This window comes from Mirounga angustirostris, unplaced genomic scaffold (genome assembly GCF_029215605.1).
Source record: "Mirounga angustirostris isolate CCGP_5_RB_7025 unplaced genomic scaffold, mMirAng1.0.hap1 SCAF_14, whole genome shotgun sequence".
Taxonomy (NCBI): domain Eukaryota; kingdom Metazoa; phylum Chordata; class Mammalia; order Carnivora; family Phocidae; genus Mirounga; species Mirounga angustirostris.
Genome location: NW_026991722.1, coordinates 3,484,515 through 3,556,603, shown reverse-complemented (window position 1 = coordinate 3,556,603; position 72,089 = coordinate 3,484,515). Strand labels below are relative to the sequence as shown.

Here is a 72,089-nt window from a genome sequence, read left to right as displayed (position 1 = left end):
GTGTGACATTATTTACTTTTCTTGGTCTTTCAAACACTAACAAATTTTTATCAGTATTCATTTGCATAAGTTCAATATTTTAAATTATACCTTATTTTAAATTAATTTGTGTGTGTGTGTGTGTGTGTGTGTGAGTGAGTGTTTTGTGAATAAAATGTGGGTATTGCCAAAGTTGAACCAATATGGTTCATTTAGTCGCTTTGGAAGTTTGAGATTTATAGGTAGTTTGCTACTTTAAAATTGAATATAAATATTTCCTTGTTTGGTGCAGCCCGTACCTTTGGAAATGGTTTTCTTTCTTTTTTTTTTTTTTAATATTTTATTTATTTATTTGACAGAGAGAGACACAGCGAGAGAGGGAACACAAGCAGGGGGAGTGGGAGAGGGAGAAGCACGCTCCACGCAGAGCAGGGAGCCCGATGCGGGGCTCGATCCCAGGACCCTGGGATCATGACCTGAGCTGAAGGCAGTCGCTTAACCAACTGAGCCACCCAGGCGCCCATGGAAATGGTTTTCTCAGTAAGGTTGTAGTCACTCAGAAAAGGAAGTGCGCCATGTCACAGTTGAGTGTTTGTAGCTACAGAATTTCATCAAATATTGGTTTGAAGTTTTGAATTAATAAGATCAGTGAACACATTTTTAACAAAATTATTTGCCTGCCCGTAGGTAACTGATTCTTGAAAACTGGGCCTTGATGTCAAGTTGTTTTATAGTAGGGGGGAATAGGAAGAAATGTTAACATTTCCATTTCTCTATGAAAATTCAGTGCAGGTCACTTTGAAACGAAGAGTGGAATAAAGAGTTAAAACTAAATGAGAAGATGTTTGTGTAACATTTCATAACTATCACGTATCTTTATGCTCACGTATGATTTTCTAATAAATGGATTTACAGCCGGGCTAAGTTCACAGATTTCAGATGTGTCTTTGGGGAGCTCCATGATTTGGTGATGGTGCTGCCATTCTTTACAAGAAGGTGGTGGTGCCTGAGCGGGGCTCTCTTTGCCTTGACTTCCCTTGGCTGTGCTTAACACAGTGTGATCACCTGCTAATTGCATCTAGTAATTTACACACTGATACCTCCAGGAAAGGTACTATTGGGGAGCTTTCAATTAGAAAACACTTCCTACCTGAAAAAGACGTAAGAAGAGGAGGAGGGGGAGGAGGAAAAGATGAAGAGATGAATAAAAGATTCTCCTTGGTTTTCAGTGACATATATTTTAGGTCCATTTTGGTAGGTGAGTGAAAATAGCTTTTATTATGCAAGTCTGTTCATCCAATCTAGAGTGCCAGCTCTCTGAAAGGTGAAGGGGTGAGTAAGAAACCTCACATAACTGAGGTCCCAGAGTTAAACAAACATCGTGAAACCTTGCAGTTACAAAAAGTGCTTATCATGCTTTATTTAAACCATGCTTCCTTGAATATATTCTTCAGACATCTTTGCATATCCTAGCCCTTACGTAGCCATAGCGGCCCTTTCTTCTCTTCTGTGTCTGAATCATCCCATCAAGGACTCAGTTGGAGGTGACACCTTAGGGGACACGGAGAAGTCCAATCTTTTCTGCCTAAAGGGTGGTCCGTGAGCCAACATTATCAACATCCCCGGGGGGGCTGGTTAAAAACAGAGGCTGGTAACCCCACTCTGGCTCCACAGAGTCAGAACCTGCCTTTCAACAAGATTCCTGGGTGACTCCTGAGCACATTCATGGTTGGAAGCACTGATCTCACTTCCTCTCATATCTTCCCCAGCAGGGACACCTTCACCCAGAGATTGGCATTAATGGGAGAATTTAATGTAGAAACCAAGTTGTCTGATTGGAACGTTTAAGATGCACATGCCCTATTTCCAAGTCATGAGGTTGTTTTGTTATTTATGTGCAGTCATAAAACACAATAGGATTTTTAAAGTCTATTTATATGCAAAGAGCTGGCATACATATTCACAAATCAATGCATTTATTTTCATTATCCTTGTTTGATAGCCAATAACCCATAAATTATCAATCCTGTCATTGCAGATTTTGCAAATCTTAAAACAGGGTATAATGAACTTTCTAGGTGATTGAAATGATTACCCTAATAACTTCATTAGTTTTATCTCTGACCCTTGGATTATAAGTGATCTGCTTCTTCCCAAAATGGGTAAGAAAATCATGCCTGTATGTGCACACACCAACGTCAAATCAGAGCCTGTCCCATCCACTAGATTATTTCAACCCTCTTGACAACAAATCCTAGTTTCTGTGTCTGTGTCATGTAGTAATTTGTATGAATCGTCAAGGTGATTTGGCTGTGTCTGCTGTGATAGCAGAGACCTACCCACGGAAATGACTGGTTGGAATGTAAGCACATTGCTGTTGAAAGGGTTACATGAGGCAATTTAAAGATTATTTAGGGATGGAGAAAACATATCCGTTGTATTGCAAGACCAACCAAAATTCCTACCAGTGGATGAGGGGAAGGATGAGCTGAATTCCACCATCAGAAATTCAAAGTTGAAAGCACCTGCAGGAGTTAAATAAAATGCATTTACATTTACAACAGCCCTCCCCCACCCCCATTGTGTATGGAGCATGAATGGGAGCAAGGATGCTTTGGTGATGGCCCGCTGTCTTTCAGACTTGCCAAGTTTTTTTTTCTCTGAGATGGTTTGAACCAAGTCTAAATTAAATAAAAAATGGCTATCCAATTAAAATATGTAAACCATTTCTGTATTTTTCTTTGCTAGATTTCAATATCAATATAGTACCAAAATAATTGATGGACAGTTTCCTGCCAAAGTGGAGAAAGAGTAAGTGATTGAACATGGATTTTTTTTTTCTGCTCCTAAGAGTGACCAGTTAGGAAGCTAAGGTTGTAGGAGCAGCAGGGAAAAAGTGAATAATGTATAATTGTCTTCTTATTGTTTTCTTTTTAGTATTGAGCCCATAGCCGGCATTCAATAATTAGTTATTAACTGGATTACACCTCTTAGCTGAATTCCTACTGTTGCGAAATAGGCACAGACGTCCTCGGGAGGGAGAAGGCAATCGATGCAGGCTGTTCTCCTTCCTGGGTCCAAACGCTGGCATTCGTCCTGGGGGTAGAGGGGACAGGTGCATAATTCCCTAAGCCACATTTCTTTCTCATCTATTAAATGGGGCTACGCTCATAGCACAGGGTAATTTTAAGGATCAACAATTCTGTATCAACGTGCTTAATCAGACGATGGCTGGGATGCAGTTTGGCTCCCACAGCAGTGCCTGTCTTAATGCAGAGGTGTGCACAGGACCAGCACCCATGCTGCCTGCCCTCCTGGGCGGCCGAGCAAGTGGGCGCGCAGGAGGCAAAAACACCTGTGTGAGCGTGTCCTAACTGTTCATCTCTCGCTGTTGCCTTGCGTGTGCCCGGCGAGGGCAGCTCAGCAAGGGGAAGGGAATGTGAACGGGCGACTGTCTTCCCAGGACCCTGGGACACATGCCACCCACCCCCTCGAATAAGGCTTGTCTGCAGCAGCCGAATCCTGGCGTCCCATTGACACAATTAAGACTAAATGGTGTCACTGCAAGGTCTCTGCATCCTCAGAGATCTCAGGAATGTGCTCCAGATTTCAGTCCCGTCTTCTGGCATATTCAGGAAAACTTCTCTGGCTGCTTTTCAAGTCCTGGAATTTTCTCAGTTGGCGAAAATGAAGAAAGTCATTTCAAAGAGAATGACTGCATGGATTATTTACAAAGTGAGGAGGTTGAAGTGGAGGGAGGGAGGAAGAGGAAGGAGACCCGTTCACTGCTGTTGGAAGAACACATGACTTTGTTCCATCGCCCTGAGAAGTAGAGCTCATCCATCGACCACCGAAGGTGTCACTCGGCGAGGCAGTTCTGTCCTCCTCCTTGGTTTGGACTTTGGCCCCATGAGGTACAATTATCTGCAGTTTGAACTCCGGGAACTCTATGTGTGGCTCTTAGAATGGCCTCCGCTCTACCAGGCAACTTGTATGGACCACCCGTCAGCAAAGCGTCTTGAATTGTAGAGATAACGGCAGCCTTGTTTTTACTAGCTGTACTTGGGAAGCCAGGCATATAGTCCTATGGAGTCTGGGAAATGAAAATAAAGCTGCTTGAAGTTATTCTGTCGACATGTGTATGTGAGTGTGCGGCCCCGTCGACATGTGTGTCTTATACACTCATCTGGTAACATTCCAGCAGGACCATTACAATTCGTCATATGTTGTCTTTCTCCTCTTACTATTTCAAGATGAAAGTTTTCAATACTAATGCTGTAAAGTGGGTATTATGTTGATTTATGCTAATCGGTTTCATGGATGCTGTCATATTACATTGTTAAGCAATGACAGTGGTGAAATATTCTTGTGTCTACTGTTATCTTGCAAACAGCCCGGTAGTGCCGGAGTGGAGTGTGTTCAGGGACCCGCCACCTTGTGGCTTGGTGGCTTCTGTCTGGAGCGGGTCTGCGAAGAAGAGTGGGAAGGGAGGCAGGGAGGGCTGTGTGGGCTGCTATCTGTCCTCTCAAAAGCAAGCAGTGTGAGCCAGGGCCGATGCATTGTACGTGCGTGAGTGTGAATTTATAGCGACTTCACGGCCGTGTACTGTTTTGACCGCAGTACTTCTGTAAATGTGTGTTAGTACCTCCTTGAGGAGCTCTGGCTTGAGGATTTTACCGTTCGCTCATAAACCAGTGAAACTCTACTGTGAAAGCTAAAGCTTCAAGGGGCAGTTTTCAGAGATAAGTTTAGTTCAAAAGAAAAGTCTATAAGGGAGATGGATTTGGCGGGTTTAAACGCTGCTTCTGCAAACCTTCTTGTGCTGTGCTCCCCCACCCCTCTGTGTGAGCACTTGAAGCTACTTTATAGGAGCTAGAGGACTGTGTGGACAGAGGCATTCTTCCTGGGAATAAAGATGCGCTGCCAATATAGGCGGCCCACAGAAAGCTGCTGGAGAGTCAAGGGTTGTCTTTACCGCCCTTCTGCCTGTGGGCAGACCCCCCTTCATGCTCAGCCTCTCCGTGAGGTGTCCAGCGTCCCCACGTCCCTGGGGCTGCCTGTGCGTCTGGATTCCCCCACAGCAGTGCATTCCATTCCCACACACTCTACCCGTGTGCCATCCACTCGGGATCTATTTGGGTAATTGGCTATTGAATCTAATAAGATAATTCAAAAGAAGTATTTGTAATAGATGAGAACTTAAAATGCTTCTACTCAGAGATTCCGTGTGCCTTCGCACAACCTGTCCATGTCCTGAGAGCTGTGATAACATGGAAGAAAGAGATACTCTCAAGCAGCCCCAGCACCCTTCCTGTGTTACCATGTGAGTGGCCTACCGTCTAATCTGTGCCCAGAGCTCCCCCCGCCTGTCAAGGTGAATGTTCTCATCGCTGGACAGCATGGGACACCTACCAAATGCAAAGTGAGCTCAGACCTGTGGGTCCAGGATGCGAGGAATAGCCTGTGTCTCTCAGGAGCTAACATCCAGAGAGTCGTTATGTTTTAGTGTGATTATTGGTCCATGTGTGTATGTGTGTGTGTGTGTGTGTGTTTATGTGTGAAGACTTGAATCATGTTTTCTTTATCTTTATATCACAAGAACCTCTATCCAGAGCTTTTGGCAAAGTGGATACTCCATATGAGTTAAACAAAAACCAATAATAGTGTAAAGAAGACGATGATAACTATGAAACTAAGTAGTTGTAAGCTTCTTGCACGTCCATAAAACATGTACAAATATCTAAAGGAGGGGCCTATGGTCTTTGGTAACAATGGCTGAATAGATTTCAAAGGGTAAAACATAATGCTGTTTCATGGAAACATGGGTCCATGGAGACCTCTTCTTGGAATCCAGCTTTCCACTTTCATATTTTAAAAGTCATTTTCACACAAGATCTGTTAAAGTAGCATAGTCATTCTTTGGTCTTCCTACCTGATGTGAAGTGTCACCTCAAAGCCTGGAGTTTAGTCACTCAGTGCTCACACGAGGCAGCCGGAGATCAACAGTCTGACTGAGCTTGCTCCTGGGGCTCTCATCCTGATCACTATCTTGTAACAAGAGAGCTTTCACCGAAAGCAAAGCCCCTTGGGACCCTGGAAATGGAGGATGCCACAAAAACCATGACGTGAGACCTCTTGGACAGAAGCATTGCCTGAAGAAGCTTTAGACCTCGTATGCTTCATATTCTGCCTTTGGAGAGAGAGGGCAGCTTTTGGCCTCCTCTTCAGAAGCGCTCTTTGTTTAAAACTTGAACTGAGTTTAATCAAAAGAATACACCGATGGTTTAGTAGTGGTGACTTAACCTTGCAAAATATAAAAATAATCATAGCTGCCACGTCACTGCCAGTAATCTGCAGAGAAAATCAATGGCCGGCAGTGAGGGGCACACTCCATCCCATTCCAGTGTCTTCCTTCTCCCCCCCTCTGCCTCCTGCTTGGACTCTAAGAATAATCACAATGTGAGGGACCAACTGGAAATTAAACACACTACTTTTCTTTTGACATCCGTGATTTATTTTCCTAAGGAGCATATATTTGGGACATTGGCAGGGATTGGGCAGGGAAGATTGAGGAATAGGGTCTGGTATTTACCTCACGGATAGTGTTATTCAAAGACCAGACAAGAAATCCGATGTTTGCTGTGGCTAAATGACAGTATTTATTATGTACTCACAAAAGGGTAAAAAAAAGCTACTGTTGATTATTTTGACATTAAATTGCTTGCAATAGATGAGGGATTAATTATGACATGGCACACTTGATCCTGCCACCTGAATTAGCTAGAGTTTTAAAGAAGGGTCTGTATTCACAACATCATCTGTCACATGGGGAGAATATGGATTTCTCTGTGCTCTGTTTTTTACCAGAAGGTTTGATCATGAACTCGGGGGCCTCATGGAACAAAAACATTCCTTATTCAGATCAAAGAAAGGTGTATAGCCAGTCTTTATAGATAATCCTCTTGTGTGCGGCCAGCTTTTCTAAACTCTGACCAGGCTTTGGTTGGCTTGGTTTCTAAAGGACACATCTGTGTAGAAAAGTTTCCATCTCATGGTAGGAAGGTGATTAAGGCTCTTTGTCAAGTAGCCAGTCTCCCCAAATACACATGTTGGATTATAGAATGGGAAGTACCTTTGGGTCCTGGATAGACAAGATACTGAGTTTTGTAGGCAGAAGTGCTGAGGTCTAGGTGTGGAAGACACAGGGAAGAAGGGAGAAGAGCGGCCACCAGGTAGTAACGGATGGTGATGGCCAGAAACACCCTCAGTGCCCGCTGTGCCGTTGGGCCACCAGAACGATGCTTGCCTCTGTCTCACCGCTCTACAGGCTGGGAGATGTTCTAGCCTGCAGGCACGGAATAATTGTAATATCCACAGTTCCTGAGGGAGAGTATAGAGCAGCCTCAAAGACTTGGCATGTCGTTCTCAACATGAAGAACTCGAATGCCAAAATCATCCCCTAAACAGGAAAGAATGGCCACATGGAGTGACATGAAATGCATGGGCATTCCTTTTCCCAATTCTGAGTCTCCTTCTCCTGCAGACATGAGAGCACAAAGACACGGGAAGCAGCAGGAGAGGGTCATGTGGTTGAGGGTAGTTATGAGGACGGTCTGGGAACTGCCTTTGTTACAGCTAGGACCCGATGCTTTCTGACCACTAGACTTTGCGGGTTCTTCAAGACTGCCTCCTGGTAAATATGCCCCTAGTTCCTTGAAAGAGCTTAGTTATTAAACACAAAAAACAAACACATCAAACTCCTGAAGTGCTGAACTATACCAAATAAACATGATGAGGGACTCGGCTTGTAGCTGTGGTGTGAAATACTTATTTATGGCTTTTAGAGCACTCTACATTTGAAAAATGCTTTCCAATCCTTTTGAGTAATTTTTCTTTGTGACAATCCAGTGAGGTCACCTAGGATTGCCGCTGACTGATAGATGGTGACATCTGGATGAGGGGATTTTGCAAGGTCATGTGACAGGCAAATAGAGAGATGTGCAGCCAGGTCCACAGTCTCTGTGGTCCTGAATGTGTCGGATCCCATTGAGCTCAAGGTCCCTCTTCTGAGAGGGCACAGGATACAGTGCTGGGAAGAGCATGAAATGGCTCGTCCAGTCAACTCCAAGTTCATTTTATAGAATGTGAGAGAAGCTTCCCTACAGGCCAGTTTACTGTGCCTTCTGATCTCCGAAGCCAGTGAGTGAGAGGGAGAAGTGCAAACTTTCCAGCTCAGAGAAGGGGATTCTAGTTCCAGGACTGTGCCCGGGGCAAAAATCCTTTGTAACAAAGAGCCTGATCCTCAATGTTAGTTCTCAGGGATCCAGTGTGGTTTGTTCATTCCACCCATGGGAACTTTAAATCTCATGGAAAATGTACTTATTGTAAATGTGTGAGGTCATTTATTTAGCAAGAAAAATGATCTTTTGTTTATGAACTCTTACTGCTTTGAGGGAAATACTAGAGCATCTTACCTTGGGATCCAAAATAACTATGATCCTTGAAAGAACTTCCCTGTCCCGTTTCTGTGCATCTGCACAATTTCTATATCTAACATAAAAGAAAAATCCAATAGCACTGAAGTTAAATAATACATTTTTTCCCTTCTAGAACCAATAAATCTGTTTAAAGATGCATTACTACTTTTCTTGAGGGATAATTTAGACTATGTATCAAAAAAGGAAAATCAATAGTTTTTTCTATTACAAATAATTGCCTGTTTGACTCTTTTCCACTTTTTCTTTTTTATTTATTTTGTCTTCAAAATATTTCTACTGAAAACGTCTCATGCTTTAAGTCTAAACTAGCATGAGTTTTTCTACAAGACAATGTCTATCTGTGTCTATCTCTCCTGGATTTAATAAGATCCCCATGTATTGTATCAAGGGAATAAGAGCAGGCCCAGGCACTCATGGGAAGTAAACTAACAGAGCATGCCCACAGGGGTGCACACATCCCATCTGGCTAATGCCAGAGTGCAAGGCTTGAGTTGTCTGTGGTCCCATGAGCATGAAGGAGATTTATCCTTTGTACCCAGGTTTGAGATTGTTAATTATAAAACTGCTTCTTGTGTAAACTTTGGTCTGACCAATGCAGTCCAGGGTCCCTCTTTAAATAATTAGACATGACCAGATGGTTATCTGAGAATATCTGGTTTGAAATACCAGTATCCATAGGAAGTCTGGTTTGTAATACATAATGGGGTTCTTTAATTTCAGACTTTTTTTCTTTAAAGAGAAGGAATTATTTGAGAAGAGCCAACATTACCCTGGCTGAATTATAGATAAATTTACTAGACTAGATAGATGTTCACTCATTGAACCACAATAGAAATTTCTAAGTGTTCTGTGCCAGGACCAGAGGATGACAAGACTGCTTATGCATAGGTCATGGTGGGTAGCCAGGGGAGACTGAAGGAAGGCCTATCTGAGGAAGGTGGAAAGGCTTTATTGAGGAAGTGACAGCAGAGTGGAGCTTTGCAAGGCTGATGCGTGTTTGTTAAGTGGAAGGAAGTGGGACGGGAGGCAAAGGTGTCTCCAGAAAAGGCTGCAGGGCAAATGCTCAGGAGTGTGAGGTAGCATGGAGTTCTTAGGGATGCAAGTAATTCAGCGTCATTGTTCAGATTATTGTTTGGCCAATACCCTTTCTGCATCCTTCTCACTATGGGCAGAGTGTATGTTCCTGCTTCACAGATGCTGGGTTTGGCCATGTGACTTGCTCTGGCCGGTAGATTAGCAGATGTGATGTGGGAAGAGGCGTCAAATATGCTTGCTCAGTTTGGCATATCTCCTGCACTGTAGTGATCAGCCATGAAAAGAGCAGGCAGCAAGTTGTGAGCCTGGGCCCCAGAATACACGCAAATGGAGCAAATTTACACCAAATTGTAGCTTGAAGCCCACAGATCAGTCAAGCCTCTCCTAACCCATGGAGCCAAATCGGAGTGAACCCACAGACCTGTAAGCATGGGGATGGTTGTTACACGGTGTTACTGAGGCAAGGGCTGACAGCTGCATCTGGCCAAGTTGAAACATGGCCTAGGGATAGTGAGACCACACTAGAGGGTATACAGCCTACTCAGGGACAGACTTGTACTATCCGAGGGTGTTTAGACAACTCCTACAGTGAAGGAGACCAGGTTCAGGGGGAAAAGCAGTGATCTGATTTACATTTTAGGGAGAGAATTATGGCATCAGTGGCAATTGGCCTTGTGGATGCGTGAAACCAGAAGTATTGCGATAAATAATAGTTGACACCTACTGGACACTACTCTATGCCAGGAAGCCCTGTGAAGTACCTTACCTATTTCATCTAATTTAATCCTCAAAGTAACCATACGAGTAAGTGCTCAAATCACTTTTGTTTCACAGGTGGCATAACTGGAGATCAAAACGGAAGTCTGTTCACTGGATACCATGAACTTTTAACTGGGAAATGAATCTCCTCATGGCTAAGTTGGGGTAAACATAGGTCTGAATTATGGCATGGTGGTGGAGGGGGGAGGGGTTCGATATGGGAAACTGAGAAGGAAGAAGCAGCCAGACATGCTGCTTCACCGGTCACATGTGACACATGGGTTTGGAGAAGGCACTGTGTCTGAGAAGTTCTAGAGTCTCTTGATTAGGGAACAGCATGGAAGATGGTGGTTTGCTCCAAAGGAGAGAGTACAGGAAGGGAGGCGGGTGGGCCAGGGTGCCTGTGGGACATCTTTATGAAGATATATAGTGAGCAGCTGGGGGCTGGAGGTCTGGAGCCATGAGAGAGGGTGAATTGAAGATGTGGTGCTTAAGTGGACAGCACATCTTTTGTGGAAGTGGGCAGCACTCTCGGAGAAGTGGTAGAATGGGAAGAGAACAGAGCCAAAGGCAGAGGCCTGATGATACCAATGCCAAAGGCCAAGAAAGACGGTCCAGCAATGACATGTCCTTGTAAGTTCATCCATTGTAGCAAGTGTTCTGGGGGCAGGGGTCTGTGGGGCATCTCTGTGCCCTCCTCTCAATGTTGATGAGAACCTAAAACTGCTCTACAGAAATATCTATTATGATGAATGAATGAATGTGGCAGGCAAACCAGGGGAAGGAGGCAGCAGCAAACGGTCGTGGAGATTCTTCGGTTTGGGGCAGTTGGGGATACTGGTTGCTAGGTTTTGTAGAGCAATGCTAACAGCACATTCAGGGAGAAGACAGTGGAGGGGGTAGAAAAACAACTGGGGGGATGGGAAAGGTAAAAAGAAGGAAAAAATATTGATAGGTTTGATCCTGTACAAATTTTTAAAAATCACTCCCATAGATAAGAAATGGAAAAGCAAGAGACAAACTGGCAAACATACTCTTAACAGATAAACTGGAAAAGAGTTAGTATTCTTAATGCTTAAAGAGTTTTTTCTTTTTCTTTTTTTAATGAGCACATAAGGAAAAGATAAACACTTTAGAAGAAAAGTGAGAAGACACAAACAGACTTCCGATAAAGGGAAAGAGACCAATGGCAAATGCAAACATAGTAACATGAAATTAAAATACTAAACTGTTCACTTAGCAAAGTAGCTATGATTTAGCAAGAATATAGTGAAATGGAAAATGTTGCCTGCTGCTCTTGGTAGTACATGTTGATTCAACCATCTTTAGAAAACAATTTAGCAATATGTTTTAGGAGCCTTTAAAAATGTGCATGTCATTTAGTATGGTGTTTTTAATTGGCATTGATCTCACATAAGTAATCAGAATGTACATAAGGGCCATGGTCCATGAAGCTCATCCTATTATTTCATAGATCTACAAAAATCTAAATGCCTGGAATGCTCAGCAGTGAGGATATGGCCAAGTAAGTCTTGGCATATACACAAGATAGGATACCAAGAAGCCACTTAGAAATCATGTTTTTGACAAGTTTCATGACTTAGCATTAAGTAGAAACAACAGAAAACAAAAGTGTCATCCTCATTTTATTCTTAAAAAGTGCACATATAAAAAAAACTACACCTATGGTTTAAAATTACTAGTTACCACCAAGTTGTAGGATTACATGTGATTTTTATTTCCTTTCTGTATGCTTTGCTATATTTTCCAAATGTTTTATAATGAATGTGTGCTTTTTCTTTGTATTTAGAAAAAGGTGAGCAATAAGTAGTATTATTTTCAAAAAGAAACAATGAATGCTTGATTTCTACATCGCTTGACTGGTGGTGGGGGAAGGGGTAGGATGGAGTTGGGTCTCAGATGATGAGGGCAGAGGGAGGGTTCTAAGAAATGGCTAACTGTTCTCAGATTCATAGGCTTTCAGAAAACAGGCTTTGGAGAGGAAAGGCATTGAAAATATTGGAAATAACTCATGGCACAACATCTAAGATAGAAGGGGAGGGAATGGAGTCAACCATATGGAGGGTTTGGCCTTAGCAGGAGGAAGGGTGGTCCCTCCGTGGAGGGGTAGGGTGTAAGTGTAGCAGGCAGCCCATTGAGGGAATTCATGGCTGGTTTGCTCACAAGTTTGGCACAGTGGCTATGTTTTCGTCCACAGAACCAGGAGCCTGGGGCTGGTGATGAAGACCACGGACTGAATGCAGGACTGGGGATCGGGTGCAGGGTAGGGGAAACACAGGGAGGGTCACTGGGGTGATGGCAGGCAAAGGATTCAATGCAGCTTGGCCACTCCCTCCCAGTGAGAGAGTGAGGCTCTGTGTCCAGAGACTGGGAGGAAAAAGGGAAAGAGGCATGTTCTCTAAGTCAAACTCGGAGCACAATGAGAGAGTGGGGTCAGGGTCGGTGGGAGAATTTGTGGTCAGACCCTGACATGTTGGAGCTTGACATGGCAGAGAGGGGGCCATTCACAGAGTGGAGGGCAACCCTTAGTGACCTAGCCCATCCATCGGGGAAGGTGCTCACACAGCTCCCCTAGTCATTCTGTGGGGTGTTCCTCAGTCCACAGTACTTCTGTGATCTTGGTTACATCTGAATTTGGGGCTGGGCACTCTCACCATGAAATTATATGGAGGAGTATATACGTAAAGAGTCACGTGTTTCATACTGCACACATTAAGGATGGGCGTTAAGTAGAGATTCTAGGAGTTGCTCAGCCTGTCAGGGTCATTCTCTTCTGCAATCAGCAACTATTGATGCTTTGTTCCAAGGACCATAGACTCAGAGGCCTTCAAGGGCCAGACAGATCACAGATGGGAGGGACAAGGCTGGAGTGGTTCAGGAAGGAATAGTAGGGCTGGTGGTAAGGTGGGGTGTGAAGGATGCCCTGCCTAACGTCCCTGGAACAGAAACCACTCCAAGCACTACATCCACCCGACCATGTGTCAGTGGGCTTGGAGTACTTACTGCTTTCCTGGGTGGCCCGTGAGCTTCCACCTCTCAGCAAGTTACTGTGGTCTGACTGTCATTCCCTTTGAGACTACACAAAGTTCCTCTGCATCGGGAACTTGACGATCCAGAAAAGAGAGCTAAGTATATATTTTCCAGCAGAGAATAAGTTCTTTGTAAGGTAAAGCAGTGGGATGCTCATGATTTTGGCCATAAGAGGCAGGCAACACTTAATCCCTAGGGTCACAATCGATGGGTGAGCTCTGTTGTCCGAGAAAGAGGGCTTTCATTCCAACCTATGACCAAGGCTATGCCCACACTGTTGACAGGTTGACCACAAAGTCATCATGATCTCCACTACTCTAAGTGTATCCCTGAATTGGTGCAATTTCTCAAAATAGGGCTACACCACCTTGTGGATTTGGGCCATCAGGACCAGAGCGCTGAGCATCCCGCCTCTGCTGACTCTTCTACTTGCGAACTGAGTGACCGGAGCCCCGTGGGAGCCACACCTGCTGGAGACCTTCCTGCCCTAGTTAAAGATGAGCCGTGACATGGCCACATGTGCTTTGCTTTCTCAGAATGACCCTACGACTGATGTGGGTGCAGGTCTGATTTGGCAGCCCCAGGGCAAGGATGGTTCACCCAGGGGCCAGGACTGAGTAGAGAGGAGGACGCTCCCTGAGGCTGTGCCAACACATTTGGAATGAACCTGGGGATCAGTCCAGGTGGGTGACGGCTGCATGCTGTCCCCCCTCAGAACGCAGAGGGCTGCTTACATTGTACTCTGTTCTCTCTTCCAGGACCATAGTGACCTGGTGATGGGGTGGGTAAGAGGAGGGACATTCATTCTGACATGCGCTCAGCCAAAAAGCAAATCCTGGATTCTCCTTGGAAACGTGGCAATAATCTCATTCTTCCTGTATGTTCACTTAAAAAGAGTGACCATTCATGCCAAAATGTAGCACTTGGGAATGAACTGAGATTTTTCTATTTTTCTAGAAAAGCAACAGATGTGTTTGGTAGCACAACACGCCCCATATCAGAAATCAGGTTTTAATATTCCATTAGGCAAATAGGGGAACTTCTGAAAACTCTATGTTTGGGGGTGCAATTGAATACTGAATTCTCCCTGCGGGACACTCCCCCTAGCAGCCTGGTATCGGGCACCGTGTCTGTGCAGTCATAGAATTGGGGGGGGTGAGTCACCTCTTCAGAATTATCACATGAGCAGTTCACAAAGACTGGAGGAAGATGTGTGTGCTTATTTTCAAGGTCTGCACAAAAGCCCTGATCAGAAAAATCTCCTGGAAGTGGAATACACTTTATTCTGGCCGAAACATCTAATACTTTCGATATACCTCATGGGAATATATGTTTTACAAGAGAGATGAATATTACCTCACAATCTGCCACAATACCTAATATCTATCACATTTCAAAATGAATACAATTACTGCATAAAGCTCAGCATTGGCAATTTTCCTCTCTCTCTGGAAATGTTTTTTAATTGAAAGCATTTTAAGGTTTGAGAGAAAATGCACCATTTATTTCCGTTAGATACTGTAAGTGTATTTGGTTACTTGGGAATAAAATAGCTCCTCCTTCAAAGGAAAAAAAAATCCTTTAGGCTTACGTGGCAAATGTATTTGGTAGAACAATGAACTGCAGTGGGAGTTGCCAGAGTTTGCAGAGTGAATGAATGATAGCACAGTCTATATAAGAAGATGCAAAGTCAAATTCTCAAGAGAGGGGAGTTTCTTTCACAATTTTGAGAATAAAAGCATTTATATAGAAGAAAATCTACATAGATGTGCTTTCCTATTCGTATTGTTATAGCCATGCAGTGTTAGAAATCTTGGAAGAAATAGTAATAAAATAAATTTCAGTCTTAGCCATGAACTTCCTATGTGAGAGTTTACCTTTCTGATAAAGATTTAACTCTTGTTCCTTTGATAAGGTTGAGCTGTTAATACAGAATTCCCTAATTTAGGCAGAGGGAATTCAGTTCTTGCCACGATTCCAACATCAGCCATATTTCCTTTCAACCCAGTTGAAACTGTGTTTTTCTTTGAAAATTGCGAATTACTCCAATTGTAAAACTATAGAAACTACTGAGGTATCTTTTTTTTTTTTTTCCCCCTTACAGGAAAATAATACTCAGGATACACAGAGCACTGTCCCTAAGTTAGACACCTCAATTTAAGTTTCAGGTGACAAATGAACTCACAATTTCACCTGCTACCCTGGTTTTGGCCGTGACTCTGGAAAGTACTGCAAATTCTTTGCTCTCCCATAGTTGATAAACAATCACTCCACATTATACCCGGGCCAACAGAAGCTATTTTGATTCATAACAACCACTCCTTGGCCCCGGGGTGTTGAAAAGGAAGGGAAGAGAGAGCAGTGAGCTGTTGGAAGAGTGGTGTGTTTGGAAGCCTGCGATGCCAGAGAGCTGCCTTCTGGATTCACAAGCTGGGAGGACCAAGTGCAGCCGGTGGGAGGACACAGCAAAGGCACACGGAAAGCCCTCCTCTCCTTTTCATTGCCTGCTATCTCTTTTGATCACATCTTTCATTCATTCTTCACAACAAAAGTACTTTCAGAGGAATAACGTGAGGATTAATAGGCAAAGGGAAGCATCAGAGTCCAGGAACACCTCTGTGTGGGGCGGAGGATTGGCACTTCACTGCAGACAGAACCGTGTGGAGTTCTGGTCTACCAGATTGGCCCACGGGCACTTGCTAGAGGCTTTGGCACTTCTGTTATGTTTCTGACTTTACATTTCTTCAACTGTAAAGGGAAAATTATAAAATCTGCTTTTCAAAGATCTTTGGAGATTAAATGAAATGATATGTAGTGTACCAGATACTACCAGGATTATTTTTGGAACTCTGTAAAATAATTCAAAAGTGCAGCTAGAAGAAAAATAAGAGATGTCTCCATTAGTTGAAGTACTCCATAAATCAAAAATTAACATCACAATGGAAACATTTTTTTTGGTAAACAGATTAAAAAACTGAACTTGAGAAATTTAAATGAAAATCTAAACCATGGTAAAGGATGCTTTTTAAAAGAAGAGAAAACAGGGATTATCCAACAAATAGCATTGAGAGATTAGCAGTTCAGGGGAGACAAATAAAATTGTGTCTTCTCCTTCCTATGAACCACATTCCAAAAAAATTCTAATAAATTGAGGATTAAAGTAAAAAAAGAAAACCATACAAATATAAGAAAAAATATGTTAACTATTTAACTGGGTCCAGGATGGGGAAAGACTTTCTATCACATAATTAAAGTATACAATGAAAGAATGATAAATTTGATTGTGCGAAGGATAATTATTTTGTACCTCAAAAGTCATAGCCAAAAATAAATACACGTGACTCCTAAAGAAAAGATCCGCAACAATCATGAAACTAAAAGTTAACATCCTTAATATATAGATAGCAATCCGCAGGGAAAACACAACCATTTTTTTTTTTAAGAGACATAAACTGATATTTTCCTGGGCAAGAAAATGGAAATTTATTAATAAGTGGAACACCCATCATTTAGGGAAATTAAAACAACCTGCCATTTAAACTCATCAAACTAGCAAAGAGAAAACACTAAAAATCCTCGGTGCGGAGTGGGTGTGGGGCACAGACGCTCCGCTGCTTTGCGGTGGAGGTATATGCAAGGGGCTGCAACGAGCGGGAAGTGACGTTGGCCGAGGGTGGTCAGAAGCCACCGCACGCGTTCCATACCTGTGGATCCAGCAATCCCACTCCTGGGGTACCCACCCTCCCCCACGGCTTGGCCACCCAAGCAGGAGCAACCCTCCCAGTACCTGCTCACATACCACCTGCATATAACCCCCAGCCCTGTGCAAAGCACCTTCCACAAGCACTTATTCCTTAAAGACCCCAGAAAACCTGCACAAAACCAGCTAAGAGCCACAGTTACAGTTACCATGGAGACCATAAAACCTCTGCTTTCTCCTGTGCTCCAGAGGCGTCTGAAAGGCTGCACGCCGTTGCAGACCTCCCTGGAGATGTGACTCCCTGGAGAGAATGCTGCTGTCCGGCCAGGGACACTGTCTCCCGAGAGGACTTGCAGCTCGGACCCCGAGGAGCACAGTAGCAACTGTCCCCGGAGGCCCTCTTGACAGCAGCTTCCTCTGTGGACTCCTGTTGGGAGTCAGGGTCATGTTCACGGGGCTAGGCAGCCAGGCTGTGCTCCCCGGGCCCATCCACCCCACTCCCAGAAATGGGACCTGAAAACTACTCCTCACTCTCCCTCAACCCCGACCTCTTCCAGCAACAGCATCCACGAGGGGCTTGGTCCACCTGCATCTGAATTCCAGTCTGGGCTCAGGCTGTGCCCTCCGCCGTGTAGGGCCCTGGTGGTTCCCTACAATGTCAGAAATGCCAGATAACCTAAACGGCTAACAACCGACGGATGACTATTCCCATCACGGCACCATGTATCTGCTTATAATTCCTCATTCTCTCTTATCTCTGCCCCTCTGCTCCTTCTTGTTCCACCAAGGCTCCGGGACCCAGCCCAGGACCCGGCACCGAATGAAGGTGGATTATTTGTTGAGTGAGGAGGATGGGTTAGCCTGGTGATGGGTATTGAGGAGGGCACGTTCGGCATGGAGCACTGGGTGTTATGCACAAACAGTGAATCATGGAACACTACATCTAAAACTGATGATGTAAGGTATGGGGATTAACATAACAATAAAAAATTTTAAAAAAAAGCAGAATAAAAGGTGTATGTACAGTGTTATGCTAATTTCATTAAAAATTTGGCTCATGGAAGGACTGGAAGAAAATGCACCAAAAATGTTGAAAGTATTTATGTGCAGTAGATGAAATTGCAGGTATTTACAAATTTCATTCTTTTATAATTTCTGTATTTCTTGTTTAACGATACATATGTATTTTATAGGGCAAGAATTACATATGCATCTGTATAAAGCCTATTGATTTACCAATAGAATTTAAGACATGTACCTAAGGATGCAGGCAAGTGGCAAATGAGGATCAGGATATTCTTTTGCTGGCACCATCGTCTTCTTCCTTCTGCAGTCAGCTGCCCTGTTCCTACCCAGTGAGTCAGCCTTGAATCTTCCATACTATCTGCCAACTCTAGTCACCACTGTCTCCTACCAGCTCCTTCCGTCTACCTGAATGCACCTGATTTGTAAAGAGAATCTTCTGTCCCTTCCAGGTCAACAGCGCTGGATGGTATCCAAGTGGAAGTCACTGTATGTGAGCCTCGGGTCGGTTCACATGGGTCCACTGGAGCTGGCACGAGGAAACCCTTCCTCGCCTTCCCGAGTTCACAGCACAGGAGAAAGCACGTACTGGAAGGAGGCTCGCGTGTGAAGATGGAGCCCTACTCAGGGTGCCGTTCCTGCGTCTCCGTGCTCTCTGCACATGCTGTTTTCATACACATTCTCTTATTAGTTTTCGGGGTCTCCTGTGATGTTATCCACCCAACGTGCATGGCACTGTCCTTTCTCACAAACTGTTCTGTATTGATTTTGCCTAAAACACTGCATACGTGCTCTGTCATTGTGGACCATTATTTTTTCTGTTCTCATCAGTGATTTTTTTTTCCCATCCTTTTTCATAAATCCTGCTTCACTGACCTCTGGAATGGGAAGCGGGCCCTACACCATTCCGCTCTTTGTATTCTTATTTTTTGAACTGGAATTTTCTCATCTTCCAGATGCCTCTGCCAATTCTTCTGGCTGCTGAAAAATTAATTTCAGCTTTGCCACTGTGGACACAGAGAAGGCGCTCTCCCACCCTGTGAGTCTCAGCCTCCCTCTGACGCTGCGGGCCGCCTTCCCTCTCCTCCCCGCAAAGTCCTGACTCTTGATAGACTTCAGCTGCCTCTCTTCAACCTGCGGCCCTGGAGGTGAGGAGGAAAACATCTGGAGCTGAGAGCCCAGGGCCTGGTGGAGGGCTCTGGGCTCTTCCGCAGCTGGCTGTGTAAGATGGGCCACAGTGAGCGGGCGTGAGCCATCCCAGGCTGCAACCCTCTCCTCCAGCAAGGGAGAGGCTCAACGTGTTCGTGCATCAGCATGTGGTCGCCGTCTCCAGCTCCCCCTTGTTCCCAGCTAACCATGTGCCCGCTGCGTCCTTTGTCTGTCTACTCACGTCCTCAGTCCCTCTGCAGATGCCTGTTGAGCCTGGGATTACTGAAGGCACAGGTAGAGTGCGGAAGGCGGGCCATACGTACACACAAGGATAGCCCATCGTGACAAGTGTTTTAATGAGGTTGTCCTCCACATGCTCATGCTGTGTATGGGGCACAGAATGGAAGAACTTGTTCTGAGGAGGATTTGGGAGATCACTTTATAAAAGAGGTAATGGCTGAGCTGGACAGGGCCTTAGAGTGTTGGGTAGGAGCTCACCATGCAGAGAGAAGTGTGTTCTGGTTGAGGAAGATGCCTGTATGAGTCCCACACGAGGGAAGTAGCCAGAACTATCAGAGGCCGACGAGGGAAGATGAAAACTCAGGAGTCCACCCACTCCCGGGAAGCAAGGCCCCTTGCTAGAACAGAAGTCCCATGAAGGAGGGTCCTGGGTCAGCAATTTCAGCCACAGTGCACCCCGGTGCTTGCATGTAAACAGAACAGCATTCCGTGGGTCTCTGGTCCCTCATGATCCAGACACACGGGACCCTTTGGTTGTCGAGGGGTCCCTGGTTCCCCCACCTCTGGATTTACCCACACTGCTCCTTCTATGTGGAATGCCCTTCTCCCTTCTTTTCGAGTTCCCACTTATCCCTCAAAATGCAACCAGACATCAGCTATGTGCCACACAGACGCGATCCCTTGTCTCTGCCCGCTGTCCCCGTGGGAGCCACCGTGGGTCTGCCTGTCGATTTGGATTCGTGCCTGCCAGGAGCCTCTCCCCGAGACTGGCACCTGTCTGGAGGGAGCAGTGGCCCCAGGGAAAGGGGTGCAGGCGTCCACCATGGCAGGGATCGGGTTCTGACGTGAGACCCCCACTTGCCCGGGCCCTACTCTTCGCTGCAAACCTTCCACTCCTGTGGGCACATCCGCTTCCTTTTCCCACCGGACCTGCAGCAAAGCACCACAGGCTGGGCTGCTCAAACAACAGAGATTTATTTATTTGCTCACAGTCCTGGAGGCCGGACGTCCAAGGCGAAGCTCGTTCCTCCTGAGGTGTCTCTCCCTGTGTCCTCACGGGGCCAGCATTCCGTGTGGGTCTGAGTCCTAATCTCCTCTCCTCAGAAGGACACCCGATGACCTCATTTTAATTTAATGATCTCCCTGAAGACCGGCTCTCCAAATGCAGCCCCGTTCTGAGGTCCTGAGAGTTAGGGCTTTGACATATGTATTTCGAGGGACACCTTTCAGCCCCTAACACCTGCCGGTGCTTGTTATTGATTTTGCTTTTTCACTTATTCCGAGTCCTTGCTTTGTTCTTTTGGGGGGCTTCCCAGAATCTCACCCGGCCATTTCCCGACCACGTCCTGGCTCAGGGTAGCCACGCTGCTTTTGTTCGATTCTTGTGTTTGAGTCCACAGCTTCTGTTTTCCCCCTCATCTCTGATCCCCATCTCACTGCTTCCTTCCCTTCCACGGCCCCAGGTGACTTCCCTTCATTTATTTATCTTGGCAGGTGTTACCAGCTTATTTCTTTTATTTCCCCTTCGCCTCTGGTACTTAACACCAGACCATCTGTGCCAGTCTCACTGATTATTTATTCACCAAACATTTCCCAGCCCCTACTATGTGTCGGGCACTGTGCTGGCAAGGCCCTGCACTCAAAGATGAAGAAGACCTTGATGCCGGGCTCAGAATGTCACGGAGTGCTTATACCTATCACCAGGCACAAGGGAGGCTCTTGAAGTAGTGAGATTTGCAGGGTTCTCGGAGCCCGGCCGCATCGCCCGGATGCTTGGGTGGCACACACCTCGTGCCTGAGCCGTGCAGGGGCCCTACTCCGGGGTCCACGTGGGTACAAGAACCGCAGGGATCGCTGTGCATGGTAGATGTTAAATATGGCTTGACTGCCACAACCAGCGAGGGAACAATTGGTGGATGCCACCATTGTGGCAGCCATATCCAGAGGAGATGCGAAGAGGATTGAGGTTGCAACGTGATCTTGAAGGACGAGTAACAGCTCACCAGGGAGGCAAGAGGTAGGAGGAAACCCTAGAAAGAGAATCAGCAAAAACATATGCCTATGAAATTCATGGCAAGCTTCTGGACCAGCAAAGGGTCTAGAGCTGGAGAGACACATGGGGAGGAAGGAGGTGGCCGATGGAAGGCTGGGCGGGTGGACGGAGCAGGGCTGGGGAGAGCTCTATGCGTGCTCTGGGGAGCTGGCAGGCTCCCAGGTGAGGGGTATCTAGGATGGGTCACAGGCCACCTCCTGGAGGCACATGCCCCTCTTCCAAAACTCAGACCTGCCTCCTCTGCTCCGCCTGCACAATAGAATAGCCTAAGGAGCTTTCTGGAAAGCGGAAGACCTGGCCCCACCTTCAAAAGTTCTGACTCTGTAGGTCTTCAGTGGGCCCAGGTGTCTGTCCATGAGTGTCGTTTACAGGTGATGGTGGTAAATGACAAATGACATAAACTCCCGCTAGCTGCCCCCATCTACGTCCTTTGTCCCTAGTGATGCTTACACAAGGTTGCCCTTCAGAGGGATCTATCTGTTGCCCTCTGTCCTCCTGAAAGCTGAGCCCATTCTCTCTCCCTTCTGCCCTTTCCTGTGGCAGTCCAGAGGAAATGAGGACATACAGTGGGAGCCCCATGAACACTTGCTTCAGATAAAATCGGGGGCACATCCCCAGTCTCCCTGCAAAGGGAAGAAGTTTCTTTTAACCTTCCTAATCCTTCCGTGTGAGAACATCTCAGAATGTGACTGCTTCTCTTCCCACTCTTCTCCCTCTGCCTGAATGTTCTTCTTCGTGTCCTTCTACTTCCATATGCCCTCTGAACCTGGCTCCTAAGCCCATCTTTCTCTGGCCCACTGTGAGGGAAGTTTGTCCGTCTTTGTGTGTCACCTTGCACCAGTCAGTGGCTGTTATCGCCGGCCATGCTGCAGCCCTCCCCAGCTTCCCTCGGGGCTCTGCACAGTGCAACCTCAGGCCACGCCGCACTCCCCTTGCTCCCCTGGGAACTTCCTGACCTCAGCCTCCCCGGGTGATGCGCACGTGAAGTTTGTGCAACTCTGCCACCCCCAGGAAATACACTGGATCGTTCCCTGTTACAGGAGGGATGCACGGTAGCCATTATGTCCCATTTTAACAATGGAGAGATTGACTCGATGGTATGTAATGGATCTATCCAAGGCCACACAATGAGATTTTCTCACTCTCTTTCCTACTCTGGGTGCTCAGAGAATATTTAGCATTTCTCTGTCTTATTTATGAATGGTTTTCTAGAGGATATTCACCACGGGCACTGTTGCCAAAATGGAAATCCTTGGGGGTTTGGAGTGAGGGTGTTTATTTTCCTTTCTATAATAGAATACCCGCATAAGGAGTGGTCCACGCCGGAAGACGGGCAGCCGTTGTCAGGGCAGGGTCTGGGAAGGCACGGCTCCGTTGGGGAACTCCTCCAGCCATTCAGCAGACACCTTGCTTCCTGGTGGTCCTTGCTGAGCCCCAAGAAGAGCGATGAGCTCTCTGATGTGCCGTTAGCCCATACGCCTGACCCAGGCTCATTAGGCGAGACAATTACTCCTGGCAGGAGCAGGATTATCCTGTTGGAGGTGATGCATCTGGAGCCACACATTTCAGCACATCTGGAGAGTAGAGAAAAAAAATAACCCAGAAGCAAGGCATTGGTAAATGTCAGCTGTTTATTGACTTTCCTATTTGGAAGCAAAATACTAAAGCAAAACAACTGGAGTTCGACTCCGAAAGCCCACGGCTGGTGGCCGGCAGCTGTGGGAAAGTGGCCTGGGCTTGGAACCTGCATCACCTGGGTGGCTGAGCGTTTCCGGACTCTCCTGCCCGCGCGGGCAGAATCCTGTGATAATGAACTCACTGCTATGGTTACACTAAACACCAAGAGTGCGGGTTATTTTAATGGACATATTGCTTTAAACTGAGCGTTCGCCATCTGTTCAGTCCCTCATTTTGAATGCAAAAAGAACATATTTCACAATTACATCTGTAAGTAATGATATAAGTAATTTAAATGCATGTATATGTTCACACAATGCAGTAGACAGCTGGGATATCTCCCTCCCCGCCCCCCAACTCTTATGTTTCAGGCACAAATCAAGGGAGAATATTCACTGTTCCTGATATAGTACATTTTCCCGTTTATGCGAAGGAAACAAGGTTTTCTGCCCTCACTGTACCTAGGAGTTCAAGGCAAGCTTCATAAACTAGATCACAAAGTCATTTTTACGATGCTCTCCTTGTCTCCGTCCAAATCCCCCCTGGCTTGAATGACAGCTTGGCAGATGCGAGGCATTAGATCAATCCGTTTCAATAGATGTTCTTGAGGGGCCAGGTCGGCTGTGTGGGCCAGCCTTTCTTCCACTCCTTCCCCTGGAGACAAGCCTGCGAGAAGGGCCTGCACAAAAGGAGGATTCTGAGGCCAGGTAGCATGCCCACTGGATGGGACATCCAGGACAGGGGAGCACAGAGACCCTGCCAAGAATAGCCAGGTTGCTGGGCGGAGGCTTGGCACGCTCATGGGAATGTGCGCTCACTGGGGCTGGGGCTAGGGGTGGGGAGAGTGGGGGGAGTGGGTGTCAAGAGAAGGATGTCAGGAACTGGAGGTGCAGAGACGTTGCACCAAAGCCCCAGAGGTGGACGCCCCGGGGCTCACGAAGGCCATCAGCTCGTCATCGGGCCCAAGCTCAGAGGCGGGGTCCAGAGGATGATGCCCCAAATGTGGAGCACTGCAATGTAACTGATGCTCACACAGGATTCCAGGGTGACTTGGACAGGGAATCTGCCAGATGGCAACTCTGATATCGACTTTTCTCTTTTGAAAACTCGGTCTTTGAATACCAGCGTGTTATAGATAATGTGCAAACTGCGGTTGATTTTTTCTAAGAGATTTTTTTTTTTTACCCATCACGAACACAAACAAAAAATATTTGCTTTTGTGATGTCCCATGACCCTGTAAGAAGATAGAATTGTTTAAAGGCTTTTGCATTTTCCACATTCTAAGCAAGGAATGGAGGAGCTTATAAATCCTCCAGCGTGACATCATTGCCGTTTTATATCTATATACTCCATATTTTTTGTGCCCTCTTTTTTTGGCATCTGTGACATAGCTGACAGAAGTGGATTTGCATGGGGACTTATGTTACCATTTGCAAGGACTCCCTATAGAGATGCTTCCTGAGCTTGCTGTAGTTTTGATTTTTTAACTGCTTGTATGCAATGCATTTATTATTTTTTTCTCAGACAAAGGTGCTAGCTTGAACTGATGGAAGGTTTATTTTTGGAACATCATTAGCAGCTTAAAAATTTGGAAATGTTGTGCAAAGGGATAAATTTGGACTAAGAATTCTGCATAATACATTTTTATTGACTGTTTCTCACAAGGACCCATGAGAGAGGTCAACCCTATTTGCCTTGATTTAACGGATGTTATTGTGGGCATATATTTAGATAAAAAACTATTTATAATCTTGGCCATTAAAGGGCTACCTGCTTTTCCCCAATATTGATTTATTTAGAAGAACTTTTGCTTCTGAATTCATTGCTAATTTAGTATTTATTATAAACTGGATCAAAATTGCCAAGGAATTGCCTCCTCAAAAAAAAAAATTGAATTTACTGTCTAATTAGACAGTCCCCCACAAACGAGATCTAAACCACACAGAGTTCTAGACAGTGACAATGCAACCATTGCTCAGGGGGCTCTAAATCGAGTCGTAAATCGGTCCACAGTCAGCTTGCCATGAGTTTTCAGGTGAAGGTCGTCTCAAGATGGTTAGAGAAATGCAGCCATAAAAGTTTGCCAAATTTTCCACCTTTGGAAGGGAACTTGCTGATCACATGTCTTGCACAAATCCTCCCGGGTGCTCCATCTGCTGGTGTGGCCATTAAACGTATAGCTTTTTGCACTAGACTCTCCAGGTTGGTTGATCTCGTCTGCCTCAGTTTTCTCAGCTGCAGAATGGGAACAAATGGGAACACTGGAGTCCTGCGTGTGCATTACTTGGGAAAGTCTGCACATTATGAGGGTGGGCTGCCTAACTATTGGTCATCGTTGACCCATGAGGTGGGGAGCGTTTGTGGTGAGGAAGCTTGATGCTTCGTCACTGTTTCAACACTGACATTTTAAGGAATTCTTATCAAATCCAAAAGTTTGCCCTTCAGCTCAGGCACAAAGGAAAACGGGTTGTGCCTCTGGTTTGTGCGGGCTGCCATCAGTAACGGGTAAAGACGGCAGTTCCTGCGGCAGGACATGAGAATTCCATCTGGCTGCATGAGCTGTTGAAATGCAAGGTCCACATGCCGAAGACCTGGGGGAGGAGGTCACGGGTCCGCACAGAATGCTGGTAGAGCTGAGAGACCTGGACACCACGGCTGACATATTGCACCTGTCACTCAACGTCTGCCCACATTTGAAAAAAAGGCAGAAGCAATGTAATCAAATTAAGGAAGTGAATAAAGCAAAGAGTGTGAGTGACGGTGGAGGAAAGACTCAGAACACATTTCCTCTCTGTATTTTAGGCAAAAGAAAAAAAATGTTTTTTAAGACCTCCTGAAAGATGTCAGGATGTCCGCGCTCGGGTCAAGCCCAGGAAAATCTCACACTTAACATCTAGAAGGTCTTGCAGTGTGGGAGAACGTTCTTCTGGGTGAAACAGAGCTCAAACATCAAATTAGGCCTTTCGGATGTCATGCTTTCGACCTCAAGAGTGGTCCTCATGTGCTTTTAGCAAAGTGAGACAACTAAGCAGGAGTATTTGTGAGTTTGACAGTGACTAATTTATCAGTTTGTGGAGAAGGTAAGCCATCAACATGGGCATAACTCTTTCAGAGTGAATATTTGCCTTGTAGTTTAATGTTTGATTTGGAACTTACACTATATCCAGAGTATTTAACATTCTGGGTTTAAGTACGTTTTCTCTCTCCTGTTGTTGAATTGAGATGGGATTTTCTTTCTTTCTTTTTTTTTTTTTTAATTCTAAAACATAAAGGGAAGGTGAAAGAAATTTCTAAGCTGTGGGAAGAGCCAAATCCTAGAAATCCTGTGACCTCCCCTGAAAACACATAGGATTTGTTGCTGGCTTGAGGCCATGATGATAGCGAGCTGAAACGAGTTTATCCAGACATTCTAGCTGTCTGGCCTTTTAAGCCAGTGACAACAGAGGGCTTGGAGCAGGTGAAGTGTGAGTCCCTGTAGATGACAGAGCAGCTGTGCCTACTTACCAAGTGTGTCAGGGCTTGCGTTGAAGTCAGGAGGAATGATGGATGGCTGTCTGAAGGAGAACCCACACGAGATGGTGGCCCCACAAGGTCAAGGACCCATGGGCTTGAGTGCCCAGGGAGGGTGGAAGGGAAAACAAGCCAGGAACAGACTTGGTAAATACGGGCATGAAAAGCACACTAACAAACAGCTGAAACCCCCCCCAACACTCAGTAACCCAAAGCTGCCAGGGAGACAGGGCGCCGTGTAGGCCGTAGTGAGCCAGATGCAAGTTCACTGCTAGAACAAGATTCTCACTCAGGGACCCGAGTCGAGTGGGATTGTCTGAGTTTACTAATTAAGCAACCATTAAGAACACCTACATTAAATAGTGGATTCCATACGGAAATCTGGGGCTGCCTGCCACAGGGCAGCTTCTTATCTCCCACGGACACATCCATTAGTTTTCATATGGCAAATGGGAGAAATCCATGGGGCAGGATGCCGCACAGAGTCATAACCCACATCACCCTCCGCGTTCGTGCTGGCTTAAATATGTGTGGTTACGAGTGTGGAGGGCCATTTGAATAATGAGTTTAAGGGATTCGGTAAAGAGCTGTAGAGGGAATTTTAGTCCATCCTCCCCATGTAGACAGATATTCAGATCGAATGTAATGAGAATTTCACATACATAAAGGGAACAGAGGATGGTATTGACTTGATGGCATTCTTCTTTTGATGGGAATACCCACTGGTTATCTTAATAAAGAATGCTCTTAATGATCCCTAAGTATCTCATGTGTCCCCAGTTTTTAGGTTTTTTTAATATTTTTTTATTTACTTTAGTGGGGGAGTAGCAGAGGGAGAGGCAGAGAGAGAACCTGAAGCAGACTCCTCACTGAGTTTGGGGCCCGGCCCCAAGATCATGAGAAAAAATCCAGAGTTGGCCACCTAACTGACAAAGCCACCCAGGTGCTCCTTCAGTTTTTTTTCTTTTTAACAATCTCTGATTGTCTACACTCTTCTAGATGTATTGCACACCAATTTTAATACTGGTTACAGAAAAAAATGATATCAATGAAGTTTAAAGAATTTTATTCTTCTAGTCAATGGATTGGTACAATTTAGAATAGAAATTGGTGCAGATGAATTCAAATATTTATGCTTAACTACATGTTGTAAAGAAGATAGCTTCAGATAATTTTTGCCTTTGTTTTAGGCTTTGGTCAACAAAATAGGTCATAAAATTCATTCATCATTCAAAAATGCAGGTAGTGAATGTCCATCAATTGTAAAAGATCATTGATTGAACCCAATGTGAATGTGTGTTTGGGAGTGGGGTGGGGGAGAGATTGAGAGAAAGTACATTTAAAAAAAATTCAATGAAAATTGTTCTGAGATGGAATATTTTGGGTAGTATTGAGAGATCTAAATACAGGAATATTACCACTGAACCCAAATATGACAAAATGGTATTAGCAGGGGATAGAAAGTAAACAGATTGTTCCTGCCAAGCTGAGAGAAGCAAATAATAAACAAAATTATTGGTAAAGAGGAACGAGATTTCGAATAATTCATGTCCTGAGCAATAGAGGGACAGATGACATATTTTCCCAGTCCTGGCTCCTGTGTTGAATTCTAGGTCTGCAGTTGAAGAAGGGTTTAGTGGAGTGAGCCTCTGAAGGCTCCCTACATGTGGGTTGCCAAGAGTCCTTAGGATTGCAAAGGCCCTGTCCACTGTGGGTGTTGAAAAAGTCCTTGGAGGGGGCTCCTGGGTGGCTCAGTCAGTTAAGCATCAACCTTCAGCTCAGGTCATGATTTTGGGGGGATCGAGCCCCATGTTGGGATCCCTGCTCAGAGGGGAGTCTGCTTTTCCCTCTCGCACTCGACCTCCCCCTGCTCTTGTTCTCTCTCATGCACTCTCTCTCTCAAATAATAAATAAAATAGTTTTTTAAAAAAGAAAAAGTCCTTGGAGGTCGTCACTTTCTAATAACTAGATATTAGAAGATTGTGATCAGATGCTGAATATTAATTATATTAGTACCTTTATAAAAATACCTGCTAGCTCTAATTAGTCTCAAGATTAAAAATGCCATCAAAACCCAAACGGCCTCAGAAAAAGCATCAAGCATATATGTCTTTTATAACTTTGCATTATTACTAATATACCATATATGTATTATATATAGATATTCACATACCAACACATATAGCCATATTTATATCATATGTATACTTAAAAATGCTTAAAAATTTGCTGTGTGATTTTTTTTGTTCTAGTGATAGTTTTGGATGGTTCCTCAAACTCAGAGAATGAAGGAATTCCCTGTAGAACGACATCAGAGCAGGCTTGTACGTGAAGGTCCTGACAGCTTGCACTGGCCACTTTCCCTCCGTGCACACATCATCTGCTTGTGCCTCCCAGGTAGCCCGTGTGGTGGGCATATGACAGAAAGGCTTTCTCCCTAAGGCAATTCTTATAAATATTGGACTTGGCCATGTGGTCAAACAGAGCAAATACTGAAGATATTTATGCTTTTTGTTAGAATTTAGGCCTTTTAAGGGTACACTGAATGATTTTGTTGTTTGACTTTCCTATCCTGTGCTACTTCTGGCCAAAAAGTAACATTTCAAAGCAATGGGCAAACAAACATTGGATAGGGGCGCCTGGGTGGCTCAGTCGGTTAGGCAGCTGCCTTCAGCTCAGGTCATGATCCTGGAGTCCCGGGATCGAGTCCCGCATCGGGCTCCCTGCTCGGCAGGGAGTCTGCTTCTCCATGTGACCCTCCCCCCTCTCATGTGCTCTCTCTCTCTCTCTCTCATTCTCGCTCTCTCAAATAAATAAATAAATAAATAAAATCTTAAAAAAAAAAGACAAACATTGGATAAAGTACCTTTCTAATTTGTTCTATTGTAATAATCATTTAAAGAACAGAAGCTCTGCAGGGGCAGGTGTGCTCCCTTTTTTCACTGGTATACCATGTTTCCTGGAAAAACACCTCTACCCACGCAGCCCTCCATAAGGACTTGGAGAAGGAATGCATGACATGAGGTTCAGTGTACTCATTACCATGAGATCTGTGAAGGACATTCCTCTATAAGATGGCGCCAGGTAGAACTGGTTCAATCTTCCTCTAAATTTTGAGCCTCTGAAAACCCAAATAGACTTGATGTTCCCCCTTTACTCAAAGTAAGTACTTAAAAATATTTTAATTTTAGGTCATTCTCTCTATTTTTCAGTCACTTGTTGGGACCTGTGCCAATTTATGCTCCCTTGTGGGAGAGTCTCAAGCAGGCTTGAAGGATTCCTCAAGAGCAATAATGGCCCATGCTCGGCAGCATTTGGACAACCTCTGTGTCTTTCTCCAAGTTTCAGAAGTGGATGTGGGGACTGAAGGGTGGGCAGAAGAAACTCAGCGGGGACTGGTGAAATGGTTGGCTGGAATAAATACTGGACACAAGATCAGGGTCTTCAACCCGGGAGGTTCTTTGGCTCCCAAGAGCAAATGGACCACAGTGTACAACGTGTAAACTTGGGTAATAATAGCTTAATGTCTGCAATGGCTTTTCACACCCATTACCTTGTTCAATTCTTGATCCAATTCTGTAGGGGAGATTGAGCAATATTATCTTGGGATTCATAGTAGAAAGGAGACAGAAAGAGATTAGCTTGTTACTGTCCTTTTAGAGATGGGGAAAGCACATTTACTGTTTACTCAATATTTTTTTACAGAACATCTATTGTGGGCTAAGTTCGGGTGGAGGGTGGATAAAAAACTGTCTTTTAATTTGTTTTTAATTTAAAAATCAAGTTTATTGAGACAGAATACAGTTTAATTCACTTTTCTAGTTGCATGACTTTTCATGAATGTGTCTAATTCACAAACATTCCCTCTAACCCCACTGTAGTCAATCTTCTTCCCCACCCACCAGTCCAGGGACCCACTGATCTGATTCTTGTCCTTATAGTTTTACTTGTTTCAGAATGTCATATAAATAGACCATATAATAACATGTAGGCCTTCGTGTCTGGCTCTTTACACTTAGCATAACGCTTTTGAAATTCATCCATGGTGTTGCATGTATTAATAGTGGATTTCTTTTTATTGCTCTCTAGTATTCCATTGTGAGGATGTGCCATGAATTCATACACTGATCTGTTGATAGACATTTGGGTTGTTTCTCGTTTTTGTCAACTGTGAATACAGCTGCTGTAAACATTCATATATAGTTCTTTGGGTGGGCATATGTTTTTATTTCTCCTGGATGAGTCATAGAAGTACAGATTTAACTTTGAAGAAAGCGCTAAACAGGTTTCCAAAGTTATTACACCATTTTACATTCCCACCAGACATGTATTAGACTTTGTGTTGCTTTGCATCCTTAATAACTCTTGGCATGGTCAATTTTAGGCATTCTAATGAGTATGCAGTAGTAACTCTTTGTGGTTTAGTGTGGTCTAATGATGAATGATGTTGAACTTCCTTCCATGCACATATTTGCCTTCTGTATTATCATCTTCTGTAAAGTATCTGGCCAAATCTTTTGTTATTATTTTAAATTGGATTATTTGTGTTCTTATTATTGAGTTTTAAGAATTTTATTTTTTTAAAGTACATTTTGGACATGAGACCTTTAACAATTATGTAATTTGAAAATATTTTATCCCAAACTGTGGCTTGTATTTTAATTCTGTAAACAATTTATTTCAAAGACTAGAAGTTATTAATTTCAATGAATCCAATTTACTGATATATTTTTTTCTTTCATGGATCATGCTTTTGGTATTGTAATTAAGTACTCTTTTGTAGCTGAAGAACTGAAAGATTTTATTCTGTTTTCTTTTGAAAATTTTATAATTTTAGATCTTACATTTAGATACATGATCTAACTGGATTTATCTTTTTGCAAATAGTCTAAGGTATGAAAAAAAACTCTCTTTTTCAATATGGTTCTCCAATCTTATAATACCATTTGTTAAAAATTATCTTTTTTCTGCTGAAAACCAGTTGGCTATAGATGTGTATATCTATTTCTAGTCTATTTGTTCCATTGACCTATTTGTCTATCTTTAGGCCAATACCACATTGTTTTGATTACTATAGCTTTATAGTAAGTCTTGAAATCAGGTAATGTAAATTGCAGCTTTGAAATTTAGAAACCTTCTGTCAATTTCTACAAAAGACTGCTAATATTTTGTTTATAATGGAATATCTCTTCTTATATTGATAATTTATTTAATTTTTCTTAGTGGTAGCTTGTAGTTTTCAGTGTACCCATTTTGTATTTATTGACATTATTATAAATTGTTTTAATTTTAATTTCTAATATGTGTAGTTAATATATAGAAGTACAAGGGGTGCCTGGGTGGCTCAGTCGTTAAGCATCTGCCTTCGGCTCAGGTCATGGTCCCAGGGTCCTGGGATCGAGCCCCGCATCGGGCTCCCTGTTCCACGGGGAGCCTGCTTCTCCCTCTTCCACTCCCCCTGCTTGTGTTCCCTCTCTCGCTGTGTCTCTGTCAAATAAATAAATAAATAAAATTTAAAAAAAAAAGGAAAAAAAAGAAATAAGGCCAGTTAGTTAAAAAAAAAAAAAAATCTTAAAAAAAAAATATATAGAAGTACAATTGCTTTCTGTATATTTATTTCATATCCTGTGATCTAGCTAAACTGACTTATTAGTTCTAGTGGGATTTATTTTATTTTATTTTTTAGATTCTATAGGATTTTCTATATATATACTTTCATGTCATCTGTACATAAAGATAATTTTAATTCTCCCTTTCCAATTTGGGTGTCTTCTACTTCTTTTTATTGCTTTATGATTATAACAATATTGAATAGAAGTGATGAGAGTGAATATCCTTTCCTTGTTACTAATCTTAAGAGGAAAGTATTCTGTTTTCTATTGTGAGGTCTGAGATTAGCTATATATTTTAAATAGATGTACTTTATCAGTCTGATGAAGTTCTCTTTTGTTCCTAGTTTGTTTTATGTACCAGAATTTGGTTTTTCTTAGTAAATGTTTGTGCACATTAGAAAAAAATGTGCATTCTACTTTTGATAATGCCAATTAAGTCAATTTAGTTGATAATGCTGGTCAAGTCTTCTGTATAATTATTAATTTTTTTGGTCTGTATTCTATCAATTACTGAGATAGGGGTGTTGAAACCTCCATTTATAATTTGTCTATTTCACCTTGCAGTTCTATTAGTGTTTGCTTCATGTATTTGAAACTCTATTATTAGATGTATAAACATTTAGGATTCCTATGTCCTCTTAATGAATTGGTCTCTTTATTATTATGAAATGACCATTCCCGAACAACCTTTGTTCTGAAATCTACTTTGTCTGATATTAATATAGTCACTCCAGCTTTTAAAAAATTAATGTGTGTATGATGATTCTTTCTCCATTTTTAAACTCCTCCAATTTTTGTCTTTATATTTAAGCTGAGTTTCTTGTCAGCAGAATATTATTGGGTGAGTTTCTTTTTATTATTTAATCTGACAATCTCTGTCTTTTAATTGGAGTGTTAAGATCATTTATACTTAATATAATCACTGACATGGCTGAGTTTAAATCGACCATTTTGCCATTTGTTTTCTGTCATCTATTCATCATTTTTTTCCCTTTTGTTGTCTTCTTCTGTCTTCTTTTGGACTATTGGGCATTTTTATTATTCCATTTTATATTTTTTTTTGTTGGCATATTAATTATAATACTTCGTTTTGTTTTTCATGGTTGCGTAGAATTTGTGGTATACATCTTTAACTTATAAAAGTTTATCCTCAAGGGATATTTTCTCACTACACATATAGTATAAAAATCTTATAAAAGTATTATTTTTTTCTTGCCAGCTTTGTTGCCAGCTATTGTTGCCATGTATTTTATTTCTACATATGTTATAATTCTCTGACTACAGTATTATTTTTGCTTTAAATAGTCAATTATCTTTTGAAGAGATTTAAATAAGAAGAAAAATGCCTTTCATATTTACTCACACAGTAATCATTTCCAATAGTCTTTGTTTTTTTGTGTGTTGACCAGTAATTCTCCACCTGAACAATTTTTCCACCCCCAGGGGACAACTGATAATACATAGAGACTTCAGTGGTCACAACGGGGGAAGGGGGAGTGTTGCTGACATCTAGTGGGTAGAGGCCAGGGATGCTGCAAAGCAGCCTATAGTCAACAGAAATCCTCCACAATAGACTATTTTCTGTTTCAAAGATAAGTAGTGCTACAGTAAAAAAACCCCTAACAGATAACCAGATTTCCACCTGGGATCATTTTCTTTCTGCCTGAAGGACTCACTTTAACATTACTTATATTCAGTTGAACTGGTGATGAATTCTTTCAGTTTATGTATTTCTGAAAAAAAAAAAAATCTTTGTTTCATCACTGTTTTTTGAAGGCAATTTTTTTAAAAAGATTTTATTTATTTATTTGAGAGAGAGAATGAGATAGAGAGAGCATGAGAGGGGGAGGGTCCGAGGGAAAAGCAGACTCCCTGCTGAGCAGGGAGCCCGATGCAGGACTCGATCCTGGGACTCCAGGATCATGACCTGAGCCGAAGGCAGTCGCCCAACCAACTGAGAAGGCTATTTTTATTGGTACAGGCTCTAGGTTGGCCATTTCTTTCTTTCTTTTTGTTTTTTTTTTCTTTGCTTTTCTATACTTTAAAGATGTTCCCACACTATTTTCTGGCTTGCATTGTTTTTGACAAGAAGTTGGCTGTAGTGCTTATCTTTGTTCCTCTGTACATTGTCCCACAACTCACCAATGCTCTTGTCACTTAAAAAAATCTATTTTCTCTATGTGTTTTATTTTAGATTGTTTCTATCACTGTGCCTTCAAGTTTACTGTTTTTCTCTTCTGAAATGTCTAATATGTTGTTAATCCCATCCAATGTATTTCTAATTTCAGACACTGTGAAGTTTATCTCTAGAAGTTTTATTTAGACTTTTATTTAATATCAATGTCTCTATTTAATGTACTCAAACTTCCTCTAGCTCCTTTAACCTATGGAATATAGTTATACTAACTTTTTGTCCTTATCTATTGTTTTTACCATTTGTGTCATTTCTAAGTTTTGATTGTGTGAAATTTCATCTTAGTATTGGTCATATTATATACCTGTTTTGCTTGGCTTGTATTATTTTTTATTAGATACAATATAATGTAAATTTTACTGTGTTGACTGTGTTGAGTACTGGATATTTTTACATCCCTATAAACATTCTTGAGTTTTATTCTCAGTGTAGTAAAGTTACCTGGAAACAGTCTGATGCCTACCTCTTTTATATTTTTATCCCTTGTTAAGTAGGATTCGAGTAGCATTTAGTGTAGCATTTTCCCCAATACTAGCAAAGAAATCATTCTGAAAACTCTTCCAATGCTCACCTAAAATCATGGGATGACAGAAGAAAGTAGAATAAAATTTTCAATTGTGAAAGAAGAAAACTGTCAACCTAGAATTTTATATCCAGGAAAACTGTCCTTTAAGAATACAGGGGAAATAAATATATTCTCAAAGAACTGAAAAACTAGAAGATTTTGTTGTTAGAAGGCCTACCCTTAAATATTGACCAGAGGAAGTTCTTCAAACAAAGAGAAAATTTAAAAGAAAGGTCTTGGATCATGTGGAAGGAGGAATGAACAACAGAATGAGCAGCAATATGGATACATACAATAGATTATTTTTTCTCAAAGGCTTTCAGACCTTATTTCATGATTGAAACAGAAAATTTAACACCATCTGTTATTGAGGACAATGATTTTAAAGTGTGGGAGGTTAAAAAGACCTAAATGGAGGTAAGATTTCCCCCAGTTAAAGAGATACAATGTTGATACCAGTATCATCACCAGACTCTGATGTCACATATGTGTATTTTAAAACCAAGAACTACCACTACCAACACTATACAAAGAGATAAATGAAAAACACTATAAATAAATAGAGATATATTTCCAAAAGCTGTATAACTTATAGAAAGTCAAGAAAAGAGAAACAGGAACAAGGACTAGAGAAATATTAAACAAATAACAAAATGGCAGGCTTAGTCTCTAACATATCAATAATCACTATAATGTATATGGACTAACTGCAGTAATAAAAAATCAGAGATTTGTAGAGTGGATGTGGAGTGTTATTCAAGGCTAGTTCAGCTTTTGAAAATCCATTAAGGCATTCTACCATGCTAAAAAGCTAAAGAACAATCATCTCATCGTGTCAATTGATGCAAAAAACCTAGGAAACAAAAAACAAAACATCCACATTTGACAAAATGTAACACCATTCATGATTTTTAAAAATACTCTCAGCAAGTTAGAAATAGAAAGAAATTACCTCATCTTGATAAAAAGCATGTGTATGAAACACCAACAGCTAACATCATACTTAGTGGTGACTTAATTAATACTTTCCTCCTAAGATCATAAACAAGGTGAGGACATTTGTTCTCACCACTATTATTTTACATAGTACTGGCAATACTTTCCACTGTAACAAGACAAGAAAAAGAAACAAAAGACATTCATATCAGTGAAGAAGAAGCTAAAATGTCTCTATTTGAAGATGAATGATTGCCTCTGTAGAAAATCTGAAGGAATTTGTGCATACACATAAACTTATATGATAAGTGAATTCAGCAAGTTTGTAGGGCACAAGATCAAAACACATTTCTCTATATTAGCAATGAACATGTGGAAATCTAAATTAAAAATAAATACCATTTATAGTTGCCTTGAAGAAAATGAAATAATAAAGCATCCACCAAAAAAAACATGTACATGGTCTGTATCTGAAAGAAATCTGTATCTGATGAAAGAAATCAAAGGAGATTCAAATAAGGAATAAACCATACTACATTAATGGATTAGTCAAATCAACATAGTAAGATGTTACTTCTCCTCAATTCATCCTTGGGTTTAATGCAATTCCTATCAAAATCTCAGCAAGATATTTTGCAGGTATAGACAAACTTATTCTAAGATTTATGTAGAAAGGTACAGCTCTTGAATAGCTAAAATAATATTGATGAAGAAAAATAAAGTAAGAAGAAAAGCTATCCAATACCAAGTAGGAGTTGGTGGAGGGATAGACACATACATACTTGGAACAGAATAGAGAACTTAGAAATAGAACTGCAAATATACACTTAACTTATTTTTGAAGGTAGAAAAGCAATTCAATGGAGGAAGGATAGACTTTTCAAAAAATTGCTTGAACAATTGAACAACCATAGGCCATAAAAAAAGTGTCTTGACTTAGGTCTCACACCTTGTACAAGAATTAACCTAAAATGGATTATGGACTTAATGTAATACAAAAAATTATAGAACTTCTTTATTATGGATTTAATGTAATACACAAAATTATAGAACTTCCTTATAGGAGGAAATCTTGAGATCTAGGGATAGACAAAGAGTTCTTAGACTTGACACTAATAACTCAATTCATAAAAGAAAAAATCGATTTCTTCGTCCTTAACAAAATTAAAACATTTTGCTCTTCAAAATATTGTATGAAGAGGATAAAAAAACCAAACTATAGGCTGTTAGAAAATATTTGCAAACCACATATCCCACAAAGGACTAGTAACTAGGATATAAAAAGAACTCTCACAACTCCAAGGTAAAAGGGCAAGCAATCCAATTAGAAAATGCACTAAAACATGAATAGACATTTTACCGAAGATGATATTATAAATGGAAAATAAGCATATTAATTGATGTTCAGCATTATTAGCCATTAGGCAAACACAAATTAAAATAATGAGCTGTCATTACATGCTTATCAGAAAGGCTAACATTAAAAATAGTGATAATATCAAATGCTGGTGAGGATGTGAGTCATACATGCATTGTTGTGGAAAGGTAAAATGGTGCACCCACTCTGGAAATGAGTTTTGCAGTTTTGTTTTTCTTTTAAAGCTAAGTATATAATTACCATACAGCTCAGCAATTGAAATTTTCAGCAGTTATCTCAAAGAAATGAAAAAATGTTCATACAAAGAGCTGTACATAAATATTCACATTTCCTTTATTTTTTTAATAGCCCCATACTGGAAACAGTCCTGATATCCTTCAATAAGGATATGGTTAAACAAATTGTGGCACATATATCTCATGGAATGCTACTCCTCAATAAAATAAACAAACTATAAGTACATAAAAGAACTTGGATGAATGTCCAGGTAATTATGCTGAATGAAAAAAGGCAATCTAAAACGTTACATACTATATGATTCCATCTATATAAACATTTTTGAATGACAAAGTTTTCGAAATGATAAAATATGAGTGGTTTCTCGTGGCTAGATATGGAGGGGGAAGTGAAGAAGGGGTAGGTGTGGCTATAACATGGCCACAGCTGAGACCCTTGTGGTGATGTCTGTTCAGTATTTTGACGGTGGTGGTGGAAACAGGGACCTACACATGTGATAAAATTGTATAGAACAAAACACACACACGTGAATGAATATGAGTAAAATTAGCTAAGTGTGTGGTAATTTGTTACGGAAGCAATAGGAAACCAACATGATACCATATGATTCTGCATGAAGTTAAGAACACGTGAAAATCATCTGAAGGAAAGCAGAACAGTGTGTGCCCATGTGGATGGGCAGGGATTGGTCAGGAGCATGCATGACAGAATTCTCTGGTGTGATGGAAACACTTTTTATCTTGACACAGTCTTGGGTTACACAGATGTATGCATTTGTCAAAACTTATCAAACTGTACACTTGAGATCTGTGCATTTCAGAAAATGTAAATTACACCTCAGCAAAAAAATGATCTCATTATAATTTGAAAATTGGATGAAATGTTCTGAATATTTTATAGCTAAATGAAGTCTGGTAGAATTATTTCTCTAACTCATAATGGATATCAAATTCAAATTTAAATGCTTTCACTCAAATTGTTAATATTTGTGTAATAATTTTGTAGTACCAAAATATTTAAATGAGAACTAGGTGGTGGTGAGGACCAAGTACCTGCTTGCACTTGATTTGTGGTTCTTTGATGCATGGGCTCTTGGTTTTCAGCAAATTACTTAGCATCTCTGAGCCTCAATTTCTACCTTGACCAAAGTGAATCTTAGTGCTGACTTTGCAAATTTATTGTGAGGGTAAAGGAAAACATATGCAAAGCTCTTAGTATATAGTAAGTCTTCAAAAGGCTGGATGGCTCTTGTTATTTCAAATCATAGGCATTTCTGACAATTATGTTATGACATAAAAATTAATTAATCTAATGGAAATCTAATGGGGAATAATAGGTGAGTAAAAACTCTTATCCTTAGGATTATATTGGCTCTTCATCTTAAGATACCATCTAGTAGTGAGAATGTCTTATGGTCAACTATAGACTTCCATAGACAATGGGATTCCCACTCAATCCATTTTGGGAGTTGCAAGTAGTCATGAAACCAGAGTGTTAAGTGAAACTCACAGTTAACAATGGGGTAGTTCAAATAAAACATGTCACCACTGCTGGAAATAACAGAACATATACTGGGACTCTGATAGAGGACAATTGGATGTCCACAACTGTTATAAAATAACTTAGCCGTCTATGTGTGAAAAGAAGGAGATACATTTTGCTGCTTCAGACTCTGGCCTGTTGCAGCGTAGACTGGAGGGTGGGTCCTAAACCCTCCGTCCTCAAGAGTGGTCTCTTAGCAAACTCCCCCTGCAATTGGGCCATTCTCAATTGGAAAGCCAGCAAGCAGGAACCTGTCACCTGTTTCTCTGACATAACTTGGCAAGGTCACTGTGTTATCATCAAACAGGAATATGACTTGCTAACTCCAACCAATATTTTATATTTTACTCCAATTGTAGGGAAATACATCATAGTGTCTAAAACACCTGACTTATTTAAATGGGTTGCACACTTCCCTCAAGGAGGGCCGGTCCTTTATGAATGTCTTGGAGTTTCAAAAAGCCCACCAGCCTCACAGAGACACAGATATTCATTTGCAAACTCCCCGCTTTGCTGTGCCTGCATGGGCAGTTAATAAATATGCTGAATCGGAGAATTAGAATATTTTCCCTCTATGTGAAATCAGGACTAGAAAAGAACAAACAATGGCCATTTCTTGTACCACTAATTAGCTACAGAATGAGGCATTTACCCACAGATGTGTCTGTGGGTCGGTCTCAGCACTGGTTTCAAGACTTCAATCAGCCTGTGACTCACAGTTAGTGAGAGAAACGCCGCTGAGGCCGTAGAAGAGGAGCATAAATATTACCTGTCGCTTGGCATCATAATTAACTGCATGCTTCAGATATTTCTTTCATGTCTGCTTCCACAATAGGTAATATAATTTACTGTTAATAGGATTAAAATGTCTTTTTTTTTTTAAATAAAAAAGGTAAATACTTCAGTGGTTTAAACTGTTTTCTATTTGTTTTGTACTGATACATATTTTACTGCAGGCTATCTCTTTATACCCTGCAGAAGAAAATAATGAGGAAAATTGGAGATAATTTATGCGGTCCAGAAGCAAAAGCTTTTCACGATTATTATTTTTGCTTTTGCTCAATAAAAAAGCAGTCTCTTTCCATGAAGCATTGGAGGAAAGCCGTCCTGACTCCCTAGCTGTGGTGTGATTTTAAAGATCTGAGGGAAAGGAAGAAAAAAACCCATCATTGCGTGAAGACAGGAAGTTTACCCTGGAGAATTAATGCTAGCAGTTCAGAAACCTCCAAACAGAAGAGCACCCGTGTTCAGGCTACTTTTCAGAACTGATAATTGAGAGAAAGGGAGGCTTGCTTAGATTTTTTTTTTAAAGGCCGTTCCATTTTCTATCTCCCGTGGCATGCTCAACACACTGTCACGGAGGCTGACACAAACGAACGCAGGTTAGGAAACTCATTACAACTCTGAACTTGTGCAATGTTCCAACGGGTCAGAAATTAAAACCCATAACCTGTGGCATGGTATCTCCCAAAGAGCCAAGTTTTAATTGTATCTGCAAAGGATGAACCATTGTTTAACGAGACAGATGTCTGAATATAAGATATCATGCAATGGAACATATGTAAACACTGATAACTCTTAGAAGGGGATGGGTGTGCTGGGTGGGGAGGGAGAGGATTTAATTACAGATCTAGGGAGAATGTTAGGGATAAGCCAGCCCACTCTCCTCTTCTTGCAGAATACTTGCTCAAGGTCACCCAGCCACCAAGTGGCAGAGCCAGGTGTAGAATCCCAGTCTGCAGACATCCGCTCTGGTGCTTTTCCCATTACACGATACCGAGTCCAAGTGTCTCTTTGGAAGTGATCTCGTCTTTCCAGTCCTTACAGCCAAGCGGAATTTGGCATCAACCAGTGGATGTGCTCACTTCACTGCCGATCTATCTATTGACGTTTCATTAGGGAGCCATGTGCATTTGCCAAGGATGAATGAGTTCATTAGCACTGAGACTAATAAACTTTAAAAAGTTAATAATGTGAATATGTTTGATTTGGAATTATGCACACAAGCATTAGGAGTTACAAAAAAATGGCTTGCTTCATATGCCCAGGTTTCTAATTTCAGTGGTGTGACAGACTTGTCTCAGGCTAACCCTCATTCTCAAGGAATATATATTGTATCCCACCCTTTGTCTCCTCAGCAGTGTCTCCAAAACAACCAAAATTAACAACAAAAATGAATAATAACACAACAAAATCGTGAACCTCAACTATCATTTTCTTTCCCCACTGTTTTGGTTTATAATCTTATTGGACTCTACCCCTTATTCTGTTTATTGATTTATTTACTGAGAGATCAGGGATGGTGGTGATGGAGTCTCGATCTGAACAGTTCAGGAGGGATATTTATGGTTGGCCTCACTAGGACACTTTTTTGAAGGGTAGGCAGAACTATCCCAAACTACCACAATTGCCCCGACTCAGGCAAATACTGAACAATTTGGTAGTGGCTCTGAGTTGGCGATGCTAAGTACGTTAGATCTTCCCTGCTCTGCTGCTAACACCTGGGTGGTGGGAGCAGCCCCAGGAGGCATCTAAGTGAACCCCATGGCATTTCGTGTGGGGAACATGGAGGGGATTCTTGGGATATGGTACTGTCCTCAAGACCAGCACAGGGCCTGCTGACTGTGCCCCCTGTCACTTCTAACCCAGCACACGGCTCTGCCCAGGGGCAGCCCACGTGGGCTCTGACATCAAGTGAATTGGAGCGCTGCCAGTTACCAGCAACATACCAGCAGCAAGTTTCCCAACTTCTCAGAGCCTCCGTTTCCTCACCTGTAAAATGAGGGGCACGTTAGTACCTGCCTCAGAGAGTGGAATTGTGGGCAGGAGGAGAGACAATTTATCTGAAGCAAATGCCACCCGGCCGGGTCTATGGAAAACACTCAATAAATTATTATTATTACAACTCCCATCATCACAACCACCAGGAGCCTCTTAATTTGTCTGCATCCAGACTCTTGCCCTTCTGTTCTCCCAATGCACCACTGCTGAGCTTAATTCATCTAGAGCACTCTGGATGAATCTTATTTTGTCACTCCGCTGCTATAAGCTTTACTCAGCTGCCCATTGTGATGCAATGAAGGCCAGACTCACAAATCTGGTCTGACATTGTGCGGTATGTGGAATACACTGTGGGTGCACAGCATCCGTTCCCACTCATTCATTCACTCGTTCCGTGACCCTTCAAATGGGGACCAGGAACCTGCCAGAGCCTGCATCCTAAAGATGCCCTGATTCCGTAGAGTATTTCTGCTGCGGAGTCAAATGGATTACCTATGATGATTTTGCATTTGCACCCCTGCCCAGCCCACCTCACCCAGCTCTGTGCCTTCTTGCCCTCCATCCACTGTCTCCCTTTTGCTTTCTTCTCCCAGCTCCTGTGGGGAGGCGAGGCCCCCTCCTGCACGGCTCCCTGAGACACAAGCTGGGGAGCCCGTGTCCTCTCCTCATTCCTCCAAACCTTGCTGTCGTCGATGTAGTACCAGCTCTGCCAGTTCCAAGACCTTGGGCGCTGCACCATCCTGTTTATCTGCTGGTCCCCATACCTCATCAAGTTGCTTCTTTGCTGAACTGTTCCCACTTAAACTGTCTTGGGTGTGTCTTCTGTTTCCCACCTCACCACCCCGTTCCCAGGAGCCTCTCTTGTATGTCCCCCTCTTTCAGAGAAACTTTCCCTGTTTTTCTCTCTGTCAGTTCTTTGCCTTGACCAGGACTCAGCTCAAGGGGTGACTTCTTGGTGAGATACTCCCCACGCACAGGCCTCCCATGTGACTCTGAACTCATGGCTGTTCCCCTTCTGTAGTTCTCACCCACAGTTGATCAAATAGAGCTCCACAGCATCTAACACGACCTAGTGTTGTGATTTTGCTATTGGATAGTTCACTTTCCCACGTTTATGTGTTAACTCTGCAACACGGTGGTGAGCTCCCGGGGGCCAGCATCTGTGTCTTCTCATCATTCTCTTGTTCACCGACCTGTAATTATTAAGCACCATCTGTTGTCCTAAACTGGGCTGGTCACTGGAACACAGTTACCAACAAGATGATGCAATTTCTGCCCTGCGCATCTTCTGTTCCGGTAGGGAGTCAGGCATTGGGTTGTTGATTATAATGCAGTAGGATGACCATTTTGATAGGTATGAAAATGAATAAGAGGGAGCTCTAACCAAGTCTTAAGGAGGTAATGCAGAAGAGACCTGAAGGGTAGGGACAAGCCTGGTGAAGACAATGGTGGGAGGAAATGAGCGGTTGGGTGAGCCCCATCAGCTCAGTGCAGCAAGGGCAATGGGAACCCAGGGAACCCATGGGAAGGCATGCACAGGGAGGCACATGATCATATTTGCATTAAGAGATAGATGGCTGCACCATGGAAAATGAATTATAAGGGCGAAGGGCAGAGGAGCCCCTGTGATGCTTTCTGAAGTAGGACTAAGATGGTGATGGTGGCCTGACCTCAGGCGATGGTGAGGACATTGCAGTGATGTGAATGGAGCCAAGAGCCATTTTCAAAGGAGAAGAAATAGGTCTGACTCTCTGGATGACTGATCAGACCCACAGGGTGAGGGAGAGGGCACCTCAGAAGTGATTCTAAGGTTTACAGCTTGGACCACCAGGTGGAAATGCCAGGCAATGAGATATGGAACCCTGGAGAAGAAGGTTTCAGGAATGAAATGTCTAGTTCAGTTTTTGTACATGTTGAATTTGTGGGGCCTATGAGACTTCCAAGCATAGGTAACCAGCAGGCAGATGGATAAATGAGTGTGATGCTCAGTGGAGAGTCTGAAGTAGAATTTATCAGCATAGATTAAATGATGTAGAAAATGTCACTGTATTAACAGCTGTCCCATAAGATTCCCAAGAAAGGCACTGGGTTTATTTAGAAAGAATTCTTTGAGAGGCCTGCATGGGTTCCACATTAAAAGCTGGAAGAACCCGGCCATGGGCAGAGCTGTCCCCAGGGCAGAGAAGGCAGCGTGCTTTGTGTCCTGGCCCTCCCCTTGGGAGATAACCCTTCCAGGTTACCCATATCTGCACACTCAGTTCTACTGGGGTTTGGAGAAAACACTCATCAAGGGACAGTGCATCACACACACATTGTTTGCTGCCTAACTGAAGAACCAGAAGGATGGTAGCTAGAGAGAGGCATGAAAGAGGAAGGTGGGAATTTGCAATAAATCTTTGGGAGGGCTCTGGACCCCAGGTGAAATTGGGCCACACATCCCCAGCCCATTCTCATTATCGAGCTCCAACCATGGGCTGAGAGCTTTTATCCAGACTGAGGAGAAAACAGTGAGCAAAACAGATAGGCTCCCTGCCCACATGGAGCTTGCATTTTAATGGATGGTGTATCTATGGCTGTGTGACTAGTTATCAAAATCTTAGCAGCTCAAAGCAAAATCCATTTATTGTCTAAGTGTCTGTGGGTCAGGAGTCTGGATACCTGTTAGCTGTGTTCTCTGCTCAGGGTCTCACAGGCTGAAATCCAAGTGTTGGTCAGGCTATGTTCTCATCTTGGGCTTGGAGGCCTCTTCCAGGATCATCCTGATTGCTGGGAGAATTCAGCTCTGCCGGCTCCTTCGGTCCTTGACACATGGCTTTCTCACAACATGGAGGCCCACTTCTTCAAAGCCTGCAGAAAATCTCTGCCCAGTCTGCTATGGCAGGCATGGCTCTCCCATGGTGTCTTTAAACAGAAATACACATAAAGCAAGGCTGTATATGGGTTGGTGGATGAAATGCTGTGACAAGAGAGTTGCAGGAACCTAACCCTGTATTTCTCCTAGAAGCAATGCTTCAGGTTTTGCTAGCCCAGCTGCCAAGTTAGACAACTGTATATAGACTTCACAGAACCACCGTGAATAGTAAGTATCAACTATATTTTGTTGTGTTCTCTCTGTTGTCTAATAGGTTTCACATATTGGTGTTTAAGAAAGTTTTCACCTAGTAACAGAAGCGTGGAATAGCAGTGGTCTCCACACATTGCCTACAGACTCCGTTCAGTGTGGAGAACTGCAGAATGGGGTGGAAAGGGAAGAAGGAGGAGGGTGGCCTACGGCAGCAGGAGCCAGGTGACCGCCTTTCAGATCCCCACTCTATCACTTAGTCTGCTTGCTCTCTGGCGGATAACTGATCTTTCTGTGACTCAGTTCACTTAGCCATATTATGGGGACGGTCTTAGCATTTATTCCTCACCCTGTGATAGGATTAGGGGAGGAGCAGTATGGCACACTTAATCCAGTGCCTGAATGTAGTAAGGATTAATAAGAGCTGCTGCAATTTAGACCAGGTTCTCAGAAGAATGGAGGGGTGGGTCAGCAAAAAAGGGAAAGCCCGTCCCTGGGTTTCTGTAGCGGGAAATCCAGTTCAGCCGTGCAGGAAGTAGAGAGAGACTCGGAGCAGATGCTCTGTGCAAGAGGAAGATCACATAATTAGCTTGTGCTTCACCGTCACGGGTTCTCCTAGGAACCAGGAAACCACCAGGCAGATGTGGATGGAGGAACACTTGAAACTTGCGTTCAAAAGAGTCATTAAAAATGAAAACATGGCCCCTAGCCTCACTTTCCTATAAGAAAGTATTTAATAAAGGAACTTGGTTTCCTTGCTTTTGAAGCCTTAAATATTGTCTTTCCTACCTGGAAGCATTATCTTACCTGGGAACTAGGAACTGTCAACTTCATATTGATCTATTGCCAATGAAGAAAACGAAGGGCATCATTCCTTCCCATATTGACCAGCAGCTCTCCTCAAATAAAACAATTTGTTCTGCAATTGACTATGTGCTCAGCATATAATCAGGTTTTTTCCTTTTAAAGAAAAACTGTAATGTGATCAGAGATTGACGAAACTTTTGTTTTACTGGGTTCCTTCCTGGTGGAAATGTAATTTAATGGGAGCCACACAAATCTTTAGCAGAGATGTGTAGCCAATATTACTATAGTATTTTTTAAAGGATTTTTTTTCGTATTGCCTGGGATCCTCTGTTGATCTAATTTCAGAAGACTCCTGAGACATAGCTTAACTCCCATACAGAAATGGCTAAGCCTTCAGAATCTACACAGGCTGAAACAGTTGTTAGAAACCCCTGGATTTCCATTTACCGAAATGGGTCTGCCAAAGTTATTAAAATATTGGTGCTATTGTCCCAGTATTTATCAACTTGAGCATGCTTAAGAATCATCTGGAGAGTTTGTTCAAACAAAGCTTCCTGGGCCTCACAGGCAGAAATTCTGATTCAGGGGGTAATGGTGAGACCTGAGAACATGAATTTCTGACAAGCTTGTGGATGCTGCTTGTCCAGACCACACTTCCAATTGCAGTGCATCAGGACAAGTGGTCTCAGGAGGAAGAGCTCACCTCCGCCTTCTTTACCATCGTATCAGCACTGCCCACTGCTGCCTGGTGCATGTGGGAGTCCCATTCGTTCTTGTGGAGAGACTGAAAATGGAATGATCTGAATCAGCAAACTTGTGGTGATGAAATCGGCCAAAAAGCCTAGACCGGAAGGACCAGAAGCTATTGTTCCGATTGTTTCTGGTGCATGTGCCTATCCTCTGCTTTACTATGTGCATGTGGGTATGTGTGTACGTGTACGTGCCCACGTGTGTCCACGCTGGTGGAGCTGCAGTCAGATAGGCAGAAATCAGATGTTGGCGACCTTCTCAAGCACTGAATCACTGATTCTGCTGTTTTCCCCCTTCTATTTTTCATTTCACTTGGGGGCCCTTACACAGTAAACACAGTTAGAAGGTTTCAAATCTCAGTGCCTGACACGTTAATTCATAATTTGCCATCATCAGCACCTTCCTAAGAATAACGTTTGCAGACTTCAGGCATGGAGTTGGGAGATAATTTGCATCTTTCGTGTTTGCTGGTTAATAGACCCAGGTCCGTCCTGAAGGAATACCGTAGGGTCCAGCTCTGGCAGGAAGGGGGAACCACAATATGATGTGGAACACAGCATGGCCAACTGGCAGAAAGCCAGGAAATTTACTAGCCAGTGGGAAGAGGCTGGTTTCCTTTCAAGACAGCTTTGCTTGGAACATCTTTTCTAAGAGTCTCATCGGATTATGAAGTGAGACTACAGAGAAACCTATTTCCCTTAAGCAATGTGTATACTGTGAATGTAGCACTGCAAAGAATCTTGCCAAATGAATCGGGAGGGAGATTTTGGGGGAAAAGGGGCCAATGGTTAGAGACAGCCTCGTGAGTATATTTTTCTCTGTATTTTTTTATATTAGACATGGCTTGATGATGGCTATGCATTTCCATCCTTGTCTGCATAGTTGTGGAATTCCCATTTTGGTGTTTCTTGTGTATATGATACACATCTTGCTGCTTGCTGGATGTGTTCTCTATTATAAAATACAAATCCAGTCCCAGCGCTATAGAAAACAAAAGCTGTTTTGATGTAAATAGTTTGAGACTCCTCGGGAGTACTGACATTAACCCCACTATTAATAACACACAAACCTCACCCACAGGGAGCAGTTGGTCAAAGATAACCATTCTGCATTTTGCTAATAGAAACCTGGTCAGTGGGCTTCTTGGGTTGCTTAAGTCACGCCTAGGCCAAGTTCAATCTTGCTTTAAGACTTCGGTGCAAACGGCTTCTCCCTCCCTCGACCCTTTCATATCCTGGTAGAATGTGTGTTGCATGGTCCTGGAGACAGCGAGTACACTATGATGACAAAAATCTTAGCTTGGAGTAAAGAAGACTTGGATGTGAATCTCTGCTCCTCTTCTGACAGCTGGGCAGTGTCTTCAGCAAGAAGCTGAATCTCTGTGTCTACATGGCGTCAACTGCTATAAGGATTCTGAGCTTCTTCATGAAACCAAAATATAGGATGCTACAAGACTGCAAAGCAAATGGGGGCAGAGCCTGGGATTTGGGTGGCCCTGCCTTTCATTGCTGGTGAGTCTGCTTTCTCCCTCGGTGCCCCTCACCTTCACAGGTGGGCCTTCTGCCCTGCCATGGTCCACCCAACAGAAGACGTAACAACTCACTGTTCCCAAGCTTTACATATCTCAGTCCAGACACACAAAGAGAGACTGATTTGACTTTTTCAGGCCCAAATCAAATACGTTTCAGTGAAGGACTCATTGGTCAGCTTTCCCCTTACACTGATCAGCTGTAGCTGGTGTCTGGCACATTGTAATATGGCTACTTCCACTGCAACCATACAGGTGAGGGGCACTCAGGTGACTCTTGACCAAAGGACTGTGTGCAAGCCATGCCATGGGTGCCATGTTGTGAGTATCCAAAGATCTTATAAGTATAATGTTTTACAACACCTCAATGAACAGTGTCCTTTATTAAAAAGACTAGGTATTAGGAGGGGAAAGGAGAAGTGTTCAATAACCAAAAACAGAGCCAAATCTATGGTTTTAAAACTTGCAGACAGATCTCTTTAATCTTTAACTTTATCTTTCCTGTATCCTTAGTCTTTAACATTATGACTTTGACCTATCTCACTTACAGAGAAATTACAAAGAGGTAGATGTTGAGTTAGCTAAAAATTAAAGATTTTTCTGAGATTACCCAATCTTGTTGTTAATAAATTTGCTGTCTGTGTCCATATGTAACAGTCGGTGGCTGAAATGTTCACTGATGAGACACAAGGCAGGGCAGACTTGGTAGATTCAACTCCATTCTTCCTCATCATCCCTCCCATCTTCTCGCCTCCTCTCCATCTCCCCCTCCTGCCTAGGAGTGGACAGGACTGCAAGAAGAGGGCTCATTGTGTAAAGTAGTCCAAGGACATCTCACTAGGAATAATGGAATGGAATTCAGCAAGGGACAATTTATGCTGAATTATAAGAGAAATTTCCTAACAGCAAGATCTATTAGACTGGAGAATAAGCTCCCAAGGGAAGTAAGTGCCATTGCTGGAGTCATTTAAGCTCTGGCTCAGGTCCATAAGTACAAATAAATTTGGTTGTCTCATTTTATTCTCCATTTGTGTGGAATCTGCATCACCACTGAAAAGTTAGGTAGAAAAGACATCAAATAATTGGCTTAAGGGAGGTCTGGCAAACTGGAAAGGATTTATCCCTCATTTTCCTGAAGAGATATGTCTCTTCAGGAAAATGAGAAACTGAAAAAAAAAGAGAAAAAAATGCTTTACCAAATATATATTTGGTAGCCCTTGTAAAGTCTCATCAATTAATTTTAGGTTATTTCAGCAGGTGTCTCTGATGTCTTCAATATGTGGGCCCTACGGCTCACTTTCCCTGACCGTACCACTTCCGGTGATGTCCAAAGGTCAACAAGCTGAGAAAGTGAGCTGAGAAAGAACTGAGTCTCTGATCCTGGCTGGTGATGTCCCACCAAAAGTACTGCCACTCTGAAAGTCAGAGTCCCCACCTTGTGCTGTCTCTCTCCGAAGGCCATGACCTTTGCCTCCATCTCTTGGAAATGGGTAGAGACAACACATCCAGAATATGGAGTCAGGAAATGTTCTCATTAATTATCACTCAGGTTATGATTTTTTATGAAATGACACACATAATGCTTATCTCTTAAGCATTTTAACATAATGGGAAATATTTTCAGAGCTTTTATACATTAGCAAACCTCCTAGATAATTTAAGGCAGTCTAGTCTACCAGTTAACCAGTTAAATCTACTGGGCACCCAAAAGGTAAAAGAACTTACCAACGTGGAGAAATGGAGGTGGATCTGCCTCATTCATTTGCAGCTTTCTACACATTTAACAAACTTTCACCAGGAAGGTAAAATATACTCATGTAACCATATTCTTGAATATTGGAAAATTCCTTCTGTAGAATTTTTACCTATTTGTTTCTTAGGATTCCTGGAAGTGTCAGAAACACAGGGAGATGAAGAAAAAACCAGCTACCTTTCTCATTCATCAGAGCTCTTATTCTAGAATTGTGCTTTTGCTAAGTGTTTTTATTGATTAGGACACCAGTTTGTAAGCATGGGCAGAAATCCAAAATAATAGTGGGGTAAGCAAGACAAATATTTCTCCCATGTAAGTTTCTATGTTGATGTGGCTGCTCTAAATGTGGAATTATCAGGAGCAGGCTCCACCTTGTTGTTTTATGTCCCCAGAGTGGCCGGCATGGTCCACCCTTCATGACCTGGCCCCATGGTTCACACCTTCTAGCTACCATTTCTGTGTTCCGGAGCTGGAAGGGAGAACAACCAGAAGGCCATACACTACTCCTGCCATATTCCTTTGGTCAGAGCTACTGGATATGGCCATACCTAGCTGAAAAGTAGACTGGTAGGCAGCATAATTTTTATTCTGTATAACCGTGTGCCTAACCAAAAATTCAATTACTATAAAACAAAGGGACACTTCCCAGTCTTCCAACGGGTTATGGAGACACCATTTTTGTTTGTTTGTTTGTTTGTTTATGTTCTCTGGAACCATCAGTTGGTAGGGTGGCTAAAACCATATTTTATAATATTTCTAACATAACTTAGTGGGGGAAAGGTATTAAATCATCAATTGCCACTTTTTATAACATTAAATAAGGTAGTTTTATCCCAGAAAACCAGAATTCTTCATGCTCATGGATTGCCAGACCAATTCTTTCAGTGTTTTGTAATGATATTCTCAGATAAAAATGTGCATCCGGTGCCTTGGCCATTTAGATACAGCTTTCCTTTCTGTATTTTACAACTTCTGTTTCAGGAGTGAGAGCTGGGATTTAACCAAGGAAGTACAAATATAATAGGAAGTACAAATCTGGCTTTCTAATAGTGGGTCTGCAGCTGCCGGAACTGTAAATACATCTGTTTTCGAGCTGTTTGGTACAACAAAGTATCCATTATGATGATTTGACATAAATTCTAGCATCTCCTTCTGGGGCTGGCAGATCAGTTACAAAAACTCAGGTAACTGAAGTTATAAATTTGCTAAGCTTCAGTTAAATGAAATTTCATTTAAAAATATAGTTTCCTACTTTTTCGTTATTTAAACAAGTGTATTGAAGTCAACAATATCTTAATTACAGGGATAAATGGTAGGTGTATTGGAGACATGGATTATTGATGGACTCACTACAAAATACCCAACATTATTTCCCAATAATCACATAGTAACTGCCTGGTAATTCCATTAAGCACAATGGTAACTGTTGCACATAGGACAACATGGCAAATTGCGGGAGTCACTGCTTTAAAATCTCCTCACAAAAGGAATGCATCCCCCAAGCTTGTTAGTGACAGAAGAGTGAGCATGAGGAAATAGTGAACTACACTCAAACCAGAAGTGACCTCGTAAAAGTGCTCGATGGCTCTAATCAGCATTTTTTTAATTTTAATAAAATACAGATTGATAGTGCTGTAGAGAAAAGATTGGCTTCCAGAAGACTGTATTTAAGGATTATTATTATCCCCAAGGGCCCCAGCACTGTGTTGGGGTAGAAAGCTGACGAGTATGAAATCATGCACAACTGGGTTCAGATCCCAACTCCAACTTAGCAGCTATGTGAGTGAACCCCTCTGGGCACGTGAGAGGGGGATAATAATACCTAGAGTGCTATGAAGTTTCAACTGATAACAAATGTGCAGCATCCATCACATGGCAATTATTTCTAATACATGTAAATGTACCCTATATCTTATTGACAATTTGTTAATGTTAAACAGTAGTATCTTTAATTCTTACAGCCAAGGAGTTGTCCATAGGAGTTGCATAACAATTGTTATGATTTTGCCCAACGAGATGTTAAGCAGGAATTAATCTTTTCATCAAAAGGTGTTTAAAATATTGCTCCCATTACCACAATACACAGATTCTGGGGGAAAACAAAGCAGGGAGAATCGGCAGAACCAAATACCGAGAGGGAGAGCTTCAGGGCTGGCCAAATGGAGGGAAGGGAAGAAAAGGTCTGTAGAGACTTATTTATTGGGGATTGCAAATTTCTGCTGTTGCAGAGCCCACAGCAATTGACAAACAGTGAGGTGGAAGCAGGAATCCAAGGCTGGAACTGGGATGAGGGGCTCATTAAGGTGTCTACTAAAGTGAGGGCAATTAAAGGGTTCTGGTTGGGATGGAAGAGGTTATCATGACCTTAGTCTTGCTGGCTTAGGATTCTCACAATCATGTGGTCAGAATAATGTTAGAGTCCCATTGGAATGTTTTTATGGTTTGTTGGCTATAATCATGATGAAGTCTTATGTATAAAAAATATACATGTTTCTAATTCCAGCAAGGGGGTTCAGTTATTCTTGATATATCCTGCTAGAGTCTGAATGTTTGTATCTCCTCCCTAAATTCATTTGTTGAAATTCTAACTCCCAAGGATAGTATTTGGAGCTGGGGCCTTTGGCAGGTGATTAGGTCATGAGGGAGGAGCCCTCATGAATGGGATTAATGTCCTTATAAGAGAGGTCTAGAGAGCTCTCTCACCCCTTCCACCATGTGAGGACACAGCAAGAAGTCTGTGACCCAGAAAAGGGCCCTGACCCACCAACTATACTGGCATCCTGATCTCAGATTTCTAGCCTCCAGACTGTGAAATAAATTTCTGTAGTGTATAAACCACCCAATCTGTGGGACTTTGTTATAGCAGCCTGGATGGACTAAGACAAATCCTTTTCCTATTTTTATAAAGTACAAAGTTGAGAAAGTCCTCCAAGATGGGAAAGCTAGGATGGTACCTCCTTTTGCAGCTTTTTCCTTAACTGGTCTTGTTTCCATTGGAATGTGTTCTGTGGAATGAGAAGCACTATGCTAGCAACCACAGGCCCCCAAATGCAGGGGACAAAAGTTCTCCCTGCTGGTTAGGGGAGATGGTGTAAGCATAAATTACTAAAATACTAGGAAGGATTTGTCACCATTTCCTTTTCCCAAAGTGTCTCTCTTACCATATTATCCTGGCCAATAGCATTATCATCCTTATCATTTTTCCAGCAGGATTGAGGGAATTCCCACGCAACTGGCTCAGCTCCCATTCCCTCATAACCAAGGACACGTCAAGTCTGGTTGTTTTTACCTTCTTCAAATATCTTGCATCTGTTCCTTTTTGTTCCCATTGCCGAGTCTTTAGTTCAGGGAGAAACCACCCTCACATATCTCGGTGACTCCTTCAGCAGCTGACTGGCCTCCATGCCTCCCGTTTTAACCAACTCCAACAACTTATCCAGCATCGCCTTTATAAGAGGTAAGTCACATCATGATTTTCCCCAGTTAACACCCTTCAGTCAGCATGGCTTAGGAGCCCTGGATCATCTGACCTCTGGGCTTGCAAGTTAAGTCTTTGCTGTCTGGGCTGCAGCCTAGACCTGCCATTCATGGAAAGTCTATTTGTCTCTCTGTCTCTCTCTTGCCTCTAAGCCTTCGTACATGTGGTTACATCCTGGATAATTCTAACAAATGTTTTTTGCTCTCATCTTATAAGTGGCTTCTTCTGGAACTGTACTCGACTCCTGCAATATTAGGTTAGGACCCTCCCATACAATCCTTTTGTATTTTTTTATTTAGCCTAATTATCGCCCCTAACTCTCTCTACAACAATTATCCCATTATGCAGGTGCTCTCATTGGCTAGACTGTATGCTCATAGAGTCAAGTGCTATGGTCATTTCCAATATTTACCATCACCTAGCACAGGGCATTGCCAATAATCACGATGGTTGAATGAATGGGTGAATGGGAGCAGATGCATTGGCAGTGTCCTAAGAGCAATGTGGATGAAATGCTAACTCAGCATAAGGATGACTATTTCCTACTGGGGGTGAGGAGGGGTGGGCATGTGGTGCCTCATGGGTAGGATGGGGGGGCAAACCCAGAGGTTTCAGTGAAATAGGAAGGGCGCGTTCAGTGGTCAGTCAGGAATGTGGAGATAGACAAGAGGTCTAGACTTGTGATGTCAGCACTTATTACCCCTGGAGGGTAATAATGCTGCAGAGTAAGTGAAGTATTCATGGCAGAGGGGAAGCGGGTCAACATCTAGTTGCGAAATACCTAAATTCATCAAGTGGGAGGGGAGAGCGTGCAGAAGAGAAGACAAGAACTGATAGTAAAAAGTAAGAGACATGTGCGTGTCGTTGAAGCCAAGGGAAGAGGAGTGGTGAAGAATTCAGAACATACTATCAGTACAGTGATCAGAAAACAGAGGGAGAAATACTGGAGGGGTAAAAGAGAGCGGGGGGAGCGGTGGGGATAAAAATACGGATTCATTTTGAGATGGAGGGAAGGCTAGTACTATCTTAATATAGCACACCTTTTCTTTCTGTAAAGTAGGAAGTAAAATTATTTGACAAAGTTCAAGTTTGAGGGGAGTGTACAAGGCTCTGAGAAGTTACCAGAAGTGTTGATGGGGAGGCCATGGAGCTGAGTGTCCTGTTGATGACCAGCAGTAGACCCCATGGAGGCGGACTGCATCAGCTACGGCAGAGCCATTTGCATGGCTCGCCAGCAGGTCACTGGTCCTGGTGGTTGAGGGGACAATCCAGGGGCTGGTCAGCCTGAGTTAGGGCAGGTCCAGGAGGCCAGGCCCATAGCCCAAAGGGGTTTGCTCAAGAGCCACAACTTTATATAACAATGTACCCATGTGCTAGTGGGTGAGGACAAAAGAGTTCTAGGAAAAAGTATTACTTAATGTTTAAATCAAAATAATGAGGTATTCTTCTATTTTCAACATTTTTTATTAATGTGGGCTGGTTCATTTCCACAACTGTTTGCCTTCTTAGAGAAAGCATCATTCCTGTTGTAATTCTTCCTGTTACTGGTTTGTATTCATCTGCCTCGCTGTGCTATCAGTATGTGTTGATAATGTGCATTTTATAAGTCTTTCAGCAATGTATGTTGGTTCTTCTGGTCTCCAAGGTATTATACTTAAATGTGATATGTTAACTATGCAACTCAATTTTATTCCTATGGAAAACACGTCCGATACACATTTCCTTGCAATTTAATGTTCTCGAAGCATATTTGTGACCCAGCGTGCTTCTTTATGTTGACATATTGTTCATCGAGTTTCATTAGTCAGATGATATGTCACATCACATATGGAACATGAGGAAAAGTGACATTAATGACAATCTGGTGACATTCAGTACTCTGCAACACATCAGGTTAAAAATAAAGCAGGAAAAAAGGTCTTTCTTATTTTCAGTAAGGTCTTCCTTTTTTCTTTTCTTTCTTTTTTTTTTTTTACTCTTGAAAGAGCTGCTATGTGTTTGGATCAGGCAGTGATGATTATTGGGGAGGTTTTGTGGGTAACTGGTGATGTAGATATCAAGACCCCTGCATTTGTAGGGGAAGAGAAGGGGGATTTCTGCTGACGTGTTCACTGCTTCTCAGACCTCGAGGTGTCCAAACCACTCGAGGATGACACCTCATCCTGTGTGTGTCAGCTTGTCTGGCACTCGGCTTAACAGAGGGCTGGTGCCACGAGAGGTAGGGCCACCCCAGACCAGAGCAAGGTTGTTCCACTGAGCACAAGCAAGGAAGACAAGCGTGAGTTCACAAAGAAATCCCTGGCACATGGAGTATGGGCTTTCTTTAATGTGAGGGCTCCAGTCTCTGGGATCAAGTGAAGCAAACCAACAAAGCATGGAGACTTCAGCTGCGGGCTACCCAGTCCCAGAGTCAGAGTGCGGGGAAGTAAAGGACTTCTGGAACATCTTCCTGGAGAGGACATTCAGTTCAGTACAGAGACCCCAGACTCTGGGGACCCCGTGGGAAAGAGCTGCCCCTGAATGAATGAATGAATGAATGCACTATCATCCAGAGGATTTCTGTGTAAAAGAACATGACATCTGGCTAACTGGAGATTGGAAAGTGAGTGAAAAGAATAGAACATTATATTCTGAATGTAAGTCAACCCCTTAATTTTCAGGTTGTGTTTAAGAAAATGCAGAAGTAAATTGAGCTCTGCATTTAAAATGCAGGTATACTGTAATTTTCTACTTTTTAAATCCATGTACCTCATTCTGATACTGTATTTATATTCATCACAATGTGGTTTGGACAGCCTTTAAACAACTGGCGGTTTGGATTTCTGAATGCTGCTTTGAAGAAGCAGGTTCTTGGTTGTGTTTACTGCTCTTGACTACTGCCAAGGAAACGCTAACATGCTCCCCACACCCCTCTGCTCCTTCTTGGCGGCTGCGTCGTCTCCATCGTTTCCTCCACCTTCTCATAGGAGATGGTGATAAATGAATACTTGGATTTTTCTTCACTAGCCATGGATACCGACAGATAGGTCCACTTTATACATTCGGTTGTAGCTGCCAACCTCTGTTTTCCCCTTTTCTTAGAGATTAGAGACTTGAGATGAAGAGGGACAGGAATCAAATCATAACCTGGAGGTCCCTGCGCCTTCGTGAAATTGGTGCTTGTGTCAAGGCCCTGTGGTTTGTCACTAATGCTTTGGTTCCATTTTGAATCTCTATAGTCACGTGCAAGTCATCTGGGGGGAGTTAGTTCAAAATCATGCTTGTCTCTTTACATTTTGTTTGTTTGTTTAACATCTGCTTCTTGTTGACAGCCTCTTTGATGGCTACAGACACCACAAGAACAATAAAAACGGTTTTTAGGGGGAAAACTTAGGCCACAATAATATGTAATTTAATTGATTATAAGCAGAGAAATTATAGACTCAAAACAAATACTAAGCTAGAAAAAATAATATTGTGTACTTCTGTGGTTTGTGCTATTCCATAGCTGAGTTCGAGCGTTGCATTATCAGAACCTCTGAGTCGTCCTCCCCCGGGTATGCTTGTTCTCTAGGGTCGCCGTAACAAATTACCACAACCTGGGGGGTAAAACGCCGGACAGAGTTCAGGAGGCTGGAAGTCTGCATCAGTGTTATGAGGGCCATGCTCCTGCAGGAGAGAATCCTTGCTTTGTCTTCCGGACGCTTGCCGGTAATCCTTGGCATGCAGGGGCTTGTGCTGCCTCCCGTCCGATCGTCCTTTCCTTGTCATGTGGCGTTCGTTCCCCGTGTGTCTCTGTCTTCCTGTAGGGACACCAGTCACACTGCAATCAGGGTCCACCCCACTCCAGTGGGACCTCATCTTAACTAACTACCTCTGCAATGACTCTATTTCCAAGTAAGGTCACATTCTGAGGCTTGGGGGTCAGGATAGGGGGACACGATTCAGTCCACGGCACTGAGTGCTCTGCTCGTCCATCCCTATGAGCAACAGACCTAGGAGAGAGCAGGTTCCACTTACCCTACGACATGCAAGCTCTCACTGAGCCTGGCAGGTATCCACATCTGCCACAGTTCTTGATGGACCCTAGGGTCCACTGGTGTCAAGATCTTTTGATTTCCAAAATAACCGAAGTCACTGAGTTCAGAAGAGTTTATGGAAAACTAATAAGTGCATAGTGGATAGACTTGTTTATAAGTTTACAAAACAGTTAGACTAGACATGCAGGTAAAGACTCACTTATCCTCAAACCTGGGGGCAAGTCCTATTCATTCCCTGTCCTTTTCTCCTTCGCCATGGGCAGGTGGAGGCTGTCCAGGTCTCCCGCTTCCTGGCCTCTCCTACACCGACTGCGCAGCCTCCCCCACTCCTGCTTGCTTCTTGGTGCTGGCTAGGAGGGGGGGACCTAGAAACTGGTTGCGAACAATGTTCCCACCCTAACTACCTCTTCTTTCTGCCATCCTGACTCTTCCCTTTCATCCAGCTATACCTTTCTACTTTGGGCAATGTCAAAACCATGCTGACTGCAGAACAGGGGACATGTGCTGACCTTCCCCTCACCAGGACCACAGGTTCTGTTCACTTAGAGCTAGTGTTCAGCGTTCCTTCCAAGAAAACTAAATAAAACACAAGCAAAGCATAAAACAAAACAACAACCAGATAAATTTATTTATTTATTTTTAAGATTTTTATTTATTTATTTGACAGAGAGAGACACAGTGAGAGAGGGAACACAAGCAGGAGGAGTGGGAGAGGGAGAAGCAGGCTTCCTGCCAAGCAGGGAGCTTAACATGGGGCTCGATCCCAGGACCCTGAGACCATGACCTGAGCCAAAGGCAGACGCTCAACGACTGAGCCACCCAAACGCCCCATATTTTTTTTTAAGATTTATTTATTTATTTGAGAAAGAATCTTCAAGCAAACTCCCTGCTGAATGTGGTGACCTAGATGGGGCTTGATCCCAGGGCCCCAAGATCGTGACCTAAAGTGAAATCAAGAGCCAGCCACTTAACCGACTGAGCCACCTAGACACCCCAACAACCAGAGAAATTTAAAATATGACTATTTCTCTTCTTTATGCACAGATCTATAGGATACTGGGGAAGGGGTTTATAGTTGTTGTGACTAGGGTTAGGTCTTTTAAGGACTTCTTGTCCTCGGTGAGTGAGCTCTATCTGCTATGTCGAGGTACACTGGGACAGATATGAACTTGCCACCATGGGTCATGGGCTTTCACTTGCCCAAGATAGGGCCAAAGGAACAGAGCAGGTGGCTGACTCTCACTGCAAAGGTGAGTTGGGACTGGCCAAGGGGATGTCTATAACCCCAGTCAGAGTGTAGCCAATGTGGCCAGCATTGGCCAGAATGAGGTCAGAGGTTCCAGGAAGTGAGAACTCAGTAAGGAGAATCCAGGGCTGGTGGACCTCAGAATAGGTCAGGGTCACTGGTAGTTCTTCCTCACTGGGCTGTTTTGCTTCTAGGGTTGACCAGCACCCAGTGGAGCCCCTGCTGTTCCTAATGAGGAGCAATGGGACATCTGGGCAGTATTGGGATGGGAGAAGCTACATCTTGGGGTACGGTATAGGATTTTAGTATTATACACCCAAAACGTTCCAGTGTCAAAAAAAAAAAAAAAAAGATTTTTAAAGGTGGTTCACAGTTCACTGGGAGTGCCAGAGCCACCTCCAGGAACAGTGCCCGAGCTCATTGCAGGGACTTGTTGTAGCAGCCACGGTCCCTGTCCCTTGGCTTCAAAGATCTCAGGAGGGAAGTGTAGACACACCTTAAAACATTGCCTCCAGGGCGCCTGGGTGGCTCAGTCGGTTAAGCGACTGCCTTCGGCTCAGGTTATGATCCTGGAGTCCCGGGATCGAGTCCCACATCAGGCTCCCTGCTCAGCAGGGAGTCTGCTTCTCCCTCTGACCCTCCCCCCTCTCATGCTCTCTCTTTCTCTCATTCTCTCTCTCAAATAAATAAATAAAATCTTAAAAAAAAAAAAAAAAAGAAAAAACATTGCCTCCATACCTGTCAGTTGGTGGGTTCCTATGCTTGTTGTGGCCTCTACCTAGCTCCCTTTCCTTTCTGATTGGGGACACCCACGTCACTGACAAACACACATGCCAGCCTATGAGGTTTTGGGCTTCTGCTTTGTGAAGGTGGGATGGTGTTGTAGCTAAAATTAAGGGAGAGTGGACAAAGACGTTGGGTCCCAAAGATGAGAATCATCCTCTGCAGGGGCCCCTCCCCACCACCCCTACTGGTTGCATGACTGTTTAAAATTGCTGCTATCCATTTCAGGTTGGTCTGGGAACTGAGGCCTCATTCATGGGCACTTTTAAAAGCAGAGATAGAGAGAAAGAGGTGTGAATAACTTTGGCACCTCATAACTACTGCCATAGGATAGTACAGGTAATCCCTGATTTATGAGAGTCTCAGTGCCAGAGTGAATTTGTGATTGAATTATTTAACATCTAAATTTATTTTCTTATAGAAACAAAAATATACAAGGCACACGTTTCCTTAGCCAGCCCAGATATATTCATCTAAGCCACAAACTGACAAGACAGAGTTATTAATACTAATCAAATCATAAGATCTATATTTATATTATAAACACGTATAATGTAGTTATGCTGTAGTTATGTTATATTATTTTATTCTCTGTTTATATTCTGGGCCAATCCCAATCAGCAGCTCAGATTTCTAGGGAAGACTTGTTGCTCAGTGTGAGTGAGATGAAGAGACTCTGGTGCACACACCCACCTCCGCTCCGTGACCTGCTGATGTTGCTGCTCCTCTGGGCTGAGTTCCCCCCGATCTCCATATGACACAGCTGCCTGCTAAGAGTAGGGCGGAAGTGCCATAGTCCTTATGAGACAAGCCTGACGATGTGGGCTGGAAGCTCAGAGCAGGCTTCCTAGACAAAGTGCTGCCTGCAGAGAGCTCAGGCGGGTGAAAGGGCCATGCCAAGAAGTCGGTGTACAAGGGGAGGCACAGCAAGTCCTCTCTGTGATGGAACCGCCCTGCCTTGTTTGTTGCTACCTTCAAGACCTGGCACAGGGCCTGGCATCTAGTAAGCACTCAGTGTGTAGTTTTTGAATGAATTAACAGATTTTTTTTTTCCCCTTTTGGTATATTCTTACTTTGGATATTTTGGGATCATTATGAAATCAACTGTAACCATGTATCTACCAGCCATTTTCTCTATAAGCGACATCTTAGACATTTTGGTGTAGACATTTTGGTGTGGATGAGGTCTTTCTCAGGAAGCAGAGTGAGGGACAACTGAAAGTATGAGCTGGAAGTCTGGGTCTACTGGATGTTACTCACACTTGAAATATAAAACCAGTGAAGGGAAATGCAGGGAAAACTAACGTAAGAATTTTCATGGAAGCAAGCAGGGACACCACAGTGCCCAGAGGTGGTAAGTGCAAGTTACAGCCTTGGGATTCACTGCGGCAACAGGAACTATAGGCCACCCACTAACCCTCTCTTAATATGTCCCCTGAAATGGTGACCAACCATCCTTGTGGGGATGTCATGCAGGATAAAGTGAGATTACTTCAAGTGGATTCGAAAGAAGCAAGGGGTGGACTGTAATTGATATTGCCAGTGCTTCTCGTGGATTCCTGAGTGCCTTCCCTATGGGCTCTTTTCCAGCAGGGGATGTTGTGCCTTCAATGACCACTATCTACAATACTTCTTTGGACGACTGTCCTTAGTCTGCTGGGACCATTTTGACTGTATGTGCAGATAGCTGGAAGTACCTAGGAGTTTATGTTCCCTTGATGCAGAACTTAGCTAATGACTGCGATGTACAAGAGTATGAAAATCCATTCCCTTTGCCTTAGATCAAGACAACCATTAGGTGTAATTTACACTTCCTGATCATCCTAGGGATCAGGCTGATGCTACTGGCTGCAAGATTTTGCCTGAAATCATACCCTTGCCTGGCCTTTCCCTATCCTACCCTGCTTTGTTCACTCTCATCAGCTTCCCTGGGACCACTTCCCTCACAAGCGGATCATTGCTTATGTGGTCTTATCTCAAGTTCTGCTCTGGCAGGCATGATCTTAGCCAGAATGTAAGATCCCAGGAGGTTGAGATAGTTTCTTATAATGCTTGGTTTTCTAGTCATTGCATGCAGCACACACATAGACAAAGTAGACCACATTAGAGTCTCAACAAAATTATTGAATCACTTTAATAAACTGTAAGTGATTATATACCTATATATAATTTACAGAAAGTGAAATATTTGCTTATTAAAACTGAAATATAATTTGCCCCTTTTTTTTGCAAAATTATGGGAAGCTCTTCTTTTTTTGAAATCTTCATTTTATTTTGACATTTCCAGCATGATTCAGATACTACTCATTATGAAGGGTCCATCACATTCTTGTTAAGGTGAAGAATGACACATAAAGAATACCTTATGGCAATAAAATTTATTTTTAAAGTAAAGTTTGATTTTCAAAGATCTCCCAGCATACAAATGAATTTCCCTTTCCTCTTGGCTATCATAATATTCACAGGAAATTACAATAAGATGAATCATTCACATCAGTCAGAAACTCATGATTTTAAGATCTCATACAATGCCTCTGATAAGATAATGTATAAGGAACGAACATAATTGAAGTAGCAGACAAGACTCTCTTTGATAAAGATGACAAACCCTCACATTGCAAATATGGAACCCATCATTCACCGTGCCATTTCTCATCCCAAACATACTTAAAAGGTATGTTCCTGACTTACTTTTGTTTCAATGGTACATCTGGGTGATGAAACAGAAGCTGACCTTCTGAAAACACGGTGGTTTTAGAAAGCAATATGGAACAGAAATGGTTTTGGAAAGGCAGGTGCACTACTAAGTATAAGGAATGCCAAACATGGGCCATGTGGAGAAGTAGGTAAATGTTGAGAGATGTTCATTGGCAGAATTTTTATGAATGCTGTCATAGAGTTCTCTGGCCTCCTGGGGTCTGTGCACATAGGAGTTTGTCACTTCCTGGCCCCTCTGTGACCGGGTATCATCACATGATTAGTTCTGGTCAATGCAGTGTGAAGAGAATGCTCCCTTGAACTTGATTGGAGCACTTGCTCACCTGTGTGGACCCCCAGAGCTCTCTCCCCTTCTACTGTGGTGGTGGGTGTTTGAGATTGTGTCAGCCTGCTGTGGAAAGGGGGAAATAAAATGAGTATGGCCCCACCTTGCACCTATGAAAAACATATCATGTGAGTAAGAAATAAAACTATACCGTCAAGCTATTGAGACAATGAGATTATGTCTACAGAATACCAGCCCATCCTGCCTGATAGGAAAGGGGATGTTTACCTTCTATTTTCCTTCTGACCACCCTTTCTTCCACAGCTCCTTAGCCCTCTACAGCTTCTCCAATCAGTCTTCCGGGCTCCCACAGGTCCTGTCTCTTTTTTACCCAACCAAAGCACATTGAGAAATTAATTCACACCAAGGCACGGTGAGACTTAATTTGAGGCTTTTTTTTTTTTTTTAAGCAGGGAAAAAAACTTAAGGTACATAAGTAAATAATGGATAGTGAAGATTCAAGACTGAAAAAATGTGGCGAAAAATTCTGGTATTGTTGCAAAAGTCTCTGTACAATCCTTAGGATACTGTTTCTACCATAAGCCCCAGGACAGCATTGGGATTAAAAGCATGGGCTCTGGATTAGACAGAACTAGTCTCAAATCTTCTATCAGTGTTTTGACATTAGCAAAACTATATACATTATCTAGTTCTCAGTTTCCTCACCTATAAAATAGGGTGACTACATGGAACTTATGGTTGTTGGTAAGATTTCATGGAATTAGTGGCTAAACACTTTGTTGAGTATCTAATAGTAAACTATGAATCAATCTTTTTTATTATTACTCTCACTATTATTCTCCACATAACTAGCTTTCTGCTCCTTTGTCTGGTTAGAAACTTACAGGGTGTTGTTGTTAATATTTTTATTAAATATTTTAGGAATGTCCCTTCTTCCCCAGTGGTAATACTGAGTTCCCTTATCCTCATTCTTCTCCTGTTCTGAAGAGGAGAATCAATCCTATGCTTTTTAATCTGTAGTCTATATGCCTTATATTTGCATTATTATTTTTTTTCTTCCATAGAGGACTGAAGACATTGCCCCTATGTCCCCTGGTCATCCTCAGCACTCAAGCTGATGACACAGTTTCTCTGGTCACAAGATGGCTCACTGTGGTGTTACTCAGTTTTATGCCATCCACTAGCCAGAAAATGAATCCACACAAGAATCTGAGAAGGAAGACAGTTTCCATTCCATTCTAAATGTATCTATACTTCACATCTGCTCTACTTGACCCTGGATGTGTGCCCACAGGATGGAAGAGTAAGCGGAATCAGGCTTGATTTTCATGGAGATTCAAAGTGATTCTAACACTAGGGTTAAGATTTTAAACATGGGGGGAGATTGTGGAGGGTTTCAAATTATCAAAACTCAGACTGTGAGTCAGAAAAATCAAGGTTTACTCTCTCTTACTGGCTTTGTAACCTTGAGTAATTCAATTCTGTGAGTTTGAATTTCTTTACATTTTTACATGGAATAATATTTGTCTTACAAATATTCTAGGTTTTCTTGGGTATCAAATGGTATAATATTTTGGAGTACCATGCAAATTAGGCAGTTATAATAACACTTTTATTTCTAGGGGAGCTCACATTGTATGAGCAGCAAGAGGATGTTGGGTTGGGTGTGGTTAGAATCATGTGAATTCTAAGTCCCATTCTGGTTGTTTCAAGTCAGAACATTAATCACTGTTTCTAAAAGTTTTAAATTTAATTTAATCATTTTCTATTAAAACAACTCATTGTCACAGGCTCACAATTTCCATGGACAATTTTTTTTTCCCCCAGTGGTTCCTTCTTTCAGATATAAGAGTTGCTCTTAACCAGTGAACTGAAAACCCATATAATGTTGGAAAGCCTCACAAGGGAAGAAATGGGACCACTGTGCATATTTGAGGAGTATTTTCAAATTAAAATATCACTGAAACTTATTTTAAAAAGCAACAGATGAGTTTATTGTCCTCTTTACTGAGGACTGCCACACTCTAAAGTGACTTTCCTTTTACAAGAAAGGTTTTTTAGTTTCTGTGTGTGTGTCTAGAATGTTGGCCAAACCACAATTGAAATCCATGAGAGACTATTCTTTTATTATGACCTAATTCAACACAGATTTAACTAATCTAAAGCCTTTTTTTTTTTTTTTGGTTTGTTTTTCAGAACAATCCTAATAAATTTGCACCCAAGCCAAACACTTCTGTGTTTTTAGTCGAACAGTGGTGAAATATTCTCTCCAAATTGGCAGGGGCCTGTGATGACAACATAAGACCCTGGCTAAGGGGACATTAGCAATGGTCGTGGGAGCTTGTCTTTCATAGGACTAAAGATGAAAGCAGAGGATTTCTCAGCTGTAGCTTCTTGTTGAAGACCAAACAGAGACCAAGGGGCATCTCTGCAGCAATGTATGATTGGTGATGAAGAAAAAATCAGGAAACAACAGCTTAATGCCCATCCCTCAAGGGGAGGCTGGGCGATCATCCCATGATATCCATGGACGCAGTAGATGGGCCATGCGTCCCCACCCACCCCAGAGTTCCCATGCTTGGTTGGAGGGAGCGTCACAAAGGCCAAATGGATTCTTAGCATATTTTACAGTATTTTTGAAACAAGTTTCCTTTTTCATTCCCAGTCAATCCGAGCTCTTTGTATATATTTTTCCTTCGTCCCAAAATCTTTCTGGAAGGGCTGCTGGGGGTGAGTTCACAGGTCAGTTCTTTTCCTGATTTTCTTTCCATTCTCATGTATTTGGAGCGTCCTTCAAACTTCCAATTTGAATGGAAATAGAGCTGGGCAGCTGGGATGTTTGTATTGCCCACAAGAATGCCCAGCGCAGCGTCTGCTGTGTCAGACCTGGTACATCACAGTGGTCTCAAACCTACAGAAGGAAACTGGCTAAAGCTAGCCTCCTCCAAGTGCAGTGTGGTGGGTGAACGTCAAAAGTTCATTTGCCCAAATCCACATCCTAAAAGAGTTTGCACCCTTGAAGACACAACCCACCCCATCAAAAACAGAAAACGCTAAAGAAACATAAGATGCAAAGTCATCAAAATAATGTTCATATTATTTTCACCAAGAAAATAGCATCTTTACTTGCTGGTCAGTTTAATCATTTAAGGTTAGAGGCATGGAGTTAGGAAAATAAACTTGAACCCTGGCATGGCCGTGGTTCTGCCAGTCTTGTGGTCAAGGTGAGCCCCATTTTTCATGGCTCTGGGTGGACACAACCCCGTTCCTCTCCAGCCCTCTGACTCAGAGTCCCTATTTGCCTCCGTTCATTGTCTTTTCATCTGACCCCAAAACACCTTTTAAAGCATTGCTACAAAAAGTAGGCATTGATGTTTTTATTTCTGTTTGTTCACCACAGTATTTGTCGTCTTCATATTCCCGCCAAAATTAAAAGAATAATTTCTTATTCTGGGACTTTTGCAGGGACCAAGCCTGGCCATGCTGGAAGACAACCGCATGTTTGTGAAAAACATGAAGTGAGTGGAGATCATGGCTGAGGAAAGAAGGGAGGACCCTGAGGGTAGCAGCAGGGGAAAAGGGGACATTTTTTTTCAGATTTACAAGGGGCCAAAACCCATGTGGCCAGGAGCCATGCCTTTTTGGAGTGGTGCCTAGCACATGCTAAGGCTTATGGGCACGGATGCTCAATTTGCTTTGGGAGGCTGGCCCAGCCCCGGCATTTCTGCTCTGAAAGCAGCTCCTGGATGGCTTGGCATGGGCAACACAAGGGACTAGAGCATCCCAGGGGAGCATCCTGGACGGGGTGTAGGTGGGGAGACCTCGGGATGGCCAGGCGGAGCATCCTGCCTGCCATCCTCAGAGTTCTGTATACTCTGACATTTGGACAGTGATTGCATACTTTTCACACATTCTGGTTTTTTTCTGATCAAAAACGCATGCATATCCACCTAAAATTCATGATATATTTGAAAAAAACTGAAAATTAGAGAACAATTGAAAAGTCATTATGAGTCTCACTTAGAGACAGTGAGGGTTAGCATTTGGGTGTATTTCCTCCTAGTCCATCATTCCATACATAATGTATATAAGTCTATCTATCTATCTATCTATCTATCTATCTATCTATCTATCTAGCATCTAGCATCTAGCATCTATCTCTTCATAAGTGAGATCACACTACTGAAATCCATCTTCACATAAGATAATAACAAGAACATTTTTCCTTTATTAAAAATAGCTACCATTGGCAGCCATATGATATTCCATTATATGATTTTAGTTAACCTATGTTTCTATGATACCTTTTTCGGCTCTTATTGCAGGTGTGTGGATGTCCCGCCAAGAGCCTAAGGAGCCAGCCACACTTCACTTCCACAAAGGACTGAGTACTTCACTCAGGGTCCAGACTGCAGTTCTTAAAGAGGGGGATGGTCTGTCACAGGTGGCATCTTTCCCTTGGGTTTCCCTCTTTACCTGCCGTGGACCCGTGCTCAGGTTGTGGGACAAAGGGGACTGTGGTAGAGCCTTAACAGAAAGGTTTCACATGTGGCTCTGTAAGACCTGGATAATAAAGTATAATCCAAAATGGTAAAGATGATCCTATTTCCTACTTCTCCTTAGCACTCCTCCCAGCCATGACCCCACGGCACAATAGTACCTAAGAGGTCATTCTCTTGCCCACAACAATGCCCAGCGCAGTGTTTGCTGTGTCAGACCTGGTACATCACAGCAGTCTCACACCTACAGGATGAAACTGGCTAAAGCTAGCCTCCTCCAAGTGCAGTGTGGTGGGTGAACGTCAAAGGGCAGTGGCGGACACAGGAGCACAGAGTGGGCATAGCCGTCTCAACCAGCAGCCACCCCCAGCTGAAGCAGGACACCTGGTCAGAGGACAGGGATGCTGGCAGGAACCTCAGTAGCCAAGAGAGTAGAGTTGAGACAACTCTTGATACCTGGAAAATGTCTTAAGGAGGTTCCAGAGAAAAGGGACAGATATAGATGCATACAGATAATTGAGTAGATGAGTTCAGAAAGCAAATGAGAGATGCCACTTAGGACTCCCCAAAATAATGGGGATAGATTTTGCTCATCACTAGAATTCTGCATTAGCATGAGGACTTGGATCAAAGATGTATGAATTAAATAAATGGCTCTGAAATGAACATCTTTGCGTAGACATTTGATACTTTCAGGTGCATTCTTAGGAGTAAAATTATTGGGCCCAAATAATGTATTTATTTAAGGCTCTTGCTTCATCTTATTGTTTTCCAGAAAAATACCCATTTACAGATTTCCAAAATTTTGAGAGATTTTCGTTTTGTTACACCCTCGCTAGCCCTGGCAGCAGGACTGGGAGAAACAGACAAAAGGGAGAATCTAAACGTGATGTTAGCAGGAAGCAGAAAGAGGAGAGCAAGCATGAGCTGAAGTCCTGGGAAGGGGGTGGAGACCAGCACCAGGACCCACTGACCCAGGGGACAAGGTTGGCGGTGGCTCACTGGTGTGGTGTGGGCTCACCGTGGTGGGCAAGGGGGCCTGAGTGGAAAGGATGTGAAAAGCTAACCTGTCATAGAAAGTATGTACCCCTACCCTTATTTGCACTGGAGTACAATTTCTTAATTATTCAGAAAATGTCTAAAATCAGATACAATTGAAATACTTTGTGTACGCAGTAAATTTGCAGAATGAGCATCCGCTTTGGACATACCTGATTATGTTTTGTTTCCTATGGCCGCCATAACCGATCACCACAAACTCAGTGCCTTAAAACAGCAGAAGTTTGTTCCCTCTCAGTTCTGGAGGTTAAAAGTCCAAAGTCAGCGGTGTTGGTAGGCTCAGGTGGAAAATCCTTCCCTGGCTCATGAGACTCCTGATGGTTCCCGGCAACCCTTGGCCATCCTTGGCCTTTGGGGCCCTTTTTACAAGGACACCAGTCACTGGATTAGAACCCATCTCAATCCAGTCTGACCTCATCTTAGTTTGATGGCATCTGCAAAGATCCTATTTCCAAATAATGTGGGTTAGGACCTCAAAGGGTCTGTGGACGTGGGGCACACTGCTACTCAGTAAGACTATATGTACATATTTCCTTCATTTAGAGAATAATACCACGTTATTTATATCGGTGTAAAGTCTTCGTAGGTAGGGTCTCCTTCTTTTAAAAATATGAAAATATTTCAGTAGGAGCTCATATTACACACGTGCAAGAAAATCTCCTTACATGCAGCCCAATAATCAATGATAAGATAGGTCCTTTTTTATCACAACTAGTATTTTTATATATTTTATTTCTACCTATTTTTATAGAAACTCTTACAAGGAATAAGGAGGGTCTGTATATTGTGTTCTAAGCCACACTCAGCAGAGTGCTGTGCGCACCTGGGCTTTTATTATAAATTTTTAACACCATGATAAAAACTAGTTCCAACAAGGCATGCAGTTATTTTCCTCTCATGTTCACGTTGCCGATTCTGCATGGTGAGCTGCAGACGCGTCCCTCATGTTTCTGTTGTTGTAAGCTTCCTTTGGCTTTCTGCATTTTTCCACGTTGATTCTTACCTTTTTCTCCCCATCTGCCCATGTGTCGCACCCACATTTTCTTGCACAATGCATGCTTTATCGCACTCCCATAGATGATCCTTACCTTCCCTGGCAACTCCATCGTGCACGTTATTGGGCTATGGGGCTGGGAGACAGCTCTCATGGGATTTGCAACTCTGAATCCCAGGCAAGCGTGTGGGCGACCGGTGGCTTCGCCCCACAGCCCTCGGTCTTCTCCCGCCTGTGACAACCGGCTGCTTCCAGCTCTCGTTCTCCCCTTTGTCTGTTTGGACAGTCTCTCTTGGAGAACACAGCGTGACAACCATTTCTGGCTGTCAATAGGGGGAGATGACCCGCCATCACTCTCTCCTCTTTGTCTTTCAATAGACACTATCCTTACAGTTGGTTGCAAGCACGTTTTACTCCATTCTGGTAAGTGGGCTTTGACCTCCCCTGCCACTTTGGCCAGAACGTGCACTTGGACTGGGGGGTGGTTTTCTCACACCCCTGGTTTCCATTTCCTTCCTCCCAGCCCTCCCCTTGTGATTTTACTTGCAAATGTTCCCCGATATGCTAACTACGGTAGAGCACCAAAGAGCAGGGCGATGGTGTCCCGTGCGATCCTGAGACAATCTAACAGCTTGCTTATGCATCTATTTGGCTTGGGTGGAAAATTAGAACAGCTTTAATCTGCTCCCAGCGTCAAGCAGGGAAGCACTCCCTGGAGTGTGGGGTTGGGAGCATCACGGCAGGCTCTGATGAAGGCGGCCTGCTGTGCTTTCAATACAGGCACCGCACGCCCCTCGCAAGGAGGGTGCTGGCTCGTCTTAAAAGGAGCATGTTACATTCGAGGGGGAACCATCTTCAGGCTGAGCTGTCCCAGAGCTGAGTCGCTGCATAATGGAAAAATACAGACAGGGGATTTTTTTTTTTCTGGGTGCCCACATCAGTGTGGATAATTGAATTGAGGTTTTTAAAAATGGACACGTAATGTAATTCGGTCAGATGAGCATTTTAGATTTCAGTAATTAGTACTGAGGGGCTTGATGAAGTGTAGGAGGTAGGAGGGAGGAAAGTCTATTTTAGGAGATTAGAGTGATAAGGCCTTTGCATGTTTTTATCAGTTCATGTAGAATTTGACATATGGTAAACAGGAAAAGATAGTATTTAAAAACCCCATAAATATACAGGGTTGAAAAAAAATACCAAAGTAGAGAACGAGAATGCCTGCCAGCACCACTCCCCTTGGCTTCAGTAGTAGGGTAGCATAAAAGGGCTACATATCATTGTGAGAACCAGATCTAGTAATACAGAGAGTCAGCAACGTCAAGGCGAGCGGACATGAGGCTCTGGGTGCACGTTAATTAATTCCAGCCAGTCGTGCCCAAGTTCTCTGGCTCCATTTTGCATCTCCTCCTGGTCTCTATATTTAGAACCATGAACTTCCATAATACTACCCACTCTAAGAGAAGCCAAATTCTAGGTTGACTTGATTTGGCACATTCTTTTGTTTTATGGCTTTCTGTCAAAACCCCCAAATTAATGCAATGTTATGTTGACTGTTTTGTTTCTTAATGCAATGAAGCTGTCTTGAAATTACAGTTAGATAGAGCTTTTTAGAAATTTGCATTGACATCATAATCATATCATAATAAAATGTAATGGAGCCTCATATCTTTGCATGGACATGTCTCTTGTCAAGGTATGGCATTAAAAGAGCCTTTTATGTGATTTTTAATGTAATTTTTTCCTGAAGTATTTTTAAAAAGTGTCAAGGCAAACATAGTCATCATACACAAATAACATTTGCCTCTGTCACTTAAAAAATATCCTACTTAGATATTTGATTTGCTATGTGATGAAACAGTGTTTTGTTTTATTAAGTTTTTCCCCCAAAAGTTTGGAACCAAAAGTAAGGAGATGTGGATCATAATCCTAATTCTGTTGATACTCATTGCCACTCACTGTTCTCCAACACTTGCCCTAACTCTGAGGCTTATTGTGAGCTTCGAGAGATATTTGATGAGAAAGTGCTTAGAAAAGTTAAAAGTATTAAGAAAATATTAAACCCAGAACAAAGTATTTTTGGTAAGTGAGTAATAATGGCAGTGTAAAATAGTTCATTTTGACTGGAGCTAATTCAGTCTTACAGGAAATTCTAACTATATATCTTCCAAGTAAAAGTTTCCATCTTTCTTCAAGACAGGAAATTGTACCACGATGAAATATGGGGGAGAAAAGATTTTATTTTTAGTCTTAACCAAGTCATGCTAAAGCATTGTACTAATATTCAACAGCGTCTTCACATTGTGTGTTTATGGAAATCACTACACAGAACAGGGGGTAGAAGCAAACGCATATTCTGTATTTATTTACCTAACATGATTATAGCCAGCAGGATCATCTTTCATTCGTCCTTTTTCCTTTTTTTCTATTCTGGAAGGGGTTAGCCAAGTTTCCTTTGGTTCAAAGGGAAAAGAGCCTTCTTGCAAAGTCTTCAGAAGGATGCATCTAATATTTAGTGCCAAAGAGAGAATGAACGGGCTGTTCAACCCACTGTAGTCCTTTTGCATCATGGCAGCGATGGATGGCTAGTGATACCTGAACCAGTGTGGACCTCCACCTTGGGCCAAGGGGTGAGGGTGGAACATTCTAGACAACTCCAAGGGGTCTCATCCTCAGCACATGCCTCTCACAAGCTTCACATGTGGCCTTTCCCCCCAACTAAGTCATTTCTCAAGCAAAATAGTGTAGGTAGAACATATGATGTTCCTTTTCTAATTTCCAAATGTTTTTGAATCATTATGATTATGTGTGCAAGTTATGCATTTTGTGTATGTTGGTTGCCAGCAGGTTGTAAGAGTTAGAGTTCTAGTTGTTTTAAGATAAACAAGTGACTTGGGTCTTGAATGCTGAATGGAATCTCAGGTAATTCCATAGACCACGGAAAATCATTTTCTCTAGCTCAGGAGAAGCCTGAGGTGACCAGAAATGAACAGCTCAGGAAACTAATAGGAAGTTACTTTGGAAAGAGAAGAAAGTGATAGAAGCAGAGAAGCATCACTCATTTTGGGAGGAGGCGGGCAGAAGGAGAGGCAGGCTTCAGGGAGCAAGCTGGGCAGAGGCTACAGAGCCAGATTTGTCTCCTTGTTGATCCAGGCTGGCTGTGCGATATGATCAAGGGAGAGGGTGAACTC

At 42.7% G+C, this 72,089-nt stretch overlaps 1 long non-coding RNA gene across 1 annotated transcript; it reads left to right on the top strand.

The window, feature by feature from the left end:
• The first annotated feature begins 53,084 nt into the window (after positions 1 to 53,084).
• On the top strand, positions 53,085 to 66,932 carry LOC135362513 (uncharacterized). Its single transcript, XR_010407315.1, has 3 exons — positions 53,085 to 53,276; positions 65,815 to 65,867; positions 66,675 to 66,932. It is a non-coding gene; the product is annotated as an uncharacterized LOC135362513 (long non-coding RNA).
• The last annotated feature ends 5,157 nt before the right edge of the window (positions 66,933 to 72,089 follow it).